This window comes from Nicotiana tabacum, chromosome 1 (assembly GCF_000715075.1).
Source record: "Nicotiana tabacum cultivar K326 chromosome 1, ASM71507v2, whole genome shotgun sequence".
Lineage (NCBI taxonomy): Eukaryota > Viridiplantae > Streptophyta > Magnoliopsida > Solanales > Solanaceae > Nicotiana > Nicotiana tabacum.
The window spans coordinates 28,127,703-28,199,791 of NC_134080.1; the positions used below are offsets into that span (position 1 = coordinate 28,127,703).

Here is a 72,089-nt window from a genome sequence, read left to right on the forward strand (position 1 = left end):
TCGCGAACGCGAATGTCACTTTTCTACAGCACTGACCTTTAATTTTTTGCAGGTTCCAACTTCATGAATTGGGCTGATTGACCACCCGAAACTCACTCGAGGCCCCTAGGACCTCAACAAAGGCACCAACATATCCCAAAACCTTATTCAAACTTGTACCAATGTTCAAAACACCTCATACAACATCAAATCAACCAAAACACATCGGATTCAAGCCTAAGTTTCTAAAATCTTTCGAATTCCGCTTTTGATCAAAAACCCAACCAAACCACGTCCGAATGACCTGAAATTTTACACACACACACCCCAAATGACACAACAAAACTACTTTTACTCTTGGAATTCCATTCCAACCTCTATATCAAAATCTTGCCTACCAACCGGAAATTGCCGAAATATCAACTTCGCCAATTCAAGCCTAAATCTACTTTGAACCTCCAAAACTCATTCCAATCACACTCCTAAGCCCCAAATCACCTCCAGAAACTAACCCAACCATCGAAACTCACATCCGAGCCCTCTAACACATAATTCAACATTCGGTTGACTTTTCCAACTTAAACTTCCTCAAAAGAGACTAAGTGTCTCAAACCTTACCAAAATCATTCTGGATTCGATCCAACCAACCCGATACCATATAACCCGGATAAACAAAGCTTAAAAAAGTAAAAATGGGAGAAACGGAGCGGTAACTCCTGAGACAACTGGTCGGATCGTCACAGGAAGCTTAGAAATAACCTTAATATTTGCCTTTTCAACTTCAATACCATTCTTTCAGATCTTATGCCTTCCTCAACCATGAAATGATATTTCTCCAATTGAGCACCAAATTAGTTTCCACACGTCTAGCCAATTACATTTTGCCCAAATATGCAAGACACTCATCAAAAGAATCTCCAACCACCGAAAAGTCATCCATGAAGACCTCAAGGTAGTCCTCCACCATGTCCGTGAAAATAGCCATCATATACCGTTGAAAAGTCACCGGTGCATTGCACAAACCAAAAGGCATCCTCTTGAAAGCAAAAGTACTATAAGGACATGTAAAGGTTGTTTTCTCTTGATCTTCTGGAGCAATAAGAATTTGGTTGTAGCCCGAGTACCCATCAAGAAAATAATAAAAAGGACGATTGGCCAATCTATCTAGCATTTGGTCTAAGAAAGGAAGTGAAAAGTGATCCCTCCTTGTGACTTTGTTGAGCTTATGATAATCCATACAAACCCTCCAACCGATGAACGTTCTTGTAGGAATCAACTCATTTTTCTCATTGGTAACAACCGTCATGCCCCCTTCTTTAGGACACATTGAGCCGGAGAGGTCCATGAACTATCATAAATGGGTAGACAACCCTTGACCTCCAACAATTTGATAAACTCATTTTTGACCGCTTCTTGCATAGCTTCATTGATTCTTCTTTGATGTTCAATGGACGGTTTAGCACGATTCTCCAACTTGATCTTATGCATACAAAATGCGGGGCTTATACCCCGAATGTCCGCCAAAGTCCACCCAAAAGCCTTCTTCCTCTTTTGCAACACCGCCAATGCGGAATAAACGTGTATGTTAGTCAAACAAGAGGAAAGAATAACCGGTAAATTAGAACAAGGGCTAAGAAATTCGTACCAAAGGTGTGGTGGCAATGGTTTCAACTCCAAAGTAAGTGGCTCTTCTATAGAAGGTTTTGTAGGAGGATTCTTCCTATTCTCGAGATCCAAAGATAACTTCTGAGGTGCATAATTATAAGACCCCATTCCTTGCAAAGAATTCACACATTTAATCAAACAATCCATCTCATCATCATCCAAGTGGAGCTAAACGACTTCCAATATAGCACCAACATTGATTTTATCACTTGTGTCATCAATAATAACGTCGGTCACCAAGTTCATGAAAGAACACATTTCATTGCTATTTGGTTGCCTCATAGACTTACACACATGGAATACTACTTATTCATCACCAACCATGAAAGTGAGTTCTCCGGCTTCCACATCATAAAAGGCCTTACCCGTAGCAAGGAAAGGCCTTTCAAAAATAATAGTTACTTCATAATCAACCTCACAATCTAGAATAACAAAGTCCGCCGGAATAATAAACTTATCAACCCAGACCAACACATCCTTAATCACTCCCAATAGCCTCTTCATAGTACGATCAACCTTTTGAAACTTCATAGATGTGGGTATTGATTTCCTAATTGCCAAAGTTTAAAATAACTAGTAGGGCATCAAATTAATAATCGTCCCAAGATCACAAAGAGCTTTAGAAAAATCGGCACTCCCAGTAGTAAAGGAATCATGAAAGCACTGGGATCCTCCAACTTAGGATCCATAGAATGAACAAGCGCACTCACTTGATGAATGACCTTGATAGTTTTAAAATTCATCTACCTCTTATTGGTCACAAGATCTTTCACAAACTTAGCAAGCCTTTGATGGTAAGGAGGGGGAGGCTTTGGAAAGGGTGCCTTAACCTTTTGCACTACCGATTTCAGTATGTCAATAATGTGTTCAATAGACGAGTTCTCCTCTTCTTAGGTCTCCTCCACACTATCATCAATTTTAATTCGAATTTCATCTTGTACTTGAACATCATTGCTTGATATTTCTTCCTCTTGGATCACTTGGTATCATCCACAAGTTTCCTTTCATTTTGAGGTGGGTGCATTCCCGCCTCTTCCATCATTTGCTTGAACATGTTCTCAATACTGCCCATTTCATTGTTTGAAACTCGAACCATGGGAAGGATAAGGAGGTGAGTTACTAGGTTGTTGGTACATTTAGGGCCTTTGAATACCCGATCCTCGATTTCCATGATTGTTATTGTTTCCCCAATTCTCTTGATTATTGCCTCCCCAATTTTTCTGGTTGTTGTTGTTGTGCCAATTCCCTTGGTTATTAGAACCCAATTGCCTTGGTTATTCTGAGAACGCCATTGATTTTGATTGGAATCTCAGAAATTTCTCTTTTGTCCTTGGTAATTTTTCACAAATTGTAGCTCTTCTTCTTGCTCTTGATAGAAATCATCTTGATCAAAGCTACCATCATTTATGCATAATTCTCTACGCGGGATTGAAATTATGTACCCTTGGTCCTCTTCTTGTTGGCCAAAATATTTACGCTCTCCATAACATGAAATTTCTTATGAGCTTGTACTTGATGAAGTTCGGCCTTAGCAAATTGAGTCATGGTTGTTGTCAATTCGATAATAGCTTGCACATGGTCTTGCAACACTTTATGAAGATGGATCATGTTGGGGTCATCTTGGGGAACATTAGCGGGATTGCCAAGCAGAAGAAGTTTCTGTCATCTCATCAAGAATTACATATACCTCTACATAAGGTGTTGTCATAAAGTTTCCTCTGGCCAACTGATTGACCATATATTTGTTCGTAGTATTTATACCACAGTAGAAAGCTTGTTGGATCATGTTGTTAGTCATATCATTATTTGGGCACTGCTTCACCATTTTATGATACTGCTCCCAAATTTTATGCAAAGGTTCATTGGCATCTTGCTTCAAAGCTAATATTCCATCCCAAAGAGTAGCCATGTTCCTGGGAGAGAAAAACTTTGAGATAAACTTTGCCGCCAAATCATCCCAAGTATGGATAGATGATTAGGCAAGTGTTCCAACCAATCCAAAGCCTTGCCCTTAGTGAGAAGAGAAAAAGTCTTAGCCTCAAAGCATCTTCCGAAATATTTGCTTGTTTGCTCCCCCAACACGTATCCACAAAACCCTTCAAATGCTTATAAGCATTTTGACTCGGTGCCTTAGTGAAATAATCTCGTTGTTCGAGTAAAGTAAGCATCACATTGGTAATTTAAAAGTTTTCTGCCCTAATGCAAGGGGGAACTATGTCACTTGCATAACTTTCGTTGGGCGAAATCCGATGTTACACTGCTTGTGGTTGTGGTTGTGGTGGTAGAGGTAAGGGGGGTCGAGGCACTTTGTCTTGTTGAACACGGCCTCAGCGATTTTATTGTGGAGCTTGAGGCTTTCATCAAGTTGCTCCTCTTCGCCATCCACCTCTCCCAATGGCAAATTTCAATATTCGTTGTTCGCCATTTGGTACCTATTATCACTTCAACAAATTAGAATCACGAAAATAAAAGAAGATATTCAAGAAACAAACTCAAGTATCTAGCTAACACCGTAAAAGCTCCCTGGCAAGGATGCCAAAAATTGATCACATCTAATCCACACTCAATATTAAGTAGGAAACGGTCATTGCAATTATATTACCCAAATTGAGTCGAGGTTGAATTCCACAGAGAGTTTAAGATCGATATTAAAGTAAATACTCAAGAAGAGAACGTGAAATAGCTTAATTATAATTTCAAACAATGTGGTTGATTGTTATCTAAGTTAACAACTAAGAAACTAGACTAAGTAATAACAACTAGAGAATTAAATATTTTTGGTGTTTTAAATAAATTAAGAGAAAGCCTAGGGATGTAATCTTCACCTGGGTGTAAATGAAATGGGTATACTAAGTTAATGCTTGCCGGGTAGATCGGGGTGTATTATGGCTCTCAATTCTTAAGTACCCACTTAATACATCTCGGTCATAGAGTGGTTCCAAATAGGCTTTTTCAAGTCCACATGGGTAGCAATCTGAGCAATCGCCAAGTCGGATTTTTTCTATCTCTTGTTCAACTCTTTTAAACAAACTAGTCAAATCCTTAACTAGCTCAATTTCTTGTTAGCCAAGCTTTTATAAACTAAGCTCCTCTTTCTCATGTAAGAACTAAGTCAAATAAGTATGAATCAATGTTTGTAGCCATTAATTCTAGATATAAAGCATAAAAAGGCTAAATAACAAAGAAAAGGTCAAATGTGAAAGAAGAATGAAAAACTTGACAGTTTAAGTATATTCCAATTCAGAAGATAAAGTGAAGGGAGCAAAAGCTCATGTATATGATGAACATGAATTTGAAAAATAGTATAATAACCTCCAGAAAAAGAAAAAAAAAGCATATGTTGAGAAAGCTGATAAAGGGTTTTGAATTTAACAAATTATAAAAAATAATTACCGCCAGTGGAATTGTATTATTCCAAAAGAATACATTACGAGCAATACTAGGTAAGGAGAGTCCATAAATACACATGTAGTGCATGTGATAAAGTAGTAAAAATGTGTGAAAAATTTCTGCTGCAAGCAGCAAATGTCAAAGAAACCAAGAAACATATGATTGATTCCACTCTGCTTTATTGTGCTCTCTAGAAACACATAATTTTTATGGTCAGGCATCTTCTTATACAGAGAATGAATGGAAGGTGTACTTCAAAAATAATTTTTAAGTCTTTGTTTAACTTTAATGGAATGGTCTTAACTTCAAAAATAATCTCCTTTTTTATTTTTCTCATTTAACTTACTTTTTCATAACTTACTACGATTGTATCTGACATATATTTGTCAATCTATTTTCAGAGATCTCTCTCCTTCTATAATCACCCCTGCCATCCATTTTGTTTCAAGTATTTGCCTAGGAGAAGACAGCCACAAAGAGGTACATGGGTCTTAAGGAGTTTTCGTGGTTGAACCCAAACATTTTGATGAACTAATCAATGAAAAAAGAAACAAATTAAGATAAAATAAAATGATTGAAAGGTAAAAACATCTTAAACAGCATGTAGTGAGATTATAATTCAGCATGTTCCTAATTCAACGCCAAATTTGATGTGTTTACTGCTTAATTTCGCATGTTCCTGATTCAACGTTAAATTTGATGTGTTTACTGCTTAATTTTTAATAGCCTCCGAAGAACCCACCCATTTGTAGAGCTGCCCACTATTTGATGTGAAAATGGGTTCTCCATCTTCAAGTCACGGGCAAGTCCACCTTCCAGCTCCAACAATGGCCATCTAGGTTGCCTTTTTTGGCTACATAAATGAATATTTCTATCTAGAGTTTGACCGCATTTTTGGATTCAAACTTATTTCATCTTGCATTTATTCCTACTTGTTGCAATTACCATTTCTTCTTCAGTCGTTCTCTAGCCGAGGGTCTATTAGAAACAGTCTCACTGCCCTTCCAGGTATAGGTGTAAGACTGCGAACATATTACCCTCCCAAGACGCCACTTATGGGAAACTACGGTTTGTTGTTGTTGTTATTGTTGTTGGAATGGTCTTAACGCCATGGACTTCCAGTAGCTATTCGGAAAAAAAAATCCAAATTTGGGTAGTATCTGGCTTGACTTCTTTGTGAATGTAATATGAAGAATAGAACAAAATTGTCGTCACTTGATTGCTCTGGTGCCAAATTAGTTCTTATTTCAATTCTTTATTTTATAAAATCATATTTATTTTGTTATGTGACTTACTGCTATTGAGGGCGTGAATATGTGTTTTATTTCAATCTTTTAATTAATCGGTGTTGACTTGCTTTTTATAGGTGCTAAACACTTCTCCTCACATGGTGATTTTTGGAAAGGAGAAGATTGGCTATTGGACTGCTGACTACCTCTTACTAACGATGAACTCAAATGTGCTTGTGATGTATTTGCAAAAGAAAACATTCTCTACGATATTATGTCTACAGTATTAGAATGATACTAGAGAATGTACTATTTTGCAAAAATATATAGTAGATAAAAGTCTTTGGTTAAGCTTACTAGCAGTGGCGGAGGCAGGATATTTGCGAAGGGGGTTCAAAAATTTTAAAAGTCAAATACACAATGAAGCTAGCCAACCAAAACCAAAAAAAAAATAGATGCTAACAGATTTTATTAATAGAAAGAGAAGTTCTCAACACAAAGATAGTGTTAAGATAAACATATCATAGTAACAAGACTTTCAAAAGAGAATACAAAAAACAAGTCTTGTATTAGTTACAAGGACCTAATGACTAATGAGATCAACAAAAAACAACTAAGTACATTATTACAACTGCACTCGACGGGGTTTCATATCTTGAAATGTTTTAATAATAGCATCATTAGAAATACTATCAAACACATTTTTTTCTACATAAGGCACCAAACAACCGCTAAAGAACTCATCATTCATTCGACTTCGTAAGTCATTCTTGATAAACTTCATCGCCGAAAAAGCTCTTTTAACGGATGCGGTAGCAACGGGCAGAAGCAAAGCAAGTTTCACTAAGCGAAATACAAGAGGATAATTTGAATGCTTCTTTGTCTGAACTAATCTTTTTGAAAGATCACAAAGTCCATGTAGATCGGAGAATCTTTCATCAACATCACGAACATCAATAATATAACTTGCAAGTTGATTCTCAAGAGCACCCATACTAAATTCATCAAAGTCATCAGGATATAACTCAGCCATTCTCATTATTTTCCTGATGTCAAAACTTGAAAATGAGTTAATTGGATTCAAACAAGCAATTCCATGAAGCAAATGAGTTGTCACTTCGTCAAAACGTTCATTAAGTTCTTGAATTTGCCAATCAATAATTTTGCAAAATACATCAACCCGATAATGATGTAAGACTGTACAGTCATCAGGTTTACGACGTGATCTTAAAGAACTAACGTATAGCTCATCAAACTGAGGTATCAAAATATCATATTTGATACAAAATGCAGATATCTCCGCAATAAGAGAATTTCATTCCTCTTTCCTTAACTTTTGCAACCTTTTCTTTGCTACTTCAACAAGTAGCATGGAGTTTGCAATGTCTTGCTCTTTTTTTGTAAGCATTTATTGAGCTCATTTGTGATTGATAAAATATCTCTCATCAAATGTAACATGAATGCAACCTCAAATGTTTGACAAGCCCTGAGATATCCCATTGCCTTGGATCTTTCATCTGTAGAATGTGCATCAAGAACAAGCAATTCAAGAACATCGAGAATAGAGCCAAATATCAGAATAAAATTATTAAAAGATTTAAAGTGAGATCCCCAACGAGTATCACATGCTCTTGAAAGACCAAATTCTTGATTCAAGCCCCGACCGGTTGTAAGCTCAGCCATATCTAATGCCTCTTGAATTCTTTCTTTTTTAGATTCTCGAAATTCATCCATACGCTTAAACAAAGATCCTAATATATTCAAAATATTGGAAACCAATACTACAAGTTCCCCCACTTAAAGACATGTCTTAGAAACCGCAACAAGGGTAAGTTGGAGTTGATGAGCAAAACAATGAATGGAATGAGCCGATCTACTTTCTCTCTTAATCAACATTTAAGGCCATTAATCTCACCTTGCATATTGCTTGCCCCATCATAATATTGTCCACGTACATATGATAGACTTAAGGAGTGTTGATCAAGTAAATTAACAATTGCACTCTTCAAAGATGAAGCACAAGTATTTTGAACATGAACTACATCAATAAGTCGCTCCATCACAAATCCCATTCTATCAACATACCGTAAGACAATCGCCATTTGCTCTTTGCGGGACGTATCAAAAGATTCATCAACTAGCAAGGCAAAGTAATCACCATTTAGTTCCTCAATTATAGCTTTAGTTGTTTCTATCTTACATGCAGTTACAATGTCTTTCTGAATTATTGGAGAAGTCATTTGATCATTTTGAGGAGCATGTTCCAGTACATAATCACGAATGTTATCACATACTTTTGCATACCATGAGAGAGTTTGAAGAAAATTACCCCTACTAAGTGAAGACTTAGATTCATCATGACCTCGAAATGCTAATCCTTGAGTTATAAGAAGCCTTACTACATTAACTGAAGCAGTTAAGCGAATCCAATACTCATGCTTAAGTTGATTAGATTGCCTCTCAAATGAAGATTGAATAGACCGTTGTTGCCGCAAATCTTGGCATTTCTTTTTTGACTCATTGTGAATGCTACTCGATCCATGTTTATCAAAACTTTTCTTTTTATGCCAACTCTTAAACCCTATACTTGAAAATACATCACCTCCGCCTTGATGAATATTATTATCTTTAAATAGATAACAATACAAACAATAGGATGCATCTTTACTTACACTGTACTCCAACCAATCATGATATTCATCATCAAACCATTTAGGATTAAATCGACGCATTGATCCAGAAAAATTTGTTTTAGGAAAGTTATGAAGCTGAGGTTGACAAGGACATTGTCGAAGGTATTCTCTCCTAATAACATCACGATGATTTGGATGGAAGTCCAAGATTTGAGTTCTTTCCCTCGGATCAAACTTTAAAGAATCCAAATCAAATTCATTAGAAGATGGTACTTCTAAATGGTTGATATTCTCCAACTGGATAGGTTGAGTATGAGAAGCCAAATTTGGTTTTAGTGCTTTGGTAAAATACCTCTTCACTGAATTTTGAGACTGAATTACAAAGAAGGAATGTAGTTAGAACAAAATTACCTAACCATCTTATCAAACAACAAGTGTGCATTACTGTAAAAACAAAATTGCAGAAGGAAAGTGTTATAAATCATAAGTAATAACTTATAACTTATCTGTTGGTTGCCATACGGATTTCTAAGCTATGTTTCAATCCAATACTGAATCTAGAAATAGAGAAAGGTTATTTACATTTTAAGTTTACCATACACTAAAACCAAAAAAAAATTCACCATAAACTCTTTCTTTAATCTTCTTTTATCTTGTTTGAATATGTTAAAAAGACAGAGAGGTCAGTGACAGAACAAGATTCATTAACCTAAATTTAAGAATCAACAATAAAACATTAATAAAATTCTGAAAAAGTTAGAAAGAACAAGTAATTTACCTGGGATGCCAATGCCATGATAGATGAAACGCCGGCGACAGGGCGGCGACTGGCGAGGCAATGGAGAGAATTGAGACGCGACTGGTGAGGTAGAAAGATCGAAGAAACAAAGAGTGGGTGGCACCAACGAAGAGAGAGAGAGAGAGATTTAGGGATCTTTTAACCCAAAATCCCTATATTAGAAAAAGAGAAGCAGTCACGTTTTTAGGGGAAATGGACTTAAAAGAGAAGACGAGAAACGACGTCGTTTAAAATTAAAAAAAAGGGCCTGAAGTGAAAAGAATTAGATTGTGACTGACTGAAATTGAACGTGCGAGCTGCTACAAAATCTGAACCCCCTTAACCACTAAGCCAAGCTTTTGCCTTGTGTCAAGTGGGTTCAACATATTATATCTATACGAAAATATTAAAAATTACCCTATATAAACAGTGTAATTTTCCGACGAAGGGGGTTCGGATGAATACCCTTGCGCTTCCCTAGATTCGCCCCTGCTTACTAGTTATGACATTTGTACAGAAAATGATCATGTATGTCATGTTCTGCCCTTGCATAATTTTTTGATCTTTTCTTTCTACATTTTTATGTCAAAGCAAATAAATAGTCGTAACGATCCGGCCGGTCGTTTTAAGAATTAATGCCCCAATCCCTTATTAACTACTTTCCCCATCTTTGTTTCTGCTATTTTGATTTGTCGGGATGTTTTGTTTTGAGTTTCGGAGTGTTTTGGGACACTTAGTTCCTAAAAGAGAGCTTAAGCTTTAGAATTTGGACCGTAGTTGGAGCAGTGTGAAGACGGGCTCGAAATGGGATTCTGTCGATACCGTTAGATCCGTTTAGTGATTTCGGATTTAGGGATGTGTTCGGATTGTGTTTTGGAGGTCCGTAGTTTATTTAGGCTTGAAATGTCGAAAGTTGAATTTTTTAAGTTTTCGGTTCGATAGTGGAATTTTGATATCGGGGTCGGAATGGAATTTTGGAAGTTGAATTAGCTTCGTAGTGTTGAATGTGACGTGCTTGCAAAAATTTCAGGTCATTCGGACGAGGTTTGATAGACTTTTTGATCGAAAGTGTAATTTGAGAGTTTTTGGAGTTCTTAGGATTGAATTCGATGTTAATTTGGTGTTTTAATGTTGTTTTGAGCGTTCCGAAGGTTGGAACAAGTTTGAATGATGTTTTAGGATTGGTTGGCATGTTTGGTTGAGGTCCCGAGGGCCTCAGGTGTATTTTGGATGCTCAACGGGTCATTTTTGGACTTAGAGAATTGCAGAAAATTGCAGCAGGTCTCCAGTTCTGGTTTTCTTCTTCACGTTCACGAGTGGGGTCTCGTGTTCGCGAAGAGGAGTTAGGGCTGGTGGAAGTTTAAACCTTCGCGTTCGCGAAGGTGCTCCTGCGTTCGCGAGGCTGTGAGGTCTTATACCTATGCGTTCGCGAAGATGGTCTCGTGTTCGCGTAGGAGGGGGAGGATGATCACCGTGTTCGCGACAGGGACATATCGTTCGCAATGAAGGAAACTGGACCAAGCAAAGTTGTGTTTCGCGAATGCAAGGGTCCATCTGCGTTCGCGAAGAAGGATTTATCTAGGCAGAATATAAAATTTCAATGTCGAGGATTAGTCATTTTTATCAAAACTAGAACTTGGGAGCTCGGATTTGAGCGAGATTTTGAGGGATTTTCAGAGATTTCGATCGGGTAATGATTCTCAACTCCTTTTTGCTTATAACCCATTAATCTAAACATGAATTCATCATCTAATTTCGGATTTGGGGTGAGAAATTGGAGAAAATTTTGGAAAAGTTCTTAGACCTAAATTTCGAGTTTTGATTAGGGATTTGATATCGGATATGGAAAATTTTAGTATGGTTAGACTCGCAAGTGAATGTGGGTTCATAATCCGTAACTTTTACCCGATTCCAAGGCATGGACCCGGGGGCATTTTGGTCATTTTTCTTAATTTCACGTATTAACTTAGAATTAATTAGTGGAATCAGTTACTTGAAGTTATATTTACATCATGCAATTGATTTGAATAGATTTAGGTCATTTGGAGTTGAGTACTCGTGGCAAGAGAGTGGTTTAGGGTTGATTTTGAGCTGGTTCAAGGTAAGTGGCTTGACTAACCTTGTATGGGGGAACTCCACTTAGGATTTGGTATTGTTGATATTTGAAATGCCTTGTACGTGAGGTGACGAGTGCATACTTGTGCTAATTGTTGAAAATCATGTTCTCATTAAGTAACTTTAATTGTGTTTCCTTTCCTATTTATACTACTTACAATTTAAGCTTGTTGTTAGCTTAGGGAAGCATGTCTAATGGACTTAATTGCTTTACTTGCTCAAACTGCCTTATTTGGATTATGTGCATCATGCTATGTTAGAAATACCTGTTTTACCTTGGTATGAAATTTGAATTTAAATGAGTATTCTTCGTGTTGCTGCTGTGAATTTTCTTTGGGACTACGGGACTGTATCCCGGGAGATCCCCCTGCCTGTTTACTTTGGGACTACGGATTTGTATTATGGGAAATCCCCTACACATATATTGATTTGGACTGTAGTGTAGGATACCGAGAGATCCCCAGCACGTATATTGAGGATACTAAGAGATTCTTGAAATACTAAGAGATCCCCAGCACATATATTGAGGATACTAAGAGATCCTCGGAATACTGAGAAATCCTCGGTTGTTATCTCTGTGTTGAGTTGTATTCCTTTTGTGATTATTTTGTCTCTGTTATAGTTGTTGTTATTCTTATTATCCTATGTTACTTCATACTGTTAGCATTTAATTATATTGTCGTATTCTTTACTGTTTTATCTCGTTTTCCAGCAATAATCAGTAGGGCCCTAACCTTCCTCGTCACTACTCGACCGAGGTTAGGCTTGGCACTTACTGAGTACCGTTATGGTGTACTCATGCCCTTTCTGCGCATGTTTTTCATGTGCAGATCTAGGTACTTTGACTAAGTCCTACTACCCTTGAGGCGAGGCGATTCTCTAGAGACTTCGAGGTATATCTTCCACGACCGCAGACCGATGAGTCCCTTTCCATTCTCTCTCATAGTATTAGCCCTTCTGTATTTACTTTTGTTTAGACATTCTGGAGTTAGACACTTGTAGTTATTCAACAGCTTGTGATTTATGAGATTCCGGGTTTGGGAAGTTGTTTAGTTTTTAAGATTTTTTGTTAGTATATGTCGAGCGGCATCTTAAACATTTCTATAATTACTTATCTTCAGTTTTTATCCATTTTTCCGCATTTTGTTTCTTTTTCCACAATTGTTAGGCTTACCTAGTCATAGAGGCTAGGTGTCATCATGACAATTCACGGAGGGAGAACTTGGGTCGTGACAAATTGATATCAGATCTTTAGGTTCATAGAAGTCATGAATCACAAGCCGGTTTATTAGAGTCTCGCGGATCGGTACGGAGATGTCTGTACTTATCTACGAGAGGCTATGTAACTATTAGGAAAAGTCCATTTATATGATGTTGTGCGAGATTTTTGATATCACAATTCTAAACTTTTGTCTTCTATTCTCTCACAGATGGTATGGACATGTGCTACCAAAGATGATCAGGAACTCATGCCCCCTACTGGAGCCGTTAGAGGCCGGGGCCGGGGTAGAGGCCGAGGACGCGCACGTGGTGCAGCCAGAGCACCCGCGCGAGCTGCCACCGAGGTGCTACCAACAGTTCTAGCTGGAGTCCAGGCACCTGATACGCCTACTGCTACTACTACTCTAGCTCTCCAGGAGACTATTGCACAGTTCATGAGCATGTACACTACTCTGGCTCAGGCAGGGTTGCTTCCCCTTGTTGCAGCCACATCTCAGGCCGAGGGAGGAGCACAGACTCCCATCGCCCGCACTCCTGAGCAGCGAGTGCATGTTGATCAGGTCCTAGATATTATTCCTGTACAGCCTATAGTCCCAGATCGGCCCGAGGACACGGCAACGGCTTCCGAGGATGAGCAGCTAAGGCTTGAGAGGTTCAAGAAGTACAAGTCTCATGTATTCAATGGTCTAGCATCAGATGATGCTCTGGGATTTCTAGATGAGTGCTACCATATCCTCCGTACCATGGGTATATCAGGATCGAGCGGGGTTTCCTTCACTACTTTCCAGCTTCGAGGAGCTGCCTATGAGTGGTGGCGTACCTATGAGTTAGACAGTCCGGATGAGGTAGCTTCCCTGACTTGGACTCAGTTTTCAGATATGTTCCTCAGAGCCTCAGGGATGCATGGCGCGCAGAGTTTGAGCATTTGCACCAGGGTACTATGACTGTCTCGGAGTATGTTGTCTGTTACACTAGCTTGGCTAGACATGCCCCAGCCTTGGTTTCTACTGGTCGCGAGAGTGTTCGCCGGTTTATTGAGGGGCTTATTCCCAAAATCAGGCCTTGCATGGCTCGTGAGTTGGAGATGGATATTTCTTATTAGCAGGTGGTGAACATTGCTAGGAGGATAGAGGGTATGCATGCTCGGGACAGATAGGAGAGGGAGGACAAGAGATCTCGAGAGTCAGGCCATTATTTTGGTGCCCGTGCTCCAGCTGCAGTTCATCATGGTAGGGGTTATATGAGTCGCCCCGTTCATTCAGCTCTTCTAGTAGCCAGTGGTATTCCAGCTCCTCCTATGCCCCAAGAGCCTTATTATGCACCTCCAGTATCTAGTGCGTCTCATGTGCGGGGTGCTTTCAGAGGTCAGTCCAGTAGACCTGGCCCGAACCAGTCACACCTACATGTCCTCCCAGAGATTTTTTTGAGTGTGGTGACACACGCCATTTGGTGAGAGATTGACCTAGACTTGGGAGAAGTGCACCTCCACAGACTTCTTAGCCACAGCGTGCCCCGCAGAGTTCTCAGGCTATGGTTACAGCTCTAGTTGCTACCCCACCTGCTCAGCCAGCTAGAGGTGGAGGTCGGGGATGTAGAGGTCGCCCTAGAAGGGGAGGCCAGGCCAGATATTATGCCCTTCTTTCCCGTATCGAGGTTGTCGCCTCCGATTCTGTCATTATAGGTATTGTCCTGGTTTGTCATAGAGATGCATCGGTTTTATTCGATCCAGGCTCCACTTATTCTTATATGTCTTCTTATTTTGCCCCGCATTTGGGTGTATCTCGGGATTCTTTGAGTTCCCCTATTTATTTTTCTACTCTTATGGAAGATTCTCTTGTTGTGGACCGCGTTTATCAGTCGTGTGTGGTTTCTCTTAGTGGTTTTGAGACCAGAGTTGATTTATTATTACTCAGCATGGTAGATTTTGATGTTATCTTGGGAATAGACTGGTTATCGCCCCATTATGCTATTCTTGATTGTCACGCCAAAATCGTGACGCTGGCTATACTAGGTGTACCGCGAGTAGAGTGGAGGGGTACCTTAGATCATACTTCCAGTAGAGTTATGTCATTCCTTAAGGCTCAGCGTATGGTTGATAAGGGGTGTGACGTGTATCTAGCTTATGTGAGAGATTTCAGTATTGATACCCCTACAGTTGATTCAGCCTAGTAGTACAGGATTTTTCTGATGTGTTTCCAGCTGATCTTTCGAGCATGCCGCCCGATAGAGATATTGATTTTGGCATTGATCTGTTGCCGGGCACTCAGCCTATTTCTATTCCTCTGTATCGTATGGCCCCTCCTGAGTTGAAGGATCAGTTATAGGAATTGCTTGATAAGGGTTTTATTCGGCCCAGTGTATCAACTTTGGGTGCTCCTATCTTGCTTGTGAAGAAAAAGGATGGTTCTATGCGTATATTCATTGATTACCGCCAGTTGAACAAAGTTACAGTGAAGAACTGTTATCCTTTTCCTTGTATTGATGATTTTGTTCGATCAGCTACAGGGTACACGAGTGTTTTCTACGATTGACTTGCGTTCAGGTTACCATCAGTTGAATATTCGGGAGCCAAATATCCTGAAGATTGCTTTCAAAATTCGGTATGGTCATTACGAGTTCCTTGTTATGTCATTTGGGCTGACCAATGCCCCGACAGCCTTCATGCATTTGATGCACAGTGTGTTCCGGCCATATCTTGACTCATTCGTCATTGTCTTTATTGATGATATTCTGGTATACTCCCGGAGTCGGGAAGATCATGAGCAGCACCTGAGGACAGTGCTTCAGACTTTGAGGGAAAAGAAGTTATATGCAAAGTTCTCGAAATGTGAGTTTTGGTTGGATTCTGTGGCATTCTTAGGCCACGTGGTATCGAGTGAGGGTATTCAGATGGATCCAAAGAAAGTGGATGAAGTGCAGAGTTGGCCCCGACCATCCTCAGCTATAGAGATCCGCAGTTTTCTTGACTTGGCGGGTTATTACCGTCGATTTGTTGAGGGGTTTTCATCTATTCCAACCCCTATGACCAGGCTGGCCCATAAGGGTGCTCCGTTCCAGTGGATGGAAGAGTGTGAGGCAAGTTTTCAGAAGCCCAGGACAGCTTTGACTACAACCCTAGTTTTGATATTGCTTACAGGTTCGAGGTCTTATACTATCTATTGTGGTGCCTCGAAGATTGTCCTTGGAGCGGTATTGATGCAGGACGGTAGGGTGATTGCCTACGTGTCCAGACAGTTGAAGGTACATGAGAAGAATTATCATGTCCATGATCTCGAGTTAGCTGCTATTGTTCATGCCTTGAAGATCTGGTATCATTATTTGTACGGTGTGCCATGTGAGATTTATACTGATCACCGATGTTTGCAGCATCTGTTCAAGCGGAAGGATCTTAATTTGCACCAGAGGAGATTGTTAGAGCTGCTGAAGGACTATGATATCACTATCTTATATCATCCGGGCAAGTCCAATGTGGTGGCCGATGTTTTGAGTCGCTAGGCAGAGAGTTTGGGGAGCTTGGCTTATTTACCAGCAACGGAGAGGCCCATGGTGATGGTTGTTCAGGCCTTAGCCATCCAGTTCGTGAGATTGGATCTTTCGGAGCGCAGTCAGGTTCTAGCTTGCGTGGTTTCTCAGTCTTCCTTATTTGATCGTATCCGGGAACGTCAATTTGATGACCCTCATTTGCTTGTCCTCAAGGACAAGGTTCTGCATGTAGATGCCAGAGATGTGACTATTAGTGATGATGAGGTATTGAGGATGCAAGTTCTGGTATGTGTACCTAATATTGATGGGCTTCGGGAGTTGATTTTAGAGGAGGCCCATAGTTCGCTGTATTCCATTCATCTGGCTACTGTGAAGATGTACCAGGATTTGAGACAGCACGATTGGTGGAGGCGGATGAAGAAAGATATAGTTGGGTTTGTAACCCGGTGTCTTAACTTCTAGCAGGTGAAGTACGAGCACCAGAGACCGAGTGGGTTGCTTCAGCAGATAGAGATTCCGGAGTGGAAGTAGGAGCGAATCACCATGGACTTCTTAGTTGGGCTCCCATGGGCTTTAAGATAGTTTGATGCCATTTGGGCAATTGTGGATCGGTTGACCAAGTCCGCGCACTTCATCCCTATATGTACTACCTATTCTTCAGAGCGATTGGCGGAGATTTAGATCCAGGAGATTGTTCATCTGCATGGTATTCCAGTTTCCATCATTTCAGATAAAGGTACTCGGTTCACATCACGGTTCTGGAGGGTCGTATAGTATGAGTTGGGTACAGTTGAGTACAGCATTTCACCCTCAGACGGACGGACAGTTCGAGCGCACTATTCAGATTCTTGAGGATATGCTCCGTGCGTGTGTGATTGAGTTTGGAGGGTCTTGGGACCAGTTCTTTCCATTGGCGGAGTTTGCCTACAACAACAACTATCAGTCCAGCATTCAGATGGCACCGTATGAGACTTTATATGGTGGGCGTTGTAGATCCCCGGTGGGTTGGTTTGAGCCGAGTGAGGCTAGATTATTGGGCACAGTCTTGGTTCAGGATGCTTTGGGGAAGGTTAAGGTGATTCAAGCTAGACTCCATACAGCCCAGTCCAGACAGAAGAGTTATGCGGATCGAAAGGTTCATGATGTTTCCTATATGGTTGGAGAGCGGGTTCTGTTTCGGGTTTCACCTATAAAGGGCGTTATGAGATTTGGGAAGAAAGGAAAGTTGAGTCCGAGGTTTATTGGTCCTTTTGAGATATTGCGGCGTGTTGGGGAGGTTGCTTATAAGCTTGCCTTACCTCCCAGTCTAACAGGAGTTCATCTGATATTTCATGTTTCGATACTTCGGAAGTATCACGGTGATCCGTCGCACGTGTTGGATTTCTGTTCAGTTCAATTGGACAAGGACCTAGTTATGTTGAGGAGCCAGTGGAGATAATGGACAAGTAGGTTATAAAGATGAGGTCAAAGAACATTGTATCAGTGAAGGTTCAGTGGCGGGGTCAGCCGGTCGAGGAGGCAACCCGGGCGACCGAGCAAGATGTGCGCAGTCGTTACCCTCATCTTTTTACTACTTCAGGTATGTCTCTATGCTCGTTTGAGGATGAGCGAATATTTAAGTGTAGGAAGATGTAATGACCCGGCCGGTCGTTTTAAGAATTAACACCCAGATCCCCTATTAATTGCTTTCCCCGTGTTTGTTTCTGCTATTTTGATTTGCCGAGATGTTTGGTTTTGAGTTTCGGAGTGTTTTGGGACACTTAGTCCCTAAAAGAGAGCTTAAGCTTTAGAATTTGGAATGTAGTTGGAGTAGTATAAAGACTGCCTCGGAATGGGATTTTGTCGGTTCCATTAGCTCTGTTGGGTGATTTCAGGTTTAGGGGCGTGTTCGGATTGTGTTTTGGAGGTCCGTAGCTTATTTAGGCTTAAAATGCCGAAAGTTGAATTTTTGAAGTTTCCGGTTCGATAGTGGAATTTTGATATCGGGGTCAGAATTGAATTTTGGAAGTTGGATTAGCTCTGTAGTGTTGAATGTGACGTGCTTGCAAAATTTCAGGTCATTCGGACGAGGTTTGATAGACTTTTTGATCGAAAGTGTAATTTGAGAGTTTTGGGAGTTCTTAGGCTTGAATCCGATATTAATTTGGTGTTTTGATATTGTTTTGAGCGTTCCGAAGGTTGTAACAAGTTTGAATGATGTTTTAGAATTGGTTGGCATGTTTGGTTGAGGACCCGGGGGCCTCGGGTGTGTTTTGGATGCTCAATGGGTCATTTTTGGACTTAGAGAATTGCAGAAAATTGCAGCAAGTCTCCAGTTCTTGTTTTCTTCTTCGCATTCGCGAGTGGGGTCTCGCGTTCGCAAAGAGGATCTGGGACTGGTGGAAATTTAACGCTTCACATTTTCAAAGGTGTTCCCGCGTTCGCGAGGCTGTGAGGTCTTATACCTACGCGTTCGCGAAGATGGTCCCGCGTTCGCATAGGAAGGGAGGATGGTCACCGCGTTCGCGACAGGGACATCGCATTCGTGATGAAGGAAAACTGGACCAAGCGAAGTTGTGCTTCGTGAACACGAGGGTCCTTCCGCGTTCGCGAAGAAGGATTTATCTGGGCAGAATAAAAAATTTCAAAGTCGAGGGTTTAGCCATTTTTATCAAAACTAGAGCTTGGGAGCTCGGATTTGAGCTAGGTTTTGAGGGATTTTCAGAGATTTCGATATGGTAATGATTCCTAACTCCTTTTTGCCTATAACCCATTAATCTAAACATGAATTCATCATCTAATTTCGGATTTGGGGTGAGAAATTGAGGAAAATTTGGAAAGTTCTTAGACTTAAATTTTGAGTTTTGATTGGGGATTCGATATCGGATTTGGATAATTTTGGTATGGTTAGACTCGTGAGTGAATGAGGTTTCATAATCCGTAACCTTTACCCGATTCCGAGACGTGGGCATGGGGCATTTTGGTCATTTTTCCTAATTTCGCGTATTAGCTTAGAATTAATTAGTGGAATCAGTTACTTGAAGTTATATTTACATTATGTAATTGATTTGAATAGATTTGGGCCATTTGGAGTCGAGTACTCATGGCAAGAGCGTGGTTTCGGGTTGATTTTGAGCCGGTTCGAGGTAAGTGGCTTGCCTAACCTTGTGTGGGGGAACTCCCCTTAGGATTTGGTATTGTTGATATTTGAAATGACTTGTACGTGAGGTAACGAGTGCGTACTTGTGCTAATTGTTGAAAATCCTGTTCTCATTAAGTAACTTTAATTGTGTTTCCTTTCCTGTTTATACTACTTGCAATTTAAACATGTTGTAAGCTTAGGGAAGCATGTCTAATTGACTTAATTGCTTTACTTGCTCAAACTGTCTTATTTAGATTATGTGCAGCATGCTAGGTTAGAAATACCTATTTTACCTTGGTATAAAATTTGAATTTAATTGAGTATTTTTCATGTTGTTGTTGTTGTGTGTTTACTTTAGGACTACGGGACGGTATCCCGGAAGATCCCCCTGCCTGTTTACTTTGGGACTATGGATTTGTATTCCGGGAGATCCTCTGGCTATATATTGATTTGCACTGTAATGCGGGATACCGAGAGATCCCCAGCACGTATATTGAGGATACTAAGAGATCCTTGGGATACCGAGAGATCCCCAGCACACATATTGAGGATACTAAGAGATCCTCGGAATACTGAGAGATCTCCGGTTGTTATCTCTGTGTTGAGTTGTATTCCTTTTGTGATTATTTTGTCTCTATTATAGTTGTTGTTATTCTTATTATCATATGTTACTTCATACTGTTAGCATTTAATTTTATTGTCGTATTCTATATTGTTTTGCCTCGTTTTTCAGCTATAATCAGTAGGGCCCTGACCTTCCTCATCACTACTCGACCGAGGTTAGGCTTGGCACTTACTGAGTACCGTTGTGGTGTACTCATTCCCTTTCTGTGCATGTTTTTTATGTGCAGATCTAGGTACTTCGACTCAGTCCTACTACCTTTGAGGCGAGGCGATTCTCTAGAGACTTCGAGGTATGTCTTCCGCGTTTGCAGACCGAGGAGTCACTTTCCATTCTCTCTCATAGTATTAGCCCTTCTGTATTTACTTTTGTTTAGACATTCTGGAGTTAGACACTTGTAGTTATTCAACAGCTTGTAATTTCATGAGAATCTGGGTTTTGGGAAGTTGTTCAGTTTTTGAGATCTTGTATTAGTATATGCCGAGAGGCATCTTAAACATATCTATAATTTCTTATCTTCATATTTTATCAGTTTTTTCGCATTTTGTTTCTTTTTTCGCAATTGTTAGGCTTACTTAGTCGTAGAGACTAGGTGTCCTCACGACAGTTCACGGAGGGCGAACTTAGGTCGTGACAATAGCACGGGCCATCACCATCTAGTAGTAATAACATACATTGGATATACTTTTTTTTGGTTAAGTACTAAATATACACCTACATTTAATAACCTTAGATACTTTAATGCATAGAGTACCAATATTTTCTATAAAGATGGTGTTCGCACCAGCTAGCGTACACCTCGAATCTTTAACTCAATACCTGCTACTTCCCACTAGCAAGACAACAACAACAACAACAACAACAACAACAACAACAACAGTAATTTCAGTGTATTCTCACAAGTGGATCTAGGGAGGGTAGCGTGTACGCAGGACTTACCACTACTTATTGAAGGTACAGAGGTTGTATCTAATAGACTCTCAGCTCATAAAAGGTGAGAAAGAAGAAGAATAAAAGAAAGAACAGGAAGAGAGAAGAAAAAGAGGAATAAAAGAATAAGTAGTACTAAATAGTACTCCCTCCGTTTCAATATAGATGAGGTAGTTTGACTCGGCATGGAGTTTAAGAAGAAAAAAAAGACTTTAGAAACTTGTGGTCTTAAAAGCTTAAGGGGTAAAAACTTTGTGAGGTCATGACATTTGTGTGGTTATAAAAGCTTCTCATTAAGGGTAAAATGGGTAAAATGAAGAATTTAAAATTGAATTATTTTCAATTGTAGAAATGTGTAATTCTTTTTTAAACGGACTAATACGGAAAATGTGTGATCTTAATTGAAACAAAGAGAGTAACAAGGAAATACGATAAGTTAAGCGAACTAAAGAACATGACGTAATATAGATCTAAGAATATGAAGGTACATGAGTGCTACTGATACTGATAGGTACGAATGGGGGGAAACTATCAACTGCCTACTAGCAAGTCATATAGGAATATCAAATTAATTAGTAAACTCTAATTATGCGGTTGAAACCACATGATTTATTTTTTTGGTTTCCCACCTGCATTCCAGTACCCACTTTCGGTCCGGACTTATGCTTGCTTCCAATCTTATTTGCCAAAGGTTCAATATAAATAAAAAGAGAGGTAGTTTCATTGAATAAAATTCAGAAGTGAGACTTGGTTGTCGCATGCCACCTGCACCATAAACTTATGACCTAACAAATAATAGACCAAAATGGGGGAAGATAATAGCCAAGGGCTAAAAGGAACGTAGGGAGAAGAACATTACTAGTATCTTAGAAAACACTTAAAGGAGCCCAGTAAGTTGAATTGGTATATGCTTCACAATAATTGATCTCACAAATTTTACCATTTTGTACACGTCTAAGCATTACACCAAAAATTCTGCATATTCAGTTGTCCTGCTTCTGCATTTGTTCTTAGGCAAAATAATGTTAACCACGTCGAAAACAAAAGGTTATTGTTGCCACCTTATGAGAAAAATGGTTCATTTGGACAGCTCAGGCGGTCTAAAATCTTCCAACTTATTGCTGGAGGCGCTGCAGATATCTCTCAAGGCTGATTCTCCCTTCTCTGATCTTATAAGGTTAAATGTACTTTCGACAACTTCATATCCCAATCCAGTTTGCAGAAGATGACCAGGCTCCTCACCAGCATGTCGTATAAGACGTCCTGTTTCTTCCAGAGAGATCACATTTTCACTAATTAATCTACCTAAAATATGACCAAGAAATGTAGCTGCTTTTGGAGCATCAGTAACTTCATCCTCCAAAGTAGCTAAAACTGATTCAAACCTGCTTAAAGAAAACCAATTATAAGCAAAGACTCGGATTGAATTACAAAAGAAATTGGCTGCTTACCCCTCAATGAGCTGTCTGATATCTGGTACCACCTTGGACTTCGTAAGACTAATAAGAAGTCGAGCAAGAAGATCTCTATCCCTTTCTTTCCTCTGAAATGAGTCATTTACCCATATCGATAACATCATTGGAAGGAAGCTTGGTGAGTTCAACTCTCTAATGCGTAGAACAACTTCATCCTCATCAACTGCACTGGAACCAGAAAATCACACGCATTATAGCTGTAAAGTGAAATATAGGAAGAGCAGGATTCTTGAGATTACTTGAATGAATATTAAGAAGAGAAAATAGATAGGAAGCTTATCATTTTTCTTTTCCTTCAAATTAAAAGTGGGAAATCCCTGAAAGGATCTTCTTTCATGTAGTCAAACAGAATGAAGGAAGCATGGCAAATACATTATGTAAATGTAGTTAATGGTTTTCTTCGCTACAAGTTTCCTTAACAAAGTTGGTTGAATGTGAAGCTACAATTATAGGAGTTCTTTTCCTTACTAGAATAACTTTCACGTTACAGATCTGTCCAAACAAATACTCCATCTCATTAATTACACTGAGGCGGAAAGTCTATAAAAGTAACCATATTTCAAAAACTTCGTAATTAATTAGCAGGTCTTATATGCACCATTTTCTTCAGATGGTTCTTTTACATTCTTGCTAAGATGCAGACTCTGAAAAAAGTCCTCAAGTTATAATCTTTATTTACATTTTATGATCAGTAATTCACTTGTTACGTGTTCGAGCTACGTACAATAGACCTTTGTGGTCCGGCCCTTTCCCTGACCCCGCGCATAGTGGGAGTTTTTTTTTTTTTTTTTTCATAGTGGGAGCTTAATGCACCGGGCTGCCTTTTTTTTTTTTTACAATTTATGATCAGTAATTCACTTGTCACGTATAGTTTTCAACACTGTTTCTGTTATGGATTCATCGTAAAAGAAAGGATTAGCAATTAGGTTATAGACAAATCTAACAATAGAAGAGAGAAAATCTACCTGTAAAATTCTCGAATAGCTGCAATCGACATTTCTCTAAGACATTCTTCGGACCATATCATTCCTGGTGAATTTGACACAGCAGACGGTCTATGCGAATGGGCTGCAGCTGGTGGTTCCGCAGATCTCCCTGAAGGATTTATATTTGTTACTTCTCTTTCTGCATAATGTTCGTGCTCATGTTGATTTGGTCGAGCATAAGCAATAGGCTTCAAAACTGTCCCAGGAGCATATTTGGATGTCGATTCTTGTCTTGGGTTGTATGGTGACCACCCGGATGTTGGATTCCGCCCACCTGAACCAGCAGCCGGTCTTCTGGATTCTCCAAAACCAGCATGTACATCTGCCACAGGACCACCAGAATGCATTGGTGGGCCCCTGAAAGACGTTGCCCTTCCGGGGCTTCCCCGCGGACCAAGGCTCATTGTTTTATCATCAACAGGTCGCTGTGGCAAGGCAGCTGATGATGTCCTACTCTCATGTGGATGTCTAGATTCTGACCTGAAATCTTGGTTTCCAAATCCGCGATTTTGTGATGTCATTCCACGAAATGGAGTCATTTGAGGAGCTGGAGGAGAAAACATGGATGGCCGAGGACCTAAATCTGCGGGCTGCCCTCTTCTAGAAGAAGAAACAGTGCTTGGACCACGAGTGGACCGGGTGACCTGAGCTCGACGTTCTTGAACAGCATCCCTTCGCACTTCCTCTATCTTTTTGGGGCCTTCTACTTTTCTTCTTTGCTGCCACTTATTTTTTCTCAAATCAATAATATCCATCAACATAAACCTCACCCTAGAAGACAAATCTGTATTATTAGCCATTGTCGTCATCATGTCAAAATAGGCATCCATGTAATCCTTCGCCTTGGAGTGGTCGATCATATCTCCTATAGTGCTCATAAGTTTGCAGAGAGCCTCAATATCTTCTTCATCTGGAGTCTGGTACTGCCCCAGCAATTTCTGGATGCACTCATGCATTATCCTCTCTGTAAGCATCTTCTTCTTGTATAATTCTCCAATCAATCTTATGTTCCCTAACATCCTTCTTCGCGCTTGTAACCTCTTCTCCTCTCTCTTCCCCTCTGACAGCTTCACCTCTCCGTACTCTTCCATACTGTCGGCTTCTGCCTCTTCTCTTTCACCTCTCTCGAACTCCTCCTGGCATTTATCAAGGAGCAGTCTCTTAAAGGTTATTTTCTGATCGTCCTCCACAAAATCAGGAAGTTCCCCAGCTAGATGAGAACAGAAATTTGCGTACATCTCACAAAATGTTGGTTCCATTAGAGCTTTGTCAAATATCTGTGAAATCACACCAGCAAGAGTGTTAGCACTGTCAATATTAACTTCCTTTACTTGCTCAAACAGCTTCTCAAAATTTTGTGGAGTTAGCTTGTTGAGGATAGCTTTTAGCTGTCGTCGTTTTGCCTCTTCCTCATCAGTCACTTTACGTATCTCATATTTCTTGTCAGCTTTGTGCATAACTTGCAGCGGAGAGTAAGGAGAAGGCATTAATCCTTTTCGGGAGCCAGAAACCCGCTGCCAACAGTTGGCATCGGACCGAATATGTTGTACTCCTCCATGAGAGGCCAATGGCAGCATTGCACCAGCAGGAAACACAGATACATACTGGCTAGGTGGCTGTCCTTGTAGATTCCTCATATTCTTGTGGTTTCCTCGACCTGAACGAGGACCATTAGCACTGCCCCCTTGGTTGATATCAATATATTGCTCATTGACCCACCTACTATCATCCGCCATTCCAGTAGGACGGTGCTCAGTCCAAGAAGAGCTACCTTGTCTGCTAGTATTGGTTTGACCAGGACAGGAATTCGGGTCATTCTTGTTAAAATCTACCCCTTTTGAAATGCTGGCATTAGGACTCAAAAGGGCCTCCACCATATGCCATGGAACTTCAAAATTAGCAGGAAGATCAGCAAAATGAGAAGAAAGGGTAAGAAGGAAACCTCTTGAGTATCTCATTTTGCCTGTAGTGGCACTTCCACCATTTGGATGCCTCAGCATATCATTAACAATTTTGTTGTTACCGGAATTTTCCAACTTTGGAGTTGACATAGCAGCATCTTCCCAGTTGTTAGGTTCACCTGTACTCTTTTTATCTTCATTTGCGGAAAAATCTTCTTCGTTGGAACTCGATGATATCTTCATTGCAGTGAGACTGGTGCAACTCTCAAGACTTTCTGAAGAAACAGAAGACTGTTGTTTCTCCTTGGGTCCCTTAAATGCCATATAAAGATCTAACGTGTCCCCAGCCGCATCAGCTTTCTGAAGAATTTCTCTCCTCTTTTTCTTTCCCCTGGAGTTTGTACTTTTCACCTTATTTGAAGGTTTATCCTTTGAACCTGATCCTTGAACGCGACGATATTCTATTTTTGTTTCCTCAGAGACTTTTCCCCTTGTTTTGGTATATGATGGAGATGATGGTGAAGTGGGAGTATGAGAATCCTCATGATGCTTTGCTCCAGATGCAGAAAGCAAAACATCTTTATTATTTGTTTTAGCAGCAGGTCTAGTTTCAGGAGATATAGATCCTAATTTATTATCTTCAGTTAAATATTTCGGTGAACCACACCCAGGCACCATAACATCAGAAATATTGTGACCTGATAAGGAGGCAGCAGAATGTGACAACTTATGAACCACATTGTTAGTTTCACAGCCACCCACACTCGATAGTTGATCTGATGCATTCCTACCATTTTCCGTTGCTAAATGTGAGTTTCTTTCAGTTTGTTCACTTGCTTTCGCTGTCATGGAGCTATAAGTATCCTCATTTTTTATGCCCAGAGAAGGCCGTTCAGATGGATTAGTTGTAAGTTGTCCTTGTCTAATGCCCTTACCAGCAATCACATTCCCCTCATCAGTTGTCAGGCTAGATTGTTCTGAAGCTTCATCTGCATTACGTTGTGATGCTCCAGAACAAATGGAAGCATCACCAAGCGTTTTTGATAGTGTTGAAGTTGCTTGGGTTTCTATAGTTTCAGCATTTTGACATTCTGAAATACGGTCTACTGAATTTGGTGGAGAAGGATTTGATATGTACGTGGGGTTTCCTGCCTGATTCAGAGAATGACAAAGTTATGAGAATGCTTAAGGCATTTTAAAAATAATCAGCAAAAGTAAACATACCTCTCGTTGTTGTTGAGGATGCAATTGGCTTTTATTGGGAGGGTTCTTCAACTCGGTCTCAATATAATTGACTCCTCGAACATGGTTAATATTTCTTTCTACAGATGTAGCACCACTAGAAGGAGGTTTATCAACAGAAACAAGTGATTTATCAGAGGGTGAAGCAAATGGTGTTGGCTTAGAGGCAGATTCTGACACCTCGACAGATGTTTCTGAGAGAATCTTTGGTTCCTCTTCATTAGAGCAAGCTCCCAAAGCTGGTTGCTGTGCTTTTTCTGTTTCCGTTGTCTTCTTGGCAATTGGAAATGAAGATGTCAAAAGCTCTCTTCCAACAGAACCAGGAGCTTGGTTAACGGCCACATGAACTGAAGCTGGAGACCACGCATACGTTTTAAAGTTGCAGACAAAAAATAATATCAATATTAAAAGCATAATCACCAACAAAAGTTAGTAATCTTGCCTACCTGGAGAGTTATACCCTAGTGCTGGAGCACAGGGAGCCACAAGGGAGTTTGTTATAGGAACCGAAGTAGGATTTTGTAAGAAAATAGGACTTGGCTGCACATGTGGAAAAAAGTTCATAGGACGAGATGGACCATAAAGCATAGGCTGTGATGGTAAGCCCCCAAGATGATGTATTGCCAAGCCAGATGAACCACCATCCAACTTCATGTCAACCTTATCATCTAGTCTCAACTCTTCTTTAGTGTCAGGATGAGTAATTTTAACAGATCGACGAGGATTAACATTCCTAACATGCTGACCAAACTGTGGTGAAATCCCAACTCCCGTGCTGCCAAACTGAGAGCTTAGCTGATGACCAAATTTGGGAGGGAAGTTCATCATCTGACCCTGCTGCATCACTCCCTGAAGCTGCATATGGTGAGGTTGGAGACCAGGGACAAATGGGGGATGCCTGATGTTGGGATTTCCAACTGGTAGTGGCATTGGCATCGGAAATGAAGAACAGGGCATTCCTTGATGAACCTGTGCTCCGGGCATTCCGAACTGCACAAGACCATGTGGCTGCATAAAAGGAGGATTGACTGGAACCCCAGGAAAAGGGAGAGAGGATAACTTCTGCATGTTACTGACAGGATGAGCAGGTGAAACATGAATGGGTAGATCCCTTCCAGGAAAATGTTGAGGATCAGGAGTTTTATTCGTCGGCTTCCCAATGTCCTCCCTCGGCTGTGGCTGATGTAAAGCAGAAGAAGGCAAAAGCTGCAGTGGCCTGAAAAGACTAGATCGTGCCTGCAAAACAGAATGTTGCTTTAAGGAGATGATTAACGTTCCACCGAAAATACAAATCAGAACATCACTTTGGCAATTGAAAAGCGCTAGAAAGTTGAAAAGCACCCATAATATTACTTCAAATGTTGTCCCTGAAACAAATAATGAAAAGACGATTCCTTTGCTTTAAACAAGCTCAAGTTTCAGTTACCAATAACAAAGACAGATAGACGATGCAATCTCTACAGCCAGCTCTATCTATCACTGTGGAGATACATGTCCAAATTCTGAGAACAGGTTTTTCAATCAGCCACATGCGGCATTGGAAGAGAAGCTTAATAGTGGCGCAAATGTATTACTTGAGTTAAACATTATCTTGATCTATTCCACTCAGAAATAACGCACTAAAATGTTAGATAATAACTATTGTGAGGAGGAGCTGTTCAAGTTTCTCCATGCAATTTTATATAATTTGAGTGAACTTTTAGTGCTTTTGGTTCATTCAAATAGTTAGCCAATTCCAACCTGATGTAGTATCTGCAGAGAAAACAAACCATAAAGAATTACTAGACAGCTTACACTACCTGATGGCGCTTCTGCTCATCCATGTTGGGCGGTGCTGAGCAGGTTCTTTGAGGAATCTAAAGTTAAGAGCAAAAATTTTAACAAGAAGTTAAATGTTATCCTTTTATTAAAGGATAACTTATCCTCTCGTAAAGCACATGGAATATATGAATGACATGTCATATATGGTACCTGCATCCCATTCACAAAACCTGGCGTAAAGCTTCCAAACTGGAGAGAGACTTTCTTAGAAGTGTCATCTGCATTGGAACACAAGTAAATGAAACAGCATTGGAAATCCTCAAAACCTTATCAATACAGAAAAAATAATGCAGATACATAAGCCGATTTATGGAGTGGGTATAATCATATATGTCCACTGTTCAATTCATTACCATCTTTACTGTGATTTCCACACACTTGAGCATCCAATTACCGACAGAAGCAGAATCCATCAAGAGAAAATTGCATTTGGAAATTCTTTAATGTCTAATTACTAAGGACATACATGACAGCAAGAATACCTTTCACGGGGGTCTTGGGAGCTGATTGATCCGAGTTTATAGATGCATGTTGAGAAGAAAGAGCACTAGAAACCATTTGGTTATCGTCGTGTCTGACTGTATCTGCTGGCTCAATAAATTTATCTGAAATTGGAGCAATTGAAGATCCTTAAAACTCATTGAACGCATGAAATAATGAGAACAAAAGGCATCGCATCACATCACATCACATCACATCACCTATTTATTTTTTCTATCAAATTATTGATATAAATGATGAGGGTCACACCAGATGAGAGGTAACTTGAGAAAATAAAGAAATGAAAACTAGTACTTACACAAATAAAAAGAGAGCACAAAAAGAACAAAAACGAGAAAAAAGTTATGCCTCTCTGATCATCACATTGAGCCCACAAAAGACGTAGCATGTTGGACGTGCTTAGTTTATGCATTCTTTATTCCATTACAAGTTCAATTTTCCCAGATAACTTTTTCTTGTAAACCAGCATTGATTTTTGCAATTTTTACGTACTGCAGGCTGCAAATCTCGTTTATTCTTGGATTTCTTTGAGATTATTCCCTTAAGCTTTAGTAGTATCACACCTTTGGTAATTTAGCTTCCAATTTCATAATTCATGCAATAGATCCATGTGCAGTTGCTACAAACAGATTCCAAAAATCTAGATTCTAGATCCTTTACCGTCTGCAGGACCAATGTAAGCTTCTGATCATCATTTTGCCCATTAACCTAGAGATACTCAGAAACAGTTTGGACTTCTATAAAATCAATGGTTTACCAGTATTTCTATGAAGAATCACTTTTACTAAGAATCACTTTTACTAACCCCTCCGGAATATGCAAAATGCTTTGAGCTGTTTTAGAGTTCTTAAAACTCCGCTAACATTAAGAGTGTCAAACATACGAAAAGTTAAGAAATCCAATATGCATGGAATTTTTTCATTGACGGAGGTGAAGGGAAACGGCTGTGAAATCTCAAGTGATACGAACAAACTAAGATCATTGCAGTAAACCATAATGCAATGCAGATAAGCTAGAAGGAATTTTGCTAATTGTCGACAAAAAAATCAATTAAGCAGCAAACCATTAAATCAAGGAATTTTCGGAAGGAATATGAACCAGATAAATAGTTAATGGTTAGAGGAAAATACAAAAACCTGATCCTGAGATTCTGGTTGGGGCATCATTTTGCAGATCAACAGACTCCTGATCAGCAATAGCATCGGTCACTTTCAGTGAACCAGTTTCTCCATCAGACTTCTTGAAACTAATATAAGAAATCATTATAAAAAGTCAACTTTTCTTCAACCAAAAAATTTCTCGATTAAATAAATTTGTCCATGAAGACACTAAGAAGTTGCATGCAAGTATGTCTAAAAATTCAGATGCATGTCGTGTGCAGTTGATGATTGCCCTGTAGGAAGCTCCTCAAAAGTGAAATAGCTCAATAAGATAAATAGATCAATAACTTTACGATAACAAAGTAACATTCTACTGAAGGAACTCAAACCAACTACAAAGCGCAGTTCAAACTAAACCACAATTAACTCATTTTTTCAATGTAGCAAAGTGTAACGGGACAATGAGGAGAATACTGGTAATTTAGGGGTTATGCTTTGCAGTGAATTATGAATTTGGATAAATAGGAAGCCCGATCACTTGCACAGGAAACTATCAAGCTTCCGATGCAAATCCACAAGCAAAATCAAACTTAACTGATATCCTACTTCATAGAACAGATTAAGCAGACATTTTCAGGACTAATATCTGTTTCTTCATCAAACTTAACTGATCTCCAACTTCCTAGAAGAGATTTAACAGACAACTCTATCTGATGGCTCAACAGATTTATCTGAAGTTGGAGCAACTGAAGATCCTGAAAACTCATCGAATGCATGAGCTAATTAACACTTCTTTGTTGTATTTCCTTTTCTTCCCAAGCAAATACTATCTAGGTTATTTCTTAACTCAGTCACATTTTTCTTGTACTAGTATTCGTTTATCACATTAGAAAATGCAAACCTTTGTTTATTTGACATACATGTATCAGAATGCATCAGCATTATGTATTCTAAGCACAAGTATACGCCTTAATCCAGAACTAGTTGAGGTCGATTACACGAATCCTCTATATCCATTCTGCTCTATTTCGGCTTGTTTTCATTCCACAAATACACATTCCCCGTGTCCCATTTTATGTGACATAAATATTATTTGAAGAGTCAAACAAGTTTTTCTTTGACCATGACTTTTCCATGAACATTTAGAATTATCAACTATTGTGATTATGTACTTCTTAAGTAATTCTCAAACGTATAAATTTTATTTCAAAAAACTTGAAAAATGTGGGTCCGAATCAGGGGCATAGCTACAGTATTAATAAACGGGTTCCTACAATCCCAGTATCTTTTGCTTAGACCTTGTATTTGTATTAGGAAATCCATTAAATATGTATAAAAATTTAATTACCAACACAGTAACTAAATCGCGCTATTAGTTTGATGGCAAGTTCAGAACCCATAAACTTCAAATTCTGGTTCCGCCTCTGGTCCGAATTCACACCGAAAATTAGGTACTTTGGCTTTCATACTCCGAACCCCACCACATAAAATGGGACAAAGGGAGTATAAGCCGGGGGAGAGTTACCCCTTCCGATATAACCTTTGTCCAAACTGTGTATTTATCTTAAAAATGTTATTGAATTATGTATAAATTATCGATTTAGAACCCAGTAACTTAAGAGAATTTGAATACCGAACCCATAAGATTCAAATCCTGGCCCCGCCTCTGAGTATAAGTAGTAAAAAAAACCATACCTTGGCGTGGTGGGAGAAGAAGATACAGAGGAATCGGGAGAAGGAGGAGGTAGAACAGAGCTACCGCCGCCTTTTCCAGAGGTGACCCTTTGGTACTGAGGCTGAGCTGATCCTGAACGTCCACTAAGTCTACTACTATTTCTCCTATAATTTGTCTGTGATTCACTTTTCTTCTGATCACCCCTACGCTGCATGTAACATATATTATATAGAAACCTTTTACTCCTCTCTCTGTATTTCTTCTTCAATCTGCAGATCACATGCACACTATAAAAAAAACAATTAATTGATCATGAACAGGAAAATAAATATAATGTACGTAAATGTAGAATCCATGTATTATTATGTACCTAGATTTTTCATGCGTTGAGAATGAAGAAATGTGAAAAAACAGATCAAGTCGGAATCTAAGGGAGTGTGTGTGTGTGTGTGTTTACTTGGTTATGGAAATGTTAATAAAACTCGAAAAGGGAAAAAGGAAGAACGAGAAATAGTGAAATGCTCTTTGTTCCTTTTCTTTTTATTTTGCCAGAAAATGTCTTTTTCTAGCTTGGAGAAGTGAATTTTAAGATTACATTAAAAATAAGTTTTATTTATTTTAGCAAAGAAGTTATTCATGATATGGAAAATGAAGTGCTTTCGCTCATGATTATTGATTTTTTGTTTCCTTTTCCTCTTCTTATTTATGTATTTATTAATATTTCTTCAAGAGAATGGATTTAATTTTTATTTCTGAGCTAATTATGTATATATAAGGTTTTAAAAAAAAAAAAGAGTAACTATATAGGCTATACATAAGGAGACTCTTTCAAAATCTATTTCCTAATTTTGGGATCAGATGACGGAGTTTCTTTTCAGATCAATCAAACAATAATTTGGCTTAATATTATTAATACTTTCTTAAATTATCACTTATCATCTCTATATCACAAGAGAATGTACATTTTATTTCCTTAATTTGGTCATTTCTGTAACCAAAAAGTTGTAAAAATTTTAAATCCTTAATTTGAGGAATCGTCTCTAACCTAAAACAAAAAAGATTTTGCCACTTTATTATTTCCCTTCTAATATCATCAAATTGCAAACTCCACTAACTGTGTAGTCAATGTGTAATTTTACATGTGAAAAATGCACGTTTTTGGCACTTCTCAGTAATTTGTAAGTTAAATGTTAAGTCATTATGATCACAGCCAAATAAAATATTCACTTAATTATTTTGAAAATAAATCTTGAAATTTTAATGTACATATAATGAAAAGTGGATACAAATAGGCATGAAGGCAGTTTGCCATCTACAACTTGAATAATATTATATACAATTTACCAAAAGGCTTGAGCCAAATACAATTATGTTAAAGCATATGCTTCCCATATACAAGGCTAACAGTAGATAAAAAGAAGCAAGAGGTGTTTCACAGCTCTGAAACAAATAATTTGACTGGCAAAACAGTGTTTTCTACAGTTACAAGAACATCAAAACTTGTATCTGCCACTTGAGAATCAACATTTCTTCATTAACAAGGTGTGAATCTGCACATTCTTGCTTTCTTTTTCTTTTCAAACCCACAAAACTGCATCAAAATGCCTGAAACCAGAAGGAAAGGAATAAGAAAACATAATCTACCCTTTTGCACTAGCAAATCGTATAAAAAAGGCAGTCCGCTGCACTAAGCTCCTACTATGCGCGGGGTCCAGGAAAGGGTTGGACCACAGCCTTACCCTACATTTCCATAAGAGGTTATTTCCACGACTTGAACCTATAAACTTTACCAGTTACGCCAAGGCTCCTCTTCACACTTGCAAACCGTATAAATGTTCGAAACCAAAATCTCTCATGTCTAAAAGAACACCATTCCTAATGTTTACATTCAGTATAAACACCTAAAATACAATGTAGTATCGAATGAAACTATAGTACGTAATAGCTTGGTTAAGAGTTCTCTCTCCAGATAATAGTAGTAGTCGATAAAGGCACTAATTAGTAACTACTAATGACTTCTTCCATGTTCTGGCATGATTGATCAGTATTAGTGACGAGGAATTAATTACAGCAGTTCTTGTGAATACACCACTTAGCATTTTCAGGGAAAAGCTTATCAATGGTATGCTAGTGTACCTGTCATATAATACAACAGAGAAGGGTGGCTTCAAAATTCCTCGACGCTCAGCTGTATGTCCTACAAAAAGGTGTCCTTCACATACGCAAAAACACTCCAAGCAATCTGACAAGGTGAATAACAAGAAAGAGATAAAGGATTTTAGCCATTTTTTCAGAAACAGGTAGTTGACGAAATAGACAAAACAAGTTTGATTGCTTCAGTTACCAGCAAACGAGAAGAAAGCATACCTTCATTGTGCAGGAGAAGCTTCCTGAAATTCCCAAACTGACCTAAATGCTCACTTTTGGAGGTTGGTTAAAAGAATTAAAGCCATAGGCACGGGGTTCATGAGGTAGCTCTTCAAAAATATGACGGAGACTCTCATGCTGAACCATGGATTCTAGTATGTTGTCCTCAAGCACAGAACAAGAAGGATTTGTTTTGCAAGTATTCGCTTCATTCCTAGACAAAAGTACACCAGAATGATATTTTTTCCTCGTCTGCTGTTCAATCTTGTTAACCTCCCATTTCGATGCCACTGGACAGTAAACATGCACAAATTTAGTCTGACCGTTCCTGTAGGCTCGACTGACGGCTTGCTGTTCTACCGAGGGATTCCAGTGAACATCAAGCAAAACTACTCTTGAGGCTCCTATAAGATTTATTCCTTCCGAACAGGCCGTTATTGATGCGAGCAGCACTTTCGCATCACTCTTAGGATCATTAAGAGAACTTATTGATTTCTGGCGCTGCTTTACATCAAGTTCCCCATCCATATATAGAATCTCTCGGCCTAAAGTCCAGTGAAAGAGAGAATTGAGTTGCTCCTTGATCAGTCTTAGAGGATCAAGTAACTGGCTGAATACTATAACCCTCTCTCTCATGCCATCACAGAGTCGGATTAGTTCAACGACAAATTTTGTTTTTACTCCAGTATTTGGATCCAACCGACATTCTCTTTCATTTAGCTGACTTTCTAAGTCAGAGAACACCTTCTTATTTGCCACTAATGAAGGATGAACAGAGATCAGAGACACCATATTTCGAAAGTCAAATGAGCCTGGATACTCTGGAATCATATTGAGCAACTTCTTCTGCAAATCTGTGGGCTTCAAGTATACCAGTGTGTCCCTTATACCCGGAAGGCTTTTCATCTTTACATTTTCACTACATATATGGATTAGTGGTGCAATCATATCCCTAAGCTCTTCCAATGCTCGGGCATTTGTGTCAATAGAATTGCTAAGAGAAGCCCATTTCTGCTCAGATTCTGCAGCAAACTTTGGACTAACTACGCGGAGGGTGTTGTACAACTCTTTAAAGTTATTCTGGAAGACAGTTCCAGACAAAAGTATACGCCTCTGCGTTTCAACCTTAGTCATAGCTTTATACAAAAGGCTTTGCTCATTCCGAGGAGTATGCCCTTCTTCAAGGACCACAAGGCCAGGTAATGTTAGAAGTATTTCTCTAATCTCTTTGGCATAACCATCTCCATTTTCTCCGGTGAGCTTCTCGAACAAGTCATAGCTGATCCCCAATATACTCTTACTTTTAGCCCAGGATTTCAGCTTCACCATACGTATATGGTGTTTGTTTTTTCTTCCGGCATGGGATAAACAGTGGTAGAGACCAACCGTGACTTCATCTTCTTGGCACGAGAAATCATTGTTGTTCAAGTTGTGGAAGGGAATGTCCGCCTCCCATTTCTGGAACTCGGCTTCCCAGTTAGACAGCAACTTGGGCGGAGCTATGATTACAGGCCGACACTTTGGAAAATGCTTCAGAAATGCCTGAAGAAATACTATGGTCAGACGGGTTTTTCCGGTTCCAGGTGGATGTGAGATTATGCATCCTCCCCTACTAGCAGATAAAGGCTCGCTCAGCTTCTCAAGGTATATATCTCCAGCAATATTTTTCCACATGAACTCAAATCCTTCACGTTGATGAGGATACATTGTTGCTTTGGCATGCAGAGGAACTAAATCCCACACAGTTCCTTCCACATAAATAGCAGAATCATGGACTGCAGAAGGATCATCAAATCTAAACCCGTCAACATCCAAGAACGGTGACGACTCTCCGAAATACTTTCTTTCATGCCTCCCCCGGTTTCTCTCAGCCTGCAAATGACAGAAGTTCAAGACAAACATTAAAGAGTGAAAATACATATAGGAGAGCACAGTGTATAAAATCAAATATAAGGATGGCAAAAGAATATGTAAACAAGGCTATCAAGTATAAATATAGTTCTACGGACTAAGCAAAACCTCACAAGCTAATAGACTGAATTAGTTCCATTTAATACTCTAAATATTTAGCAAGTCGATTTGTAATTGAAAGAGAAAACAGTAAGCGGCAGCAAACTATATTTGGAAAAAAAATCCACAGTCCAGAACTTATTACAAATCTGTCAAGGTTGCAATGTAGATCCAGCTACATGATAACAACGCATCTTGTAAATGGTGCTTCTAGTTGAAAAGGATAAGCGCATGACAGACAAACTCATATACTTACAAAAGCAGGGTAGATGTACTTGCTCTCCAGATGCACATGTGAACAAACTTTACAGATGAGTCCAATTTGTTCATCTAAAATAAGATGGTGGTTCCCCATCTGGCAGCCGCTAACTTTCTCAACCTGCATCAGCAAAAAAGAGATTTTACATAGTGTTAGAAGCTGTTAACTTTAAGATATGAACAAATGAAAAACGAGAAATAAGGATTTAGAATTTTGACACACTCAATGAAGTTCAAAACAATAAGGCATAGAGTATTGCTGCCTATCAGTTTGTCAAAACATAATTGAATCAGAATGAGAGAGTAGCCCACCAGAGATGGATTTGTGAAGCCAATACATGATTCTAAGATACCCATGTCCATTTCAGCAAATAAATTCTCAATTTCTTTTTCCCATTCTTCTTTCTCCGGGGGGAGAGGGTCCTCGTCTTCAAACCGGAAGATCAACGGAAGTGTTTCTTTGACAGGAAACTGTTCCTTCCCTTCAGGAGAAGCAAGTTTATCATGATCATCAACATTTATAATAGAATCAACAACAAACTTCACAAAGTCGAGATCCTTAAGAATACACTTCTTCCGAGTCTTTCTGTCCTTTTGAGCAGCATTTTTCACAGATTCATCAGCCTTTTCCTTTTCCTTTTCAGCAACCTTTTTCACCAAGTTATCAACTTTGTCCTTTTGAGCAGCATCTCGCGTTGAGTCATAAGCCTCTGTGCCCTCTTCAAATGGGGATTCAGACTCCTCATCATCACTGAGAAGAATGGGGCTACTACAATTTCCATGGTTTAACTTCCTCTTTTTTGACTTAGAAAGTGAGCGTGGCCGAAGAAGATATGCTCGGCCTCTGTGCTTTTCACCATCAAAAACAAGGTCAGGTAGTAGCCCCTCATTTGACTCCCCTTTTCCTTCTCCATTTTCTTGTTGCTCTACAGGATCATCATCTTCTGTTTCCTTTCTTCCATCATCGTCATCATCCAAACCAATTCTTATATCAGATCCTTTTCCTTCTTCATTGTCTTGAAGCTCTATATGACAACTCACACCATCATCGTCGTGGTCTGATTCGCTAGAACTTGATGGCTCATTCACCCGATAATCCTTATCTTCGGGGTCATCATTATCCTCATCGCTAGAAGCTTCAGACTCTGACTCAGAAGATTCTGTTGTATCATCACTAGATTCTTGTGATTTTACACAATCGTCCTCTGATTCCTCAAAATCAGTTGGCTCCTCTGATTTATGCAACTCACTAGGGCCCCGTGTCCTACACATACTTGAGGTAGATGAAACAACCTCATCTGCTGTAGTGACAATAGGACTCCTTAACCCAACACAATTGGACCAAGATCCTGAACCTGATCCACTATTTAAAGCAGACACCGCAGCAGACTCCCCAGTGACAACAACGTCAGGATCACTGTCCTCCTCCTCCTCCTCCTCCTCCTCCTCTTCCTCTTCATCATCATCATCATCATCATCATCATCATCATCATCATCATCAGATATTTCCTGGACGAAAGTCCGTTTCGTCATGGACTCACAAGTTCCTGGACTGAGCATTCTATTCCCATTGTCCATCTTTTTTTTACCTTTGTCCAAACTTCTTACCATACTTTCATCTTCTAACCATTTTCCAATTTTTCTGTTGTCAACTCCACAAGTTGTGTTTTCTTTAGTCAGCTTTCCTGTTGCACTAGATGATTCCCTTATATCACCAGAAGCTACAACATCATCTCCAATATTCACAGAACAATTACTAGAAGACTGAGGAGGATTACCACTTTGACTCAACCTCTTCTTCTTCTCAATTACCTCGACGAAATATCTATCCCATTGTTGTCTAGTCCTCCTCCTTGGAAAAGAGGCTGCCCCTGAATCCATCTTCTAGAAATACTACACCTGAACCAAAACCAATGAACATCATAAATATTAAAATACTAACATCAAAACATACAATATTCTTGATCAAAATGCACAAGCACTAATACACTAGAACAAATACAAAAACCTACTCCTTTAAGTTATATTCACCATCAGTTTACCTAATCTTTTACACAATATGACAAGTTATAACTTAAACTAAAAAAACTAAAACCCAGCTAAAACCCCATCAAAGAACAGTCACATGCATACAGTAGTGTATATTAAAGACAGACTTGGAGATTTTACAAACTACATAGAGACACTCACCTGGATAAAGAGAGAACTTTTGTATAACAAAGAAATCAAGAACCAAGAGCTTTTTTGAGTTCTTGAAAAAGAGTAAAACTCCAGGGACCAATACAATAAAATAGATTTTGAAAGTATACACTAACATAGAATAAGAGATAGTGAAAGAGAACAGAAAAGAGACTTTTTCGGGAAGAAACCTGCGTGAGACAGGCGGAGATAGAGAGGGAGGTGGGTGGTGTTTTTTTTGGTTTTGTAAAGGAAGAGAAACAGAGTCAGAAAAGAGAGGGAAAGGTATAAAAAGCAGAGAGAGATATATATACTGAAACGGGCTTTTAAGGAATGTTTTGGTTCCTTCGTTCATTACTCCTATAATTATTGTTTTTTACAGCTGTAAAAAGTTGATAATTATGGGGTGAATTTATTAACACACTACAAAATAACCACCCCCCACCCCCACCCCCAACCGGTAATAAAGTCTAATGAAACTTTTGGTAGGTTACAGAGTAGAGTAGCTTAATCATTTTTTGTAGGTTATAGACCATCTGTTTCAAAACCCAAAGGTTTGTGCTTATTTTTTACCTAGGGAAAGTAAAAAAAACATCGAATAAAAGTACTCCCTATTAATATTTTTTTGCTGTTTGAGATTCAAATTTTTAATCTTTTGAAATAAAATTTAAATATTTAAAAACTCCATAAATAGTACTAATTCCAAATATTTAAAAAGACATACAAAAAATTTATGATTAAAGAATAAGTCGTTTAACTCTTGAAATTGAACAACTCTACATATATTGAATCGAAAGGAGTTTTTAAAAGAAAAGAAAAAAAGTTCATACAGATTCAAACCATAATATCACCAAATAATAGAGATTAGAAAAAAGAATTAATGATATGAAAGAAAATTACTACTACTAATTTTTTTTGTTTGATTTGGGAATTTCTTTTCAATTAAATGAGTTTTAAGGGACGTCAACTTCCCTTTACATTGTAAATGATTTTTTTTTCTTCCAATGAAATGATTGCTCTTTTCTTTTAAAGCCTTTTTAGCTCCCTTATGTAAATCTGATCCTAGTCAGAGTGTTACATTTAAAGTAAAAAAAAAAAAAAACTTAACGATAAGCAAATTGCGTCACGTGTACAAAGACTATGGTAGAAAATCTGTCTACATAAAAACAAAATGGAACAACTTCAGCTCTTTTTGGGAGAAATTCAAAAATAACAAAATTTACAAGTTGTCATTCCAAAATAGTCACAATTTCAAAATCAATCAAATTTAATCATTTTTCATGTAAAGATAAATTTAAACAAAAACATTGTTCAAAATCCGAAAAATACTCCAGTATAATATACTGGAACTCCAGTATATTATACCGGTCCAGCATAATATGCTGGAAGTTCATACACAGATGCTCCAATCTCCTGTATATTATGCTGGACTTTTTGCGTGTTAGAGTTCCGGCATAATTTACTGGAAGTTCATACACAGATGCACCATTCTCCAGTATATTATGCTAGAACTTTCTGTGTTGCATCAAAATAATCACCATTTTTCAAAGACTTTGTAAACGCTGACTATTTTTGAATGACTAATCTAAATCGTGCTATTTTTACTCTCTTTAGCTTTAGAAGAGAGTAAATCTTTCTAGCCTCAAAAAAGAATATCTAACCCCCACCCCCACCCCAACCCAAAAAAAAAAAAAAAACAAAGTGGATAGTAAATCTTTTGGGTATTTTGTGACATATCTCATCTATCTTTAGCTGCAAAAAAGAATATCTAACCCACCCACCCACCCACCATCGAAGCTTTTGTTTTATTCATTTTTCGTTCTTTTACATGTGCAAATAAATATTAATTTGCTATAATGACGTCAATTGTCTAAGGAGAATGGAATATATATAATTTAACTTATAACAACAGGGTTATTTAGTTTGAAATATTATAATCGTAAGATTATAATTCACATCCAATATGGACAGCTAATATCAAGATTTTTGGTATAAAATTATCTCAATACTTACTAATACTCAATCAAATATAAAATAAATATAATTCCTAAATTTCTATCGAGATTAGTATCATTATGTAGGTAACTAAACGACCCTTCAATTACAGCACATTGTATAAGATCTCAAGAAAGTCACAGGCGAGGAGCTAGTTGATATTTAATTATCGTCTTCGGTCCACTTTAATTGATTTTTTTTTGTGTTTTCACACATATTAAGAAATCTAGTTTTTACATTAATTAACAATAAAATTGACCATATTAATCTTTACTATCTCTTTAGATTGTTTATTGAAAATATAACAAATACTCAAAGATTCTGTACTCCAAGAGCAACTTTGAAAAAAAGAATTTTTTCTTTTTTGATATCTAAAAAAATCAAATATTAAGGATCACAAAAAATAAAAGACCAATAAACCAATTAAAGTGGACTGAAGGGAGACCAATGTATCCACTTAATTAAAGTTAAATCAGATTTTGAAAAATCTATGAAGCATTAGTTCTTCAATTTTGAGTTTATGACTAAAGATGAGAATGAGCAAATTACTCGAACAAATAGTACAAAATTTTAGTCTCCACATCGTCTACATAAATAAACTCACATAAGTACCAAAAAAATAAATTAATAAGATCTCGTGCATGGCACGTGCAAGTAGCTAGGTGATACTTACAAATATATCCATCGAACCAAAAGTCAAATAAAAATTCACAGACTGTAGTAAGCTAGATTTTGAAAATAAATCCGAGTATTAGCTCTTCATTTTGAATTAACTTATGATGCTAAAGATAAGAACGCACAACTTTTTATTACTCAAATACATATGTGTGCATCTTAATAGGACATATATGTATGAGTCTGTATATACTTTAAGGGGTCATTTGGCAAGGGAACAAGTAATCACATGATCGCAATGGGATTATAATATGGAAATTAGATATTAATAGAATTATTTAATGAATATATTTTTATTAAAAGATATTTGATTTATTTGATTAAAAATGGATATACGAGATATATTATAAACATGTGTTTGGTATATACAAGATAAGTTGGGATAAACTTTTATTTTTAATTTTAACCTTGAATTGTTTAAAAGACTTTGAGAAAAGAGCTTTGGAGAAGGGCATCTTTGTTGTTTTAGTTTATTCGGATTAATTAATTCCGAGAGTATTATTCCACCCTCAATATGGAATAGAATTAATATCCAATTGTGAAATTAATTAATTTCCGAATTCAAAAATTCAATCAAACATGAGATAAAATAATCTTGCTACCGAAATTATTATCTTTTATCTCACATGCCTACGACCCTTAAGTTGTGTACCTGTGCAAAGCACGAGAGAGCAACTAATATAGGAAATAACTGACTGTATGAGTCCTCGTGCAAGGTGCCGAGTAGCTAATTGACACTTATTACAAACATATCCACTTAAGTAAATGTTAGAAAACAACAATTACAAACATATAAATTAGATTTTGAAGAATCAATGAAGTATTAACTTCTTCGAATTGAAATTTAAGATGTATTCCGCAATGAAAATTAAGATAGTATTAAGATAAGATAACAAAATTGTCAAGTACATGCAAACACATATAAAGATGCACGCATTGCCTACATTTTAATAGGATATATATTTATGTATTATTTGTCCATACTAAGTTGTCTGCATGTATAAAGATATGCACACAAATGGAAGTGCCGCTCAAGAAAATGAAATTTCTTACATAATCTAGCTTATGAAAAAGTTTAAGTAATTTGTTTAGTCTTTTTCGATTTATAAAAATAATATGCACACAAATGGAATTTACTTTTTAATAAAAAGTTTTGTCTTTCTTCATCTTCTTTCTTTTAAAACTTATTGGTCCTACGGAAATCTCAATATAAGTGAATGTCACATATAAACCGAAAACATATAAAAGAAGAAAAAGTATCACATGTATAAAAACTATAGTAGGCACTTAGTCTATTGGGGTCGTTTTGTACGTAGGATAAGAAATAATAATTTTGGGATTGGATGCGGGATTTATTCCGCGTTTGATTGAATTTTTTGAATTCGAAATTAGCAATCTCTGAATTAATCAATCTCATACTTGAGTATTATTCTATTCCACATCGAGGGTGGAATAATAATCACGAAATTAATTAATCTCATGATAAATTCTAAAATGACAAAGATGCCCTTCTCCAAGGCTCTTCTCCCAAAGTCTATTAACCAATCCAAAGTTAAAACTGAAAATAAAAGTTAATCCCTACTTATTTAGTATACACCAAACACTATTATACCATGTATATCCCATTTTTAGTCTGATGAACCAAAACATATTCCAATAAACATATAATCACGAAATAATCTCGTTATTATTTAATTCCCGCGTTATAATTTCGTCGTATAACTTGTTTCCCTACCAAACTACTCTCTAGTATCACTTTCAGATATCTATAGCAAAAAGAAAAAAGAAAAAAAATCACAACTTCATCGCCTAAAGTGATAAAAAAAAAAAAAATCGGGCATTTCGTGCTGAATTTACTTAGATTAAAAAAATGCTTCTAACATTGCATAATTAATCCTTGAAAATATCAATGCACAGAGCTCTAATTACATATATAGTGGGGCTATCAATCTATCATATTCTGAAATGTACCAGTTAGCCATTACATGTAATTAGATTAGAGTTTTAAGTCACTATAAGTTGCTCCCTGCAATTGTTTCGAAAAGTGAGTTTTTCGCTCGATTTTTATGGATGTCATTTTTTCTCGTTGTACTTGTTCAAACTAAATTTATTTTCTCCTTAATAAATGACATGTCAGAGGAATTATTTTCACACTACAAAAGGCACGTGACAATAGAAAAATGGTCAAAAAGTGATTAAATACTACATATGTCTTGTTTTCATTGGAAGTCATACTAATTACATTAATTAGTTGTATTAAATGAAATTAGTACTAACTTTTTTTCTTTTCTTATGCTTTTATCTTTTTTTCTTCTCTTCCTCTTTCTTCTTTTCTTCTTCAGCTATCTTTCCTTCATTTTTGCCCATCTACTTACGTTGAGTTGCCAGAAGGGAACAACAAGTACTCAATTATGAACAAACACAGTACCCTATTTACTTATGGATAAACAAAATAAAATTTTCTTTTGAGATGGAAAATTAAAGAATAAAACTTGGGAGTCTAATATCACCTCATTTTTTTCAATTCATCTTTTTAAAATCACAAGTTTTACCCCACACACTATCATCATTCACGTCAAGATTGCACCTCACAACCAAGATTGCTCTTCGTTCTCTAATTTTGCTGGAGTAATATTTCTTTATCTTATTAACCCAAAAAAATATTTTTTTAGATTATTAATTGACGAGACCCACATAAAATTGCAGATGAAATAATTCAACAAGAACAAAAGAGTATGTGGATTCTTTGAGTTGCTGGTATTCAAGCGCTCAGGCAATCTCCAACCTTGCCCTCATCCCCCATAATTGGGGAAATATTTGGGGGAATTTAGCTCCAACCCTCCCCCATTTTTGTCCCCAAAATGGGGATGAATAGTGTTACCTCAAATATGGGGTACACTATTCATCTCCCCCATTACTATTCAACACTTTTTTATTATTATTTTATTATTTAATCTTTTAATTTATCTCTTGATATATACCTAGTTATGCCTATGTAATGTCTTTATTTTATTAATATTATATCTTAACTTTGGTGTATAATTTTGATAAATTAATTTTCGTGCATTTATTATTTTTATGTAGAAATGGCAGTAGATAAAAATCAACGATTTCAAGAATTTTTATTTCGACATAGAAGAAATAAGGACAAAGATGCTCATTTTGCACTTCGTAATGCATTAATAGATCATTTATGGGAGAATACTAGAGGTTGAAGTTGAATATTTATCTAGTATTTCGAATGAATTTTATCGTTATGTAATATGTATTTAATTAATCTTGTATCGCAATGATTTCACTTTTATTTGAATTATTAGTTAATCTATAATAATTGCTTACAAATTATATTATTTAAAATTTTATGGAATTGTTTTAATTATGGAAATTACAAATTAATAAAAATAAAAGATGGAATTTGTTTAATGGAAATTAAAAAATGAAATTGAAATGAAAGATAATAATATAATATAGAAGAATTAGAAGAATATAAAAAGGTTTGGGGAAAAAAATGGGGAAATGGTTGGAGTAAGTTGTCCCCAAAATGGGGATCTCCATTTTGGGGATCAAAAATGGGGTAAAGGTTGGAGATGCCCTCAGCAATGCTATTTCGGGGAATATTATTTTGGATTTCTTTGGAAAAATTTTATGGTGGAGTAAAATTAAATGAAATGGAATAAACGGGTTATGGTAAGTAGTTGGGTATATTAGGTAAAATATTTATCTTGATTAATTATATTATTAGACTAATAAATATTTAAAAATAAAATTTATTATGTGGCATCATCAAGACTGAGTGTATGCCACACACAACATGCATTCTGATAGAGGGCCTAGGAAGGAGGAAATAAATTCAATTTGGACAAATACAACGAGTAAAAACAACGCCCGTAAAGATTGAGCAGGAAACTCACAGCATAGGAAGCAACTTATATATTTTCTATTTTTTTACTATACAAAGAATTTTTGCATCATAGTACAATTTAATTTGGTTTTTATATTACTTACCATTTATTATTAGTTAATAGCTACTCATCAATACTTACTAGATAACATTATATTACCTTATAAGTGAGTCATAGAACTTAAAACTCACCTCTCCTCCTCTCCCTCAAAAAGCTCGACACAAATAAATAGGAGCTACAAATAGAAACACAATCTTTTCAAAAGCTCTATGCAAAAAAAGGAAAAACAAAAAATAATAATAATGGAGTAATAAGTGAATAGAAAAAAGCAACAAAGAAGACAAAGAGGTCCTCCCCATTTGGGCCCACAGAGACAGAAGCATATAATCCAACAATGATAGGGCAGGAAAAAAAATATTAAAAAAAAATTGAGGAAAAAGTTTAGAAAAGATAATTTATCTTACCGATGTATTGAAGACGAGCGAAGTGTTCCCGGCGGCGATCACCACCACTTTACGCGGCAGAGCTTGACTGAAAGTTCGCCGGAGTTTGGACTGAAAGTTCAGAGATTTCCAGAAGAAGAAGAAAACTAGTCAATGAGAAAGAAACATAAAATAAAGTAAATGTACCTTTTATAAAGAGCCAAAAGGGAGGTTTCCTCCAATTATATACATTTCAATTTCCACATAGAAAATTTACCTAAGATTTTCTTACCGAAAAGTGAATAGTAGTAAAAACAAATTAATACACTCTTTTTTGGGGGGTTAATGTAGTGGGTTGGGGATGGAGATAAAGTTGGATTCCTAAGTACTAACATAGGTTAAATACATTTCGATAACATTGAGGGTAAATTTACCTGTTGATGGTTTCATTATTGGGGAATGATGCGCCTAACTTTTCTTCTTCATTTTTGTTATTGGTAAATGACTAATTGGAATTTTGTCCTTCATTTTCAATGTCTACATTTTGCACTAATTATTAACTTAAATCCTATTTCTCATACTTTATCATCATGTATATTCTTACAATGTACATCACACGTGCGAATATACAATTAAATTATTTATAAAATAATTATTGATAAATTTCTACGATAAGTATACGAAGTAATTACTCCCTCCGGTCCAAAATAAGTGTTTTTTTTTGTGGTCCAAAATAAGTGATTTTTCCAGATTTCAAAAATGAATTAATTATTTTTTTTCTACATTACCCTTGGAGTAATTAATGTTGGAGTATGTGTTAGGAGTGTTTATGTGAAGAGATAGTAAAGGTTAATAAGGTCAATTTCATTGCTAACTAATATTAAAAAGTGAATTTCTTAATGTGCGTGAAAACAATCAAAAAAATCACTTATTTTGGACCTAAGAGAGTAATAATTTGACAATAAGGAAGCTAAGATATTGTAAGTAGTTAAACAACACTGATGGTATAAAGATATTTCTTACGGTTAATGATATTATCAAGATTAGCATGTAAGAAAGGATTGATGTTGCTAACAAGCAATTTAACATCTAATAACAAGTTACTTGTTATTTAATTTAAGTTACCAATTAATGCTTTAAAATGGAGTTACCTAGAATTACATTTTACGTGACCTGATTATATGGATATTTTTTTCATTATTCGGGCATAGAACTTAAACTCCTACAAGTAATGGCTAGCGTTTGGCATATTAACTTGGTTTTAATAGTATTTATGTTAGCTAAATTTCTCTTGGATAATAGAGAGGTTAATTGGTACAGCTTCTCATTAGTCACATGATGGAAATTGAATACTAATTGAGCATTTTTCTTTTTTAAAAAATAGAAGAACAAGTGACTATTCTCTAGGTCATTCATTAAAAAAATAAAATAAAGGGACAAAGAAGTTCTTTGAAGAATAAAAATCTATCATGAGTTGTTCAAAAAAGCACCGATGAATATATTTTCTTAATCAATAGTTATATTTTTATATACTTTTAAAAAAAATAAAATTATCTTATTCATATAAAATTTATATTAGATTATTTACCTATAACAATCTAATATTGAAATTGTTCTGATTGATGAGATACGAGGCGGCGTTAATAGAAGACTGGAGGTATGGAGGCAGGCCCTGGAATCTAAAGGCTTCAAGTTGAGTAGCACTAAGACGGAATATGTGGAATATAAATTCAGCGACGTGACGGGGGAAGCGGATGTGGAAGTCGGGCTTGACTCACATGTCATCCTTAAGAGCGAAAGTTTTAAGTACTTAGGGTCAATTATCAAGGGAGGTGGGGAGATCGACGGGGATGTTACGCACCGTATTGGGGTGGGGTGGATGAAATGAAGGTTACCGTCTGGAGTTATGTGTGACAAGAATGTGCCACTGAAACTCAAAGGTAAGTTCTATAGAGCGGTGGTTAGATCGGCCATGTTGTATGGGGCTGAGTGTTGGCCAGTCAAGAATTCACATATCTAGAAGATGAAAGTAGCAGAAATAAGGGTGTTGAGATGAATGTGTGGGCATAGTAGGCTGGATAAGATTAGGAATGAAAATATTTGGGAGAGGGTGGGCGTAGCTCCGGTGGACGACAAGATGCGGGAGGTGTGACTTAGATGGTTCGGACACGTGCAGAGGAGAAGCTTAGATGCCCCGGTTATGAGGTGTGAACGTTTGGCTTTGATAGGTATAAGAAGAGGTAGAGGGCGGCCCAAGAAGTATTGGGGCGAGGTGATCAGACAGAACATGGCGCGGCTCTAGATTTTCGAGGACATGGCTCTTGATAGGAAGGTGTGGAGGTCGAGCATTAGGGTTGTAGGTTAAAGGGTAGTCGAGCGATTTTTCTCTTTGTCCCGATTTTTCTCTTTGTACCGATGAGTATGATAGTATTTTGTCTAGCACTGCTAGCGATTTATGTTATGTTTCACACTTTTGCATAATATTTGTGTTACTGCTTTTCTATTTATTTGATGTCTCTCACGTTGCTGATATTATTTTTCGAGTTTTGTTGTCACAGATCTATTGTTTTTAAGCCGAGGGTCTCCCGAAAACAGTCTCAGGGATAAGGTGTGCGTACAATCTACCCTCCCTAGACCCCACTAGTGGAATTTTACTGGGTTGTTATTGTTGTAATCTAGTATTGAAATTCAATGCACATGGTATCAGAGTATATGTTAAGGAAGTAGAAGTTTTATAATTAAGGTTAAAATTTTCTTCGATTGTGTGATTTCATATCTCACGACCACTGAATATTTTGCAAATATTGCACAATTAACAAAAGTAGCAAAAAATCGTTTCAAAAAAATAATATTTGTGTGCTTTATAAATTTAATGTGACTGGTCTCTTTGATTTGACTAAAATAAAAATAAATTATATCAATTGATAAGTTTTTCATTAATTCCAAGAAAGGACCGTATGATAACTATTCATATATTAATTCAAGCATATGAAATATGGAAGAGTATTCACTGTGATAATTTATTTGAAATTAAGTATGTACGATTTATTTATTTTTTTAAAAAAAAAGAAGAAAAAAAATTACCTCGTAAAAGTAGGAACGAACCTAGACAGGTGTTTGAGTATTGATTAATCCCGAAACGAATTATGTATAATTATTTAAAAAGAGTAAGAATTTTGATATAATTATACAATAAAATTAAATTTTGTATTAAATAATATTTTAAAACATTTGATGTGAGCACATAAACATACCAATATTAACATGACAAAGTTTTTGCTATTTCAGTTATCATGCACCATTTGACAAATTGCTTTCACAAAGATCTATCATTATGAAACATATATTTTTTTACTTATAAATTCGTTCAGATTAATATGGATGATTACTCCAAGTAGAAGCATAAAGCTACTACTAAATTATAAAAACTAACCTTCCCTACGCTTTCAATACGATAATCCTAACTTTTTCCCTTCCCCTCTCCCAACCTAACCCTAAACTTAGGAAATAAGTTTGATCCGCTGGTGCACTGTTATGGCATTTCTTTGTGCACCACATTTTGGATAATTAATAGGTGTCTCATATTTAAAGTTTTCATCTTCGACGACATCTCCTAATTTCAGCTCCAAATAGCACCTAATGTGTATTGGGCGACCTCATGGTAACAACTCAATCACACTAAACTCATGACTATCTATTAGAAGGTTTTGACAGCAACCGGCATGTGTGTCAAAGGTAGACCACTCTTTGCCTTAATCTTTCCAGTTTGAAGGCACTTCCATATCAACCAGCTCCTCCGGTGGCAGTGGCTCTGGAAACATAGAGACGTGAAAGGATATGTACGCGGTTATGTCTTCGTTACACCAACAACGTGCTTGATTTAGATTATTGACAAAGCATGCTCTGTGCACTACGTGCTTTAGGCTGCACGGATGTGAAAAAAATCACAACCTCAACATCTCTTATAGGGGACCAACAAGTAACACAATTCTCCGCTCTTAACCAAATTTCTTTATTCTCTTAGAGGAGGGACGTATATTAGTCATTATGAAAACATATATTACTCGGATTCAAGATCTGGATATGAAGTATCCTTAGGAAATACTTTATGTGAGATTTTTCAATGGAATGTGAATTAAATCGGGTTACTAGGTGAGAACCGAACATTGAGAAACCAAAAAAACATAGTATATTACAAAAAAATCAATCAAATAAATAATAAAGCAAATAAGATAGGTCATTAATAAAGCTGCCAAACAACTTTCACTACATTCAAGAAAGGGACATCTATAACAAAAGCACATTATTTGTCTGCTTGTACCTATAATTTAATCCAATCAAAATGAAAGACTTTAGACTCTGTAATACTATCCTCTATTTCTAACCATAACCCTCTTCTAATACCCATACTTTAATCAAATCAAAATTGAGAGTAGCTTTTCACTTTGTCATACTATTCTCTCTTTCTAAACATAACCGTTTCTTCTTCTTTTTTTCTTTAATTTTTTTTTATTGTTTGCCTATAGTTGTATTCAACATATTGCTAGGTTGTTTCGATCTAATTTCAATATACTTGTACAACAAATTTATTTCCATTATTCGAAACACCAGAAATAACATTTAAATTTACGAAAATATTAGAAAATATTTTCTAATATTGTTTTACATCAAAATTTAATTGTAAATTTGAATAACGCACAAGAAAAAAGAATTGCTCTGATACCAAATGTTAAATATACAGGACCCTAATCCCCCCCCTCCCGTTCCATTTATTTCTCTACCTTCATTTACGTGCTTTCTCCTTTTCCATTCAGAACTCTTACCTTCTAAATATATCACCTTGAAACTTCTAAATTTTTTTGAAGTGAGTCTAGGTAATACTTCTTTTTTTATATTATATTTGAGTAAATATTATGGTCTAATACTTCTTTTTATATTATATTTGAATTAAATATTAGGATTTAATTCTTTTTTCTCGTGAAAATCAAATTCAGGAACAACAAAGTTATCGATGATGCATAATTCGTTTTTGATGATAAGCAACCGGTCCCTGATGATGAACAACTAGTCTGATGGTGAACTTAAATTTTTTATTTTCCTTACTTAAGGTGAGGAAAGTTAAAAAAGAGTTTTGGAAAATGTTTTCGCTTCTCTTGATAAGGAGGAAGAAAAGGTTAGTACAAGGATGCCCCAGGATTAGGTGGGGCGCCTTAACTAAGGATAAAGCTAAGGGGTTGGAAGGAAGGTTATCGGCAATGAGAGCTTGGAGAAGTAGTGGGAACGCAAACACAATGTGGTCGACGACGGCAGACTGTATAAGAAAGGGGCGAGAGAGGTGTTAGGGATATCTACGGGCCACAATGGTGGCCACAAAGGAGATTGGTGGTGGAATGCAGTTGTCCAAGGTAAAGTGGAAGCAATGAAGGCGGCTTACCTGCGGATAGTAGGGAGCACTGACGAGGAGGAGAAGAGAGAGAATAGCCAAAGGAATAAGGTAGCTAGGAAGGAGGAGAATATGGCAGTGACGGAGGCTAAAACGACAACTTTTGCTCGTCTGTATGAGGAACTAAGGAACAAAGGTGGAGAGAAGAAGTTATTCCGACTCGCTAAGGCGAGAGAGAGGACAACTCGGGATCTGGACCAAGTGAGGTGCATAAAAGATGATGACGGCAAAGTTTTGATGGGAGATGACCAGATTAAGAGGAGATGGTGGACCTACTTTCATAAACTTCTAAGTGGAGAAGGGGATCAGGATATTATACTTGGGGAATTGAAGAATGGCGACAGTCACCATGAATTAAGTAATTGTAGGGACATTGAGATCGATGAAGTCATGGAGGCAATGCGTAAGATGAGAAGGAGCAGAGCTACCGGGCCAGACAAAATTCCGGTTGAACTGTGGAGGTGTGTGGGTAGAGCAGGCTTGGAATGGCTTACTGCATTGTTTAGTGTTATATTCAAGACTAATAGGATGCCTGAAGAGTGGAGGTGGAGTACAATGGTCCCGTTGTATAAGAACAAAGGTGATGTCCAGAGGTGTAACAACTATAGGGGCATCAAATTACTAAGTCGTACCATGAAAGTTTGGGAGAGAATGGTAGAAATGAGAGTGCGAAGGACGGTGTCTATTTCAGACAACCAGTTCGAGTTCATGCCGGGGCGATCTACTACAGAAGCTATCCACCTTAGTAGGAGGATGGTGGAACAGTACATGAATAGGAAGAAGGATCTCCACATGGTGTTTATTGATCTGGAGAAAGCGTACGATAGGGTTCCTAGGGAGGCCTTATGGAGCTGCTTAGAGGATAAAGGGGTCCCGGTTGACTATATTAGGGTGATTAAAGACATTTATGCTGGAGCTAAGACTCGGGTTAGGACAGTAGGAGGCGGCTCTGAACACTTTCCAGTTAGTACGGGGTTGCACCAAGGGTCTGCGCTCAGCCCATTCCTATTTGCCCTGGTGATGGATGCACTAACTCATCATATTCAAGGGGAGGTGCCATGATGCATGCTATTTTCTGATGACATTATTCTAATTGACGAGACACGAGGCGACGTCAACGAGAGACTAGAGAATTGGAGACATGCTCTTGAGTCTAAAGGTTTCAAGTTGAGCAGGACGAAGACGGAATACCTCGAGTGCAAATTTGGAATTGAGCCGACGAAAGCGGGAGTTGAAGTGAGGCTTGACTCTCAAGTCATTCCCAAGAGGGGTAGTTTCAAGTACCTTGGATCGATTATTCAGGGGATCGGGGAGATTAACGAGGATGTCACACACCGTATAGGGGTGGGGTGGATGAAGTGGAGGTTAGCGTCGGGAATCTTGTGTGAATAGAAAGTGCCACCATTACAAGGTAAGTTTTATAGAGCAGTGTTTAGGCCTGCCATGTTATATGGAACTGAATGTTGGCCGGTAAAGAACTCGCACATCCAGAAGATGAAAGTAGCAGAGATGAGGATATTGAGGTGGATGTGCGGCATACAAGGATGGGTAAGATTAAGAATGAAGATATTCGAGAGAAGGTGGGCGTGGCCCCCATGGAGGGCAAGATGCGGGAAGTAAGACTCAGATGGTTCGGGCACATTCAGAGGAAGAGCGATGATGCACCGGTGAGGAGGTGTGAGCGACTGGCTGTAGTGGGCACGCGGAGAGGCAGAGGGCGACCTAAGAAGTACTGGGGAGAGGTGATCAGACAGGACATGGCGCGACTTAGGATTACTGAGGACATGGCCCTTGACAGGGAATTATGGAGGTCCAGCATTAAGGTTGTAGGTTAGGGGAAAGTTGTGAATATTTCTACAGCACAATAGAGTGAGACTAGCCAGTTAGGAGTTAGACTAAGAATGTCATTGGTCGTCTATTGATGCAGGGCTTTATCTGCTAGTTTTACTATACCAGCCATCTATTTCGTATTTCATATTCTGTATTTCATATCTCTTATATTGATGTTATTTTATTAAGCATTTTTATGGTACTAACATATCGGCTCCTGTTGCTTTTTTTTTGAGCCGAGAGTCTCCTGGAAACAGTCTCTCTACCCTTCGGGTAGGGGTAAGGTCTGCGTACATATTACCCTCCCCAGACCCCACTTGTGGGATTATACTGGGTCGTTGTTGTTGTTGTTCTCTTGATAAGGAAAATATTTTTTTACTAATTAGAAGAAAATGGGTTCATGAGAATAGATATTTTCCAGAATATTTAAGTCAACCAAACATGAAAAAAATAGAAAATATTTTCCCGAAAATCTCTTCCTCCGTACCAGACACACCCATAGACTTTCGTTTTCATTACAGTAAGTAAAGGGTCGTTTGGTTCATTTTTGGCTATACAAGGATTGCAATGCATATATAGTTTTACGAAGAATAAATAATACGTGGATTGCAATGTGTAGAATAAATAATACGGGGATACTTTTACACATAGAATAAATAATAAGAAAACCTTTATGTGGTGCATAAATTATGGGGAAAAAAAATCAGAAATCGCTATATTTATAATTGGGTAATTGAAAAATAGTCACAGTTTTAAAAATAATCGAAATTTTGCCACTTTTATGTAAAAATAAAATTTGAACAAAAACAGTCTTAAAAATTCGAAAATATTCCAGCTTAATATGCTGGTGTTTGAATTTTTTTTACATATGAGCTACCAGCATAATATGCTGGAATTTTATAATGTGCTGGAGTTCCAGCATAATATGCTGGAATTTTATAATGTGCTGGAGTTCCATCATAATATACTGGAAGTTTATATGCAGGAACTCCATAATCTCACATATTATGCTGGAACTTTCTCTGTGCTGGAGTTCCAAGATAATATGTTAGAAGTTTACCCGCATGAGCTCCATAATCCAGCATATTATGCTGGAACTTTTCGTGTTTCAGCAAAACAATAACACTTTTTCAATGTCTTCACAACTGTTGTTTATTTTTCATTTACCAGTCTAAAAATTGACTAACCCATACTATTTTTACATAAATTATGGATGTATTTGTTATTTAGGGATTACCTGTTGTACGAGTATTATACCATTATTGTCTTTATATCCATGTTTCCACGTATTACTTATGCCACTTTATATATATATAAAATAATACATGAATTCTCCTATAACTTATACTTGTTTTGTTATACAATATTTAATTACCGATATTAAGGTCCACAAAACTTATGCAGAGTTTAATACTTGAAACCAGACATCGTATAGAGTTATATAAAGACTAAATAGTGGTGCAGGATTTTGCATGCATACGGAGTGCTGTATTAAAATCATATGAATTTCTATACCATGATTATTTTTACTTTACATGTAACCAAATGTGGCCTAAATGCTTTAATGAATTCAAAATTACGTACAAACTGTCTCCCATCAATAGTGACATTTTACAACAAACCATATTATATGACATATCTTAGAACTTATATTTGTGAAGTTACTTATAGTGAAAAGGTGCATTTTTTTACAATTAACTTGCCCATGCACGGGGTATTATTACTTTTAGCCCTTGCCAGAAACTATTTATATTTAGTAGCCGAAAAAATATATATAATTTGTCTAATTTTTGTATATAACTAGTTGGGTTAACATCAGGAGCAGGACTAGTGGGTGTATCATCATCCGGTTGAGTTTCATCAAGATCAATTTTCTCATCATCATTTTCATCAATAGTATTATAATTATTAGAATAAAGAGCATTCATTAATTCATAGTCTAATTGTTCACCGGGAGCAATATTATGGCAAAATTGGCTTTCAGTAAATTGTAATAAACCATTATAGATATCAAGAATACCAGGTGTAGGACGGATATGGGGTTTGGTACGGGGAGGCGGGGGCATGGGAGGAGGAACACAGTACCACTAGATTCGCCACTCTTGGATTTTTCCTCATTCTTATTTTTATCAAAAATATTTTTTAAGGAAGACATCTTAATTAATCAAGTAATAGCAAATAAAGAAAACAAACAAAACTATAATATTAAGATTTAAGAGTTGGAACGAGTTTACCGAATTGACGAACAACTTATTGAAAATTGATTAAAGTTGAAGACTTGAAGACTTCAATTCACCAACTTCACAATTTTTCACAAATTGTAACAACCTCAATATTTTTTTACTATTTTTTGGAATAAAGTAAGCAATAGTAGCAAGTATAGAAGAAAATTAGAGAGAGATTGTGATAGATTGATATTGATTTTGTAAGAAAAGTAAAAGAATGAGAGGGTATTTATAGTTGAAAATAGGGAAAAGGTATAATTATAAAATGTTTGGGGTTTAAATAAAGTTGGGGGTTAAATGTCTGTGTTCTAAATAGCCAAAGGCTACTTTTAAAGCCCAATCACTCTTTTTTTAAATAGCCAAACGGCTAGTTTTTTTTAAAAAAATTATCGTTGAGCCCGCCAAGGGACCAGTCCGGTCTCGGTCCCTTGGTGGGCCAAACGGTGATGGTCCTTGTTACACCTCCTTTTTACCTACACCCCCGCTAAGGGACGTAAAGGGAGTTTTTCCAATTAAAGGACAATCGAAACGGGATTTTATTTAAAGATTCAGAGTCGCCACTTGGGAGATTTGTGGTGTCCCAAGTCACCGGTTGAATCCCGAATCGAGGAAAAGAATGACTCTGTTTAACAGTCTGCGCACCAGAAATCCATATAAGGAATTCTGTTAACCCGGGAGAAGGTGTTAGGCATTCCCGAGTTCCGTGATTCTAGCACGGTCGCTTAACTGTCATATTCGGCTTGATTATCTGATTTTATACAATTATGAACCTATGTGCAAATTTTAACTGTTTACCGCTTTTGTTATTATTTATTCAAAGAATTGCAACGTCGTGAGAATACATCTCGAATTGCACCACATAAATGTACTCGCATTTTTGATACGTTCCAACTTCATTGAGATTTGGATTTGGGTCACATAAATGTGCACCCAAGTTTAGGAAGATAACATTATTAAATACGCGCCTAAAGATACTAACGTGTTGTTATTTTGAGAAAAGCCGTAAAGTTCGCTATTGTCACACCTCCTTTTTACGCGCGCACCACCGCAAAAGGGGCGCGGAAGGGAGTTTTTTTCCAATTAAAGGACAATCGAAACGAGATTTATTTATTTATTTCAGAGTCGCCACTTGGGAGATTTATGGTGTCCCAAGTCACCGGTTTAATCCCGAATCGAGGAAAAGAATGACTCTGTTTAACAGTCTGCGAACCAGAAATCCGGATAAGGAATTCTGTTAACCCGGGAGAAGGTGTTAGGCATTCCCAAGCTCTGTGGTTCTAGCACAGTCGCTCAACTGTTATATTCGGCTTAATTATCTGATTTTATACAAATACGAACTTATGTGCAAATTCTAACTCTTTACCGCTTTTATTTTTATTATTTTACAGAGAATTGCAACGTTGTGAAAATGTATCTCGAACCACGTCACAATCAATGTACCTGTGGGCGTCGACACATTTCGACTCCGTTGAGATTTGGACTTGGGTCACATCAATGTACACCCGTGTTTAAGAAAGTAAATTATTAAAGGCGCGCCTAAAGCGACTAGCGCATTATTATTTTTGAGAAGGCCGTAAATTCTTGCTAAAACGGCCCATCCGAAGTCTAATTAATTATTAACCATTTATTGAGGGCCCCGCAGCTTGCGTTTTATTTTGGCGAAGCACGCCTCATTTATTTTAAGGATATCCTAAAGTGACTACATTTCTATTAAATTCGTCTCTAAAATAAAAGAGAAAAAATCCTAATTAATTACATGTTTGAAAAAAGGCGTAACATATTAAATGCTAGATTAAGACAAATGTTAACGGAAAGGAATATTACTAAAATTGAAATTATAAATAAAATATGGAATCGACAAATAATATATTCAAAAGAAACTAATTATCGATTAACTAGATTAAACTCGCATTGTTAGATGACTTGAACCGTTGGAATTAATTATTTACAACTATTTAAAACTAGAATCAATCTTAATTACTAATGCATATTCGAAAGTTTATTAAATTTAAACGTTAACTCGTCTTGTTTGAACTCAAATCATGCCATAATGCCTAATTCATGAAATTAATTTAAATTCATGCTTTAACTAAATTTAGATACATGTTCACGATTAACCTACTGTTGACAATATTAAAACCTTCATAGCTAGTGAACTAATCAGTTTGGCCAAGCCGATTCACTAAAGACCAACTTATGTTATTTTCCTCTTATTCCAATTATTAAATAGTTTGACAGTAATGAGCATGCTTATATATATACTACATAATAATCAAACTAAAGCAGAGTATTATTTAATACATCAATACAAGATGCCTAGTTATGCAAAGCGACAGAAATTTACAGAATAATAATACATGAAATAGCCTAAATACAATCAGTAAAAGAAACAAAGAAAAAGCTAAATTAAAACTTCAAAGTTCCATTCTTCATATGTATTCATGCTTTCACATTTCAGCTTACAATATCGACAAGGTTACAACCATGTACCTGGTATTGGAAGTAAAAGAAGAGGAAGATCAGCATTAGCAAAGCAACAAGAACAATCAGCAACAACAGTAGCAAATTGAACACCCAGGGATGGATTTTAAAACCAACAGAGATGATTCCACTTCCAATAACAGATTCAAAAATAATCCGACAACAATACCAATACCAGAAACCCAAGCATTCAATGAAACAACCCTCCAAAACCAGAAGAAAACTCAGGAAAACCAATCTGAAAATCAGTAGTACCAAATGCAAACCACAGAAGCAGTAACAATATTCTGATCCTCAGTAGTAAAGAAAGGCTTCACTTTCAGTTTTTTAATTCTCAAAGATTGAATTTTCTTAAGTTCTAACATATCAGTTTTCCTTTTAACTTAAGCTCTGAATTTTTGATGATAAAATCCAGTCTATTTTTTTAAACTCTCTAACTCTGACTCTCCAAGATTTTTTTTTAAAGTCCGTCCTTAATTCTGCCCAAACTCCCCTTATTTATGTCCAAAAACAGACCACTTTAAAGAATTAAACTAATAAAGAAAAGGTCACATCTTCTTGAGCCCCGTAATCTCACTACTACATGTCTTGTCCCCCACTTTTATTAAACAAATGTATTATTCCCCACTAACATATGTCTTGTCCCCCACTATATTATTTTAATACCTTATTTTAATATTATTAGTGCTTAGTGGACAGAGCACTCAAAATAAATAATTGTTCAAATTTTCAATTCCAAAAATACCCCTCTAAAATTACCATTCTACCCCCATCAGCTATAACCAATTCACCTAATCAATTAACCAAAATACAGCAGCTATAACCAATTCCTAATCAAATTTCATCAACAAATTTAAGCTAGAAACTCAGATTATGTCAAATATCATCAAAACAAAGACTAAGGATTTAGGGAATCAACCATATGATGAACAATAAAGAAACAACTGAAATCATTTTGACTGAACAATATTTTTAACAACAAACATACTTTCAGATTCGATAACAGTAACAAATTGAACATAACAAACAAGTAGATTCAAATTACTAAACTCAATAGTCAATTGAACTTCAAATTAAATCTAACAACATTACAACCAAGATAAAGGATTCAAGTGATTAAACTAACACACTTCTATATTAAAACTAAACAAGAACAAATGAATAAAAACAAACTGAAGAAATAATCAAGAATGAAAAACAACGAACAAGAAAAGAATCAAACATATACTGATTTCAGATCCGAGAATATCAAACAAAATACAGACAGAAATGAAACTTAAACCAACTAACCGGAAATGAACAACGACGAACTCGAACGGAAATGGAAAACTCGAACCAAGACTGCCAACGGCCTCGACGTGAGATGAAGCTGCTGCTGGTGGACGACCTCGATGATGGTTAACAATGAGCTGCTCAGCTGCTGGTGGGCGACGAGGCAGCGTGAGGCTGCTGTGCATCGTGAGATGAAGCAGCAGCATTGTCGAAGAAGCTGCAGCAGCACTGCTGCTCGTTAATGACGGGGGTCGTTGGCAGTGTCGTCGACGGGTGGTTTGGGTGGATGACGAGGGTCGTGACTGGTCGACGCACGAGTGATCTAGGTTGATCGACGAGCAGGAACGCAGCAGTGGGTTGTGCGGAGAAGATGGAGAGAAGAGGGGGGGGGGCAGATGTTTTTTTAGGGTTTGGGAAAAATGAAGAATGAAAAATGGGAAGAGGGGGGGGTAACTCGTTTGGGTTATGGGGAGGACCGGGTCGGGTTGACCCGGTGGGGATTTGGGTTGGATAAGAGGTTATTTGGGCCTATGTTTAAATTGAAGAAGAGGCCTAATTCCGATTTTCTTTATATTTTTTGCTTTCTTTTCTTTTACTTTCTAATTAATAAAACTAAAATTCTAAATTAAGTTATAAACTAAATTAACTTATCAAAAATACTAATTAATTCCTAGCATCAATTATCATACATAATTAAACACCAATTAAAACAAAATTGCACAATTTGACATTGAATGCTAAAAATGCAAACGATGCATATTTTTGTAATTTTCATTCTTGTAAAACAAACTTAATTACTTCTAATTGTAAACTTAAATTCTAAATTCAAATGCAATATATTTTTGTATTTTTATTAATTTAACAAATAAACATGCACAGACAAATGCAAATAATACAAGAAAAATAACACAAAATTCACAATAATTGCAAACAAACTAAAAATTGTTTTATTTTGATTATTTTTTTAGAAGTAATTCATATATATAGGGCAAAAATCACGTGCTCACAGCTGCCCCTCTTTGTCCGAAAACACAAAGAGTTTTCGTGCAAAGATAAAGTGAGCGGATACGAGCGATTTTTGCCCATTCGAGTACTCCGTGCGAAGCATTTTTAAAAGATTTGACCGGACCTTCGCTTCAAAGGTTTCCTACATATTCCTGGCTAAAAGGGAATCAGGTCAATGCAGTTCGGGAAGTTTTGGTAGCTGGGACTACCATGGAACTACAATTTTGCCGTTACTACTGCTGCATGATGTTGCTACTGCTTTTCGATCTCCTTATTACACCGTACCAAAAGAAAACAAGAAGCTAGACTAAACTAGGAATTACAAAATCTTATCTATCTTCCACTTGCTCTGGTTGCCTTGCTTTCTTGTCGGCTCGTGTTTCCTCTGGTGTTTTTCTTTCGAAAACTGCTGGGGATGACACTGGCCTTTTGCTTTTTTGAACACAAATTTTATCATTCCGCTCTGTCTGCTGGGGACGCTGCTTCCTACATTAAAGCTTGTTATGCTGGGGATTTTTGTTGTAACCCTCCTCATTACTGACTTCTGATTTGATCTTGAAATGTATTCCTTTGTTCTGCAGACGGGCTCCTGACTCCAACTTGACTTTTGAAAGATGACACAACCTCCATTCTCCAGGCGGGATCCTGACCTCTTCCATAATTTAAAAATATAACAACCTCCGTATTACAGGCGGGCTCCTGACTCCTTCAACTTTTTAAAATAAACAACCTCCGTTCTACAGGCGGGCTCCTGACTCCAAATTAAAATTTAACAAACCTCCATTCTACAGGCGGGCTCCTGACTTCTCCGACTTAGAATATAACAACCTCCGTTCTACAGGCGGGCTCCTGACTTCTCCAATCTTAGAATATAACAACCTCCGTTCTACAGGCGGGCTCCTGACTTTTTCACTTTTTAAAATAAACAACCTCCGTTCTACAGGCGGGCTCCTGACTCCAAATTAAAATTTAACAACCTCCATTCTACGGGTGGACTCCTCACTTCAACAATTTTCTCAAAATAATTCAGCCTCCATTCTCCAGGCGGGCTCCTAACTTCAACAACTTTGAAAATAATTCGGCCTCCATTCTCCAGGCGGGCTCCTGACTTCAACAACTTTCTCAAAATAATTCAGCCTCCATTCTCCTGGCGGGCTCCTGACGTCAACAACTTTAAAAATAATTCGGCCTCCATACTCCAGGCGGGCTCCTGACTTCTTCAACTTTTTAAATGTAACACCTCCATTCTCCAGGAGGGCTCCTAATTTCAACAACTTCTTAAAAATGTCAGCCTCCATTCTCCAGGCGGGCTCCTGACTTCCATAGCAACTTTGAAAATAAATCAGCCTCCATTCTCCAGGCGGGCTCCTGACTTCATCAGCAATTTTGAAAATAAATCAGCCTCCATTCTCCACGCGAGCTCCTGACTTCAACAACAACTTAAAAGTAATTCGGCCTCCATTCTCCAGGCGGGCTCCTGATTTCAACAACTTTAAAAATAATTCAGCCTTCATTCTCCAGGCGGGCTCCTAACTTCAACAACAACTTAAAAATAATTCAGCCTCCATTCTCCAGGCGGGCTCCTGACTTCAACAACAATTTAAAAATAATTCAGCCTCAATTCTCCAGGCGGGCTCCTGACTTCAACAACAACTTAAAAATAATTCAGCCTCCATTCTTTAGGCGGGCTCCTAACTTCAACAACTTTAAAAATAATTCAGCCTCCATTCTCCAGGCGGGCTCCTGACTTCAACAACAACTTTAAAAATAATTGGTGTTTTATTCCTCTGAAAACTACTTGGGATAACACCGATATTTTATTTCACCAATATGTCATTTTCCTTCTTCAAAGACTATTTCCTTTAAAGCTAGCTCTTTCACTTCCCTAAAACCTGCCGGGAATAACACTGCTGGGGAATTATCTTCCTCCTTTTAACAATGGTGGGGATGATATTGATTCAAAGGCCATTACTTTTAAAACTTTGGGTTATCTTGCTTCTTCCAAGATTGCTTTTCTTTTAAAACTTGTATCTCCCTTCTCGTAAACTGCTGGGGATTTTACTTCCTTCAAAACTTGGGTTATCTTCTCTCTTTCCCAAATGGCTATCTGATTTCAAGAAAATTTTCGTAATGAGAGAAAATTTTCTGCCCCAGTTTGATAATCTTCTTTGTGACCCTGTCTTCTTGTTGTCAATAATATTTCCTTCCCCTGCTTTAAATCAAAGAAAAATTTGTTAGTTTAAAACGGGGCGAGTGGTCGTGCCACTTCTACTGGGGATGGTTTTTCCCTTTTCTTTTCTCTGCTTTACTATAAAATTTGCTGGGGATGATATTGATTGTTGGGGCTGATATTCCTGCTGGGGATGGTTTTTCGTTTCTCTTCCTTCCCCGCTCTATGTTGTCCGACCATTGTGGAGCTTGGTCGAGAATCTGTCGGAGTTGTTCCTGTATCTCGCAAATCTGCTGGGGATCCTTTTGGAATTTGATCCATAACTTTTTAACTGTCGTTCTTTCTGTTTTTCTCCAACTTCCCCTAGAAATTTGGTCCTCTTGGGATCTAGACCCATTCGTCATTTGGTCTTGCGACAAACTACTTTTTGCTTTGTCGCCTTATCTTTGGCCTGTCCTATTCGCATTTTGCTTTGCACCATTTTGGCCACTGGTAGTAAGCTCTGAAAATCCTTTTCAAAAACAAACTGTTGGGGAGGTAAAGTCTTTTAAACCAAGAAATGAAAAAGTGATAATTTCAAAAGATCGAAAAAAGAAGAAGTCTTTCTGAACAAATGCTGGGAAAAAGGAAAGAAAAGAACTTATCTGAATGATATAACCAATCCCAACGATCATGTCGTGCATTCAGGATTGATCAACCCAGTCTATTCATATCAATCAATCTTTCGGATGGCCTCATCTTCCTGGGAATAAATAAACACTCAACTCTTTGCCAAATGTGGACCCTTTCCTCCAATCTTGCCTTGTCGCCTCATAGTGCCCTTCGAGGGGTTTTCACTAATAAGACTCTCTCATTTCTCTCAACTCCCGTCGCCTCATAGTGCCTGTGAAGGTTTTCACCAATAAGACTCTCTCATTTTATTTTATTTTTTAGCTGGGGATTGGAGTGTTGTCGATATGACTCTCTTTGCTAGGGATTCTTTTCGGCTATCAATTCATTTCCAGCTTATGATCTTCCTTTCTGTTGGGGATCAGAGTGTTATTCCCGATTTCCGTTTGCATGACTTGGCACTTCTCGGATACTGATCGAGAGGTCTTTTTTGGACATCAATATGGGTTTTCGTGTCTGGCTAAAAGGAAAAGGGGTATCAAAAAGCTCAAAATAATTTTGATGGAGAAACATTACAATTCTTGGAATCAAACTTTCTTTCCCAAAATTATAAACACAATTTCTGCCCCTATTTTTCTTGCTTGGGGATTCTTTATTTTTTGTTACACTATGACCGAGCCATGAGGCGCCTACGTATCCTTCTTTGAGGAATTAGGTCAAACGTAGTTCCCACTTCCTTTGTTTTTCTTGTGACTTTTCTTTTGTCTTTATTATCATTATTTTTCTCTTTTTTTTTCTTTCATTTTAATTACTGATTCCAAAAGAGGGATATGAAAGAATAAATAAGGCTCAAAAGGGGAAGCAAAGGTTAAAGTATTTGGATAGAAGAAAGAATTGCCTCCGTCATTTCATTCTCCGATAAACGCCAACCACAAACAAAAAACAATTACAATCAAAAGAAATCATACATAATATCTCTTAACTACGTCAGAATTGATAGCCATGTCGACGCATTTCCCATCAATATCTGTTAAACATAAAGCACCATTAGACAACACTCTGGTTATAATGAATGGTCCTTGCCAATTCGGGGCGAACTTGCCTTTTGCTTCGGCCTGATACGGCAGGATTCGTTTCAACACCTGCTGCCCTACCTCAAATTTTCTAGGGTGCACCTTCTTGTTGTAGGCTCTCGCCATTCTCTTTTGATATAACTGGCCATGACACACAACTACCAATCTCTTTTCATCAATCAAGTTCAACTGCTCCAAACGGGTTTTGACCCACTCGTCATCATCAATCTCAGCCTCAGCGACAATCTGAAGGGATGGAATTTCAACTTCCGCTGGTATTACTGCTTCAGTTCCATATACCAATAAATAAGGAGTTGCCCCTACTGAAGTACGGACAGTGGTGCGATAACCCAACAATGCAAATGGTAATTTTTCATGCCATTGTTTGGATCCTTCTACCATCTTCCTCAGTATCTTCTTGATGTTCTTGTTGGCGGCTTCAACTGCTCCATTCGCCTTGGGACAATATGGTGTGGAATTACGGTGTGTAATCTTAAACTGTTGACATACCTCTTTCATCAAATTGCTGTTAAGATTAGCACCATTATCCGTGATGATCACTTTTGGGACCCCAAATCTACAGATGATATGGGAGTGAACAAAATCCACCATTGCCTTCTTGGTTACCGACTTGAAAGTTTTAGCTTCAACCCACTTAGTGAAATAGTCGATGGTCACCAGAATGAACCTATGACCGTTGGTAGCTGCCGGCTCAATAGGTGCAATGACATCCATGCCCCAGGCAACAAATGTCCATGGCGCTGACATTGTATGCAGTTCGGTCGGCGTAGAATGAATCAAATCTTCATGTATCTGACATTGATGCCATTTCCACACAAAATTGATACAATCACGCTCTATAGTGAGCCAATAATACCCTACTCGAAGAATCTTCTTCGCCAATACATATCCGCTCATATGTGGCCAACAAACTCCAGCATGTACCTCTGTCATAACTGTCGTGGCTTGACTGGCATCTATACATCTCAGTAATCCCAAATTTGGGATTCTTTTGTACAACACTCCTCCACTGAGGAAGAATCCACTTGCCAATCGCCGAATGGCTCTTTTTTGATCTCCGGTGGCCTACTCCGGGTATATCCCCATCATGAGGTACTCCTTGACGTCATTAAACCATGGCTTGCCATCCACTTCTTCCTCTATCATGTTGCAATAAGCATGCTGATCACGAACCTGGATGTGCAACGGGTCAATATGAATTTTGTATGGGTGGTGCAACATCGATGCTAAAGTGGCCAATGCATCGGCAACCTTATTGTGAACTCTTGGGATGTGTCTGAACTCCACTGATCGAAATTGCTTGCTCAGATCGTGTAAACATTGTCGATATGGTATGAGCTTCAAATCCCGTGTTTCCCATTTACTCTGAATCTGATGCACCAGGAGGTCCGAGTCTCCCAAGACCAAAACGTCCTAGACATCCATGTTTGCAGCTAGTCGCAGACCCAAAATGCATGCCTCATACTCAGCCATGTTGTTGGTACAATAGAAACACAACTGAGCTGTAACAGGATAATGATGTCCTATTTCAGAAATAAGTACCGCTCTTATTCCAACTCCCTTCGCATTTGCGACTCCATCAAAGAAAAGCTTCCAACCTGGTTCCTCAGGTAATTCCAACTCATCTATATGCATCACTTCCTCGTCAGGAAAATACGTCCTCAACGGCTTGTATTCTTCATCAACAGGATTCTCAGCCAAGTGATCGGCCAGTGCTTGGGCTTTCATGGCCGTCCTCGTCACATAGATGATGTCAAACTCCTTGAGTAATATTTGCCATTTCGCCAACCTCCCTATGGTCATAGGCTTCTGGAAAATATACTTTAGTGGATCCAAGCGTGAAATGAGATAAGTAGTATATGAGGACAAATAATGCTTCAATTTCTGGGCCACCCAAGTTAGGGCACAACATGTCTTCTTGAGTTGAGTGTACTTAACCTCATACACTGTAAACTTCTTGCTGAGATAATAGATGACTTGATCCTTCCTTCCTGTAATGTCGTGTTGCCCCAACACGCAGCCAAACGAATTCTCCAGGACCGTTAGATAAAGAATTAACGGTCTCCCCGGTTCAGGTGGAACCAACACAGGTGGATTTGATAAATATCCTTTGATCTGGTCAAATGCCTCATGACATTCTGCCATCTATTCTATCGCAGCATCTTTCTTCAGTAGCCGAAAAATGGGTTCACAGGTTGCTGTGAGTTGTGCAATAAACCTGCTGATGTAATTCAACCTTCCCAACAGACTCATTACTTCTGTCTTATTCTTCGGCGGTGGCAAATCTTAGATAGATTTGATCTTTGACGGGTCCAATTCAATACCTCGCCGACTGACGATGAATCCCAATAGCTTTCCAGATCGAACTCCAAATGCACATTTGGCCGGGTTGAGCTTAATATCGTACCTTCGAAGCCTTTGGAAAAACTTCCTTAAGTCTGCTACGTGGTTTTCCTGATGCTTGGATTTTATGATCACATCGTCCACGTACACCTCAATTTCTTTGTGGATCATGTCATGAAACACAGTAGTCATTGCTCTCATGTATGTCACCCCAGCATTCTTCAAACCAAATGGCATTACCCGGTAGCAATAAGTTCCCCATGGCGTAATAAATGCCGTCTTTTCCGCATCTTCTTCATCCATCAGAATCTGATGATACCCAGTATAGCAATCTACAAAAGATCCAATCTCACATCCGGCACAATTTTCGATCAAGATATGGATGTTGGGTAAAGGAAAGTTGTCCTTTGGGCTTGCCATGTTCAGATTGCGGTAATCAACACACACCCTGATCTTCCCATCTTTCTTCGGCACCGACACCACATTAGCCAACCAATCAGGATATCGAGTGACACGAATAACCTTTGCTTGCAACTGCTTGGTTACTTCCGCTTTAATCTTCACACTCATATCCGTCTTGAAATTCCTCAATTTTTGCTTGTCGGGAGGGCATGCCGGGTCAGTGGGCAATTTATGAACCACTAAATCCGTGCTTAACCCCGTCATGTCATCATACGACCATGCAAACACTTCTTTGAACTCAATAAGTGTTTTGATTTATTATTCCCTGATATTTGGTGCAATGCGGTTGATTATTTTAGTTTCCCTGATATCGACTGTATCCCCTAAATTGATGGCTTATGTGTCATTTAAGTTGGCTTGGATTTCTCTTCAAACTGGCTTAACTCTCTGTTTATCTCTTCGAAGGCTTCGTCCTCATCGTATTCCGATTTATTATCATAATCCACCTCTTGTATAGTTAGTTCGGAATCAGATTGATCTTTTAGACTAGGTTGAAGATCCGTTGTGCATGCCATGTCGTTAAGACCAGTATAAAGAGAACTGTTCAGAAAAGAAAAGAAGAAAATAAAAATAAAATAAGGAATAAAGAAGAAACTTTTTATTTTATTGAATTATGGGTTAACAAGGTTTCACACTTTGATGAATACAATAAAAATAAAAAGGAATCTGGATTACAACCCTGGATTAATCCAGAAAACAAGAAGGAAAATCAGAGCCAACTACCAGGACTCCCTCCGAGTAGGAAGAGGAGTAGCCGTCCAATTGTTGACATTGGCGCTAGGACCCATAAACTGTATGTCTGCCTTACTGGAATCTTCTCCAGCTTCTATCATGTTGACATCGGCGAACAGCCTTTCGAAGCCTTCATTCAAATCTTCATCTGGCCCGATCAGTGGTCCGAGAACCTTTGGTATCGACAACTCTCTAATACCCGTCCTGACAAATGATCTGGATAGGCACGGGATTGGCTTAGGAAGGACCCAGACACTTTTCTTCAACTTGCGGGCCCGCTTTACATCCGCTGCGGTAGGCTTGAATCCCAAATCAAAAAGTATCCAGGTTCTTGGGCAAAGAAACTGGCTGGACCATTCCTTGCAGATCAATCCCCAAACCTTTTCCTGGTACAAACCTGTTGTTCAACATCTCTGAGGCTATCATGAAGGTCGCAGCTGCGATTCTGGGAAGTGGAAGGCCCCCACCCTCAGGAATTTTGTCTACTGAGACTGCGTCAAAAACCTGATAAACCTATGGGCCCTTGTCATTGTCAGTTTCTATGAAGGGCCCAATGGCATCACTGACGGCATGTGTGCCGTCATCCCCGTGTACCACAATCTCTTGTCTATCCCATTCAAATTTGACCATCTGATGTAGTGTAGAAGGCACTGCTTTGGCTGCGTGGATCCAGGGTCGTCCCAACAAAAGATTATACGACACCGCCACATCTATCACTTGAAATTCCATGGTGAACTCGACCGGACCAATTGTCAATTCCAGTATGATATCACCCACTGTGTTAATACCGCCCCCATCAAAACCTCGGATGCAGACGCTGTTCTTGTAGATCCTATCATCATCGACCTTCAGTTTGTTCAGATGGACAAAGGACAGATATTGGCACTTGACCCATTATCAATTAGTGCTCGAGTGACCACTAATTCTTCACATTTCACCGTCAGGTAGAGTGCCCTGTTGTGTTCTGTACCCTCTACCGGTAACTCATTGTCAGAGAATGTCACTCGGTTTACTTCGAAGATTTTGTGCGCTATTTTCTCCAAATGGTTCACTGAGAGCTTGTCCGGGACATGGGCTTCATTCAGAATCTTCATTAATGCCTGACAATGATCGTTTGAATGGATCAACAAGGATAGCAACTAGATCTGGGATGGGGTCTTCCTTAACTGCTCTACAATGGAGTAGTCCTGTGCCTTCATCTTCTTTAAAAACTCCTCTGCTTCTTCCTCCGTTACTGGCTTTTTTATTGTTACAGGATTGGCCCTTCTCAATTCTGCGGGAACAAAACACCTTCCCGAACGAGTTAACCCCTAGGCCTCGCATACTTCTTCCACAACCTCCTTCCCCTTATGCATCACTGTCACTTGACTGTAGCTCCATGGCACAACTTTCTCATTTGTTATCGGCAACTGCATTACTGGCCTGATAACATTTGGTTCTACATGGACCCCATTCACCACCAACACTGGTGTGCTTGATACTCCCTACAGCACTACCTTGACTGACTTTGGCTTCTTCGCAGCAATAGACGAACCTTTCCCCACTACCACAAATGGTTTGTCATCTACCTTTCCCAACTGTACCACAGCCTTTCCATTGGTCGACTTTTTGTTTGGACTGGCACGAATCATCATTACCGTATGTGAGGGTGTTTTAGGTTTCCCTTCTTCGTGCACTAGTTCGATCATGTGGGCCTCATGGTGCATCAGTAACGGGTTTTCATTGATGTTAGGTGCCTCTAGTGCCTGAACCTCGATCCTATTTGTGTCAATAAGATCTTGTACGACAGTCTTCAACTTCCAACACTTCTCAGTATCATGCCCGGGAGCCCCCGAACAATATTTACAGCTTACTGAGTGGTTCAGATTTTTGGGAAGGGGATTTGGCAATTTGGGTTCAACAGGACTTAATAGGCCTAACTGCCTCAACTTGTGGAACAGAGTAGTATAGGTTTCTCCCAGCGGAGTGAATGTTCTCGACCTCTGCACCCTCTCGTTCCTGAAAGCATGATTTCCGCGAAAGCTTGGCCCTGCAGGATTCCTGTAGTCCCTTGGTGGTGAGTATATGATTTGCGGAGGTGGGTATGTGTTTTGTGGAGGTGGATATGTATGTTGGGGAGGTGGATATGTATGTTGGGGAGCCGGCGCATGCCATTGCGGGCGAGCCGGAGGCTGGGTGTAAGTTTGGGAGTGATGGACGGAGAAATGTGGCTCTTGTGGTGGATAATAGGGTTGTGGAGGGTTGTATGGATTGTGTGGATAATTTGGGTAATGGGGTCTGGGTTGGTAGCGAGGGGAAGGACCTCTGGATTTGGACCAAGTACCTGCTTCGACTGTTGCGACCTTCTCTCTCTTCTTTTTCCCGAGCGCACCTCCCATGCCGCTTTGGATAACCTGAGTTGTGGCCTTTATTGTTGAATAACTCATTATCTTGTTGGACCTGAGTCCTTCTTCAACCATACCGCCCATTTTTACTACTTCATTGAAAGATTTACCAACTGATATCACCAGGTGACCAAAGTAAGTTGGCTCCAACGTTTGTAAGAAGTAGTCCACCATTTCACCTTCCCTCATTGGTGGATCGACTCTTGCTGCTTGTTCACTCCAACGGAATTCGAATTCCCTGAAGCTCTCTCCAGGTTTTTTCTCAAGCTTTAACAGTGTGAGATGGTCGGGGACGATCTCAAGGTTATAGTGGAAATGACCTGCAAATGCTTGTGCTAGATCGTCCCAGGTAGACCACCTGCTAGGATTCTGCCTCATGTACCATTCTAATACAGACCCGCTTAAACTTTGACCGAAATAAGCTATCAAAAGCTCATCCTTTCCACCTGCCCCTCTCATCTTACTACAGAAACTTCGTAGATCAAACTTTGGCATTTTAAAACCTAACGACAATTGAACATCGGGGAAAGGACACAGATCTTTATAGGACACATTGACTTGGATGCCCAATCCATGCATATTCCTGAAGGATTGCTACAGACTTTTCACTTTACGGAGCACTTCATCTTGCTCTGGATTCTTAGTTGTCCTCTCAGTTTCTGTCGAGAACAGAAGGTGAGGGGTGTAAGTGTATGGCTCGGGTGCTTTGAAGGTGAGTTCAGGAGGATAGTATTGATTGTCATGAACCTGAAACACTGATTCATCGAATGATTTTTGCAATGTGGCTGGTGGAGGTGCCACAAAAATAGGAACAACTGGTGGAGGAGGGTTTTGTTTGGGTGGTGAAGCTTGGGGATTATAAGAAGTTTCCCCTTGATAGTATTTGGCAATGGGAAAGCTTGTTGATGGACCAGTGGAAGGGTATTCCGGAGTCCAAGCTGGTGAAAGGGTAGAAGTAGGGGGAAGTATTGGTGGTGTCTGTCCCTTAGCCCAGGCTAGGTGCATCCCAGCTATCTCTTGTCTCAACCTGTCTACTTCCTCCTTCATCATTTGCATCTCCGTCTTTTCCTCCTTAACACTTTTGTCCGAACCAGACATACTTTCCGGAATGGGCCCTTTTGATCTTGTGTGGTAATGGTAATCTGCTAGAACGTTCTAACGAGCTAACTGTTTTGAAATCTCTTTCTCTGATATAAACAACAAACTTGTTAGCGTTAGAGTTTAACACATATTGCAATTTCACATTGGGGAATGCAATGTTCCTAGGCAGTTTAACCATTTCTAATATGTCTTTGCTTCGACTGCATGCGTCATTCCGGCTTATGTATTTTTTTTATCAATCCGCTAGGCAAACGCCTAGAGCTAGTTTTATTAATAACCAGATAAAAGACAAAATACAATGTCATTATATCCTACGAACCGCAAAGAATAAAGTTTGAAATTAACAAATAGCCTATTATCAAAGTTGAGTGTTGCACTCAACATTGATATCACATTAATGCTATTAAACTTTGTAATACAATTTTGCATCCAAGAATGTGCATGTGAAAGGGTTCCAAAACACATGCTGTACTTTGTTTGCACTCATTTGACCAGATCTTATCGAGTTCCATTCATCCTCCATCATTAAAACAAATATATACCTGAGCTCCTCTAAAATCCCTAGCATGCTGGTGTTAAATCCAACCTTTTTGTTCCATCATCGAGTTTCTTTCAGCATTAGTCTTCGGCGTGCAATTCCAATTGGAACTGCCGAGCCTCCCTCTTGGAACGCACGTAAGCTCCACCTACAGCTGCATCATAAAGAAATATATCCCATAGTACCTTCATCGTAGAGTATTGCATGCTTTTATGTATCCTAGATAACTTTCCATGTGCATTCCACTTTTCCATTTGATTCCTTTGCTCAACAGCATGTGTTGTGTGCCATGCCTTCCACATTAAACCATGTGTACATATTATTTTAATGAATCCGAAAATGTATTGAAGCAACACATGCTGCATTGGCCTTCCCCGAGAGTGGATTATTTTATGAATCCGAAATACAAAGCTGCATTGGCCTTTGTTGCCATCTTTTCTCGAAAACATTTTTGCCTCCCTCTTGGAATGCACGTGAGCTCCACCTACAACTGCATCATAAATAAATATATCCCATAGTACCTTCATCCTAGAGTATTGCATGCTTTTATGTATCCTAGATAACTTTCCATGTGCATTCCACTTTTCCATTTGATTCCTTTGCTCAACAACATGTGTTGTCTGCCATGCCTTCCACATTAAACCATGTGTACACATTATTTTAATGAATACGAAAATGTATTGAAGCAACACATGCTACATTGGCCTTCCAAGAGAGTGGATTATT

The 72,089-nt window shown here is 38.1% G+C and overlaps 3 protein-coding genes across 8 annotated transcripts; all 3 read right to left on the bottom strand.

The window, feature by feature from the left end:
• Positions 1-6,888: 6,888 nt before the first annotated feature.
• LOC107779584 (uncharacterized) lies at positions 6,889-9,692 on the bottom strand. Its single transcript, XM_075218634.1, has 4 exons — positions 9,675-9,692; positions 8,179-9,268; positions 7,731-8,014; positions 6,889-7,518 (listed from the first exon to the last, which is right to left on the bottom strand). The coding sequence occupies exons 1-4, from the start codon at positions 9,690-9,692 to the stop codon at positions 6,889-6,891; spliced, it is 2,022 nt and encodes a 673-aa protein (XP_075074735.1).
• Positions 9,693-22,061: 12,369 nt separating this feature from the next.
• On the bottom strand, positions 22,062-32,372 carry LOC107779583 (eukaryotic translation initiation factor 4G-like). Of its 3 annotated transcripts, none has more exons than XM_075249205.1 (11): positions 32,238-32,372; positions 31,888-32,154; positions 30,229-30,338; positions 29,074-29,196; positions 28,742-28,809; positions 28,570-28,626; positions 27,217-28,006; positions 26,753-27,123; positions 23,607-26,680; positions 22,618-22,809; positions 22,062-22,551 (listed from the first exon to the last, which is right to left on the bottom strand). In XM_075249205.1, exons 2-11 carry the CDS (start codon positions 32,079-32,081, stop codon positions 22,245-22,247), a joined length of 5,286 nt encoding a protein of 1,761 aa, XP_075105306.1. In that variant the 5' UTR covers positions 32,082-32,154; positions 32,238-32,372; the 3' UTR covers positions 22,062-22,244. The 3 variants fall into 3 exon arrangements, with proteins under 3 accessions (XP_075105306.1, XP_075105309.1, XP_075105312.1); XM_075249208.1 differs by having other exon boundaries at positions 31,888-32,136; positions 32,238-32,367; XM_075249211.1 differs by lacking the exon at positions 22,062-22,551 and having other exon boundaries at positions 22,672-22,804.
• A 784-nt stretch (positions 32,373-33,156) lies between these two features.
• LOC107779582 (SNF2 domain-containing protein CLASSY 4-like) lies at positions 33,157-46,192 on the bottom strand. Of its 4 annotated transcripts, none has more exons than XM_075249218.1 (7): positions 46,109-46,192; positions 45,717-45,806; positions 36,815-38,401; positions 36,501-36,623; positions 34,235-36,106; positions 34,004-34,109; positions 33,157-33,472 (listed from the first exon to the last, which is right to left on the bottom strand). In XM_075249218.1, exons 3-5 carry the CDS (start codon positions 38,381-38,383, stop codon positions 34,277-34,279), a joined length of 3,522 nt encoding a protein of 1,173 aa, XP_075105319.1. In that variant the 5' UTR covers positions 38,384-38,401; positions 45,717-45,806; positions 46,109-46,192; the 3' UTR covers positions 33,157-33,472; positions 34,004-34,109; positions 34,235-34,276. The 4 variants fall into 4 exon arrangements, with proteins under 4 accessions (XP_075105319.1, XP_075105318.1, XP_016455519.2 ...); XM_075249217.1 differs by lacking the exon at positions 46,109-46,192 and adding an exon at positions 45,952-46,050; XM_016600033.2 differs by lacking the exon at positions 46,109-46,192 and having other exon boundaries at positions 45,717-45,893.
• Between the last annotated feature and the right edge of the window lie 25,897 nt (positions 46,193-72,089).

Excerpts from the sequence above, each read along its gene's own strand:
- LOC107779584 (XM_075218634.1), bottom strand. Across the intron at positions 8,015-8,178 it reads TGGGGCAAGCAATATGCAAG|GATCTTTGTTTAAGCGTATG; the intron begins GTGAGATTAATG and ends TGAATATATTAG. Across the intron at positions 7,519-7,730 it reads GGGCTTGTCAAACATTTGAG|TTTGATGAGCTATACGTTAG; the intron begins GTTGCATTCATG and ends TTGATACCTCAG.
- LOC107779583 (XM_075249205.1), bottom strand. The coding sequence starts at position 32,081 with ATGCAGCGTAGGGGTGATCAGAAGAAAAGTGAATCACAGACAAATTAT. Across the intron at positions 29,197-30,228 it reads AACCAGAATCTCAGGATCAG|ATAAATTTATTGAGCCAGCA; the intron begins GTTTTTGTATTT and ends CTCCAATTTCAG. Across the intron at positions 27,124-27,216 it reads ACTAGGGTATAACTCTCCAG|CTTCAGTTCATGTGGCCGTT; the intron begins GTAGGCAAGATT and ends CGTGGTCTCCAG.
- LOC107779582 (XM_075249218.1), bottom strand. The coding sequence starts at position 38,383 with ATGGATTCAGGGGCAGCCTCTTTTCCAAGGAGGAGGACTAGACAACAA. Across the intron at positions 36,624-36,814 it reads GCTTCACAAATCCATCTCTG|GTTGAGAAAGTTAGCGGCTG; the intron begins GTGGGCTACTCT and ends TTGCTGATGCAG. Across the intron at positions 36,107-36,500 it reads AGTACATCTACCCTGCTTTT|GCTGAGAGAAACCGGGGGAG; the intron begins GTAAGTATATGA and ends TGTCATTTGCAG.